Source organism: Ipomoea nil, unplaced genomic scaffold, assembly GCF_001879475.1.
Source record: "Ipomoea nil cultivar Tokyo-kokei standard unplaced genomic scaffold, Asagao_1.1 scaffold3321, whole genome shotgun sequence".
In the NCBI taxonomy this organism is placed as follows: domain Eukaryota; kingdom Viridiplantae; phylum Streptophyta; class Magnoliopsida; order Solanales; family Convolvulaceae; genus Ipomoea; species Ipomoea nil.
The window spans coordinates 3,694,003-3,764,963 of record NW_017619749.1 but is presented as its reverse complement, the minus strand read 5'-3'; the positions used below and the strand labels follow the sequence as shown (position 1 = coordinate 3,764,963).

The window sequence follows — 70,961 nt, the reverse complement described above, 5'->3', positions numbered from 1 at the left end:
AAAACTTTAACTTATTAATTAGGTCTTGTCTCCCACCATATAATATATGATTATATATACGCTGAACTCATTAATGATCAGTGTCCATTCCTTTATTGTTATGTGGGAATACTCGAAAATAACCCAAAAAATTTGTCGCAATTTTTATATGGTTGGACGTGCACAAATGGCATCTAATCACATGCACTACGACTATGACTATATATATGCAGCTATGATTGACTTGCGTATCGAAAGGTAGCAAAATATATGCATGCATGTCTGGTTAGGTTTTGAAGCAATGCTGGAATTCAGAGAAGGAAGGTGGGAGGAAGGTTTCTTGACCAAAAAGTTATTCCATTTCCATATTGCCAAACTCTCTTTTTGACAAACATCATTAATCATTAAGCAAGGATTCTGGGAAACTCTCCTACATATAAATGTATGTATGCCTCGGAACCCGTTGTTTTTGACTGTTCCTTAATGGCTAATTAACGCCTGGGGCTGGGGGGGGGGGGGGATAGGGGGGCAAAGATTCCTAAAGAAAACGCTGCATGGGAAAGTCTTCGGGCATGTGAGGATTCAGTTATTTATTACCATAATTCAGCAGGGAAAGCCAAAAAGAAAGTATAAATATTGAAAAGATTCAAATCTTTTTCGGAGTTCGGTAACCTTTCCGGCCGGAGAATTATTTGGTCGGTCCATTCCGTGGACTGCAGCGTTCAACTTATACCAACAAAAATAATTTAAATTAAAGAAACCCAGCAAAACTAGCTCAGTTACTTCTATCAATTCACCACCTTAAAGTTAGCTCAATTACTTTTATCAATCACCTTAAAGTTTTATTTTAGCGATAGTACGAGAGACCTGGGGTCATTGAAAGACCATGACTGATCTGATGAAATATAGACCCATTGTACACAAAGTGACATGCAAATGTAGAAATCTCGGACGAAAAGGCGACTCGTGTATTTTATCTAACAATTTTTGGGTAGGGACTCTAGGGCTTAAGATTAGTCTAGTAGAAGCTATGATACCTAATGTATCAAATAAAATTAAAAGAACAAAAATATTTTGGAATAATCATCCCAATAGTGTTACAATATATTCCATATTTTTGATAAGATATATATTTAACAAATAATATTCATTCTTTGAACATTCTCCTCCCGTATCTATTCCAAAAGAAACTTGATTTTCAACTTTTTTAAATTCCGATTTTTCTATCCTTCCTTAAATTAATACCTATATGTACATTAATTATTATTACAACTTTTGCTGGCCTAACAACAATGGAAAGGGCAGGAGGTAGTAAGATTCATCATTCATGGGGACAACGTAACGATGTTTTAACGTTAATCTTGTAATTTGTAGAAAACAAATTTTGTTTCTTCTTTTAGAATTTTCTAAACAAGAATTTGGGTGAGCAAAACAAGCTGCTAATGATGGTATTATATATATAATTAAGCAGCTGGTTTATGGGGTTAGGTTTAAGGTTGATTGTTTACTGGATGGAGGTTTCAGGGGGCGGAATGCATAATTTTTCCGGTGGTCGGGTCAGGAGGTTTTATGTTTAATTTTGTGAATGTATCTAGAACATCATATAGACTTATTTTTTTTCCTTTTTTTTTTTTATAATTTTTTTTTGTTTGGAGATATTTATAAAACTCACGTGCAATAATATAAGTTAGAGGAAGGATTGATTAAATCTTGAGAAACAAGAAAGAGAAAAAAGGTGGTGGAGATGGAATAGTTTGAACCAAATCACTTGACCAGATTGCATGAATTCTCTCTTGGCCGGTGATGAGAAGATTTTAATATTCTCTGTCGAAACTGATACAACTTGTATGTTATGCATGGCACTGTACTAACGAATTATGGAGTACATTTTTTTTAAAAAAGGAAAATTGCATTTTTGGTCCTTTAGATATACCCGTAGTATAAACTTAGTCCCTAAATTAGCTGGGCCATCTTTTAACCCTTAAGTTATGCAAAGTAATGATTTTAGCCCTTAAGGGATTATTTCTACCACCAATTTGTCATTTAATAAAGTGGTTGATTTGGTCCTTCAAGGACTAAAATCGCCACTCAATGCGTAATTTAAGGGTTAAAATGATCACGCATATAACTCAAGAATTAAGTATGCATCACGGGTATAACTAGAGGAGAAAAAATGTAATTCCCCTCACCCCTCTCCATTTTTTTTTAATGTTTAGTATGTCCAAATCAAATTCTGCCATGGATCTTATAATATAAATTAGAAACATTATGTGACAATTTTTGAATTAAAATTTCTATTGTTTGATTATAATGTGTGTATTTAACACGGTTATACAATACAGAGTATAATTTTATTATTTTTAAAATTTACACCACGATTCTTTATTATGATGAAGCAATATAAATTTCATTGTTTTGATTTATTTTTTTTTTTTTGTTTTTTTTTTTTTTTTTTTTGGGTCGTACCCATGATTGAAGAGATGAACGTATATATCATGATTTCAAGATCTTTCGAGCCTCTTTTTTGCTTATGAACAAGAAGCTTTTGGGGGCAGAGAGATGAATTTGTAAGAAGAAGAAAAAGGACAATAAAAAGTAGTTGGGAGAATTATGCTACAGCTAGCTTAGTACGACACTTTTTGTTGAAATTTGAATCAGTGGTTACAATTTGGACTGCATTTTTTTGTTTTTTGAAAACTGGACGGAATTTCTTCTTCTTCTTCTTTTGGGTCTAAATTAAATGAACTTATTTTCCCATTTATATTGAAAATTAATTGAATAAATAAAATTTTACTTTGATGGATAAAACTTGGATTATAATTGAGTTAATATCTAATACTGAGTATACAAATTCAACTATATATTAATTAAACCAAATTTTTTTATCACTACCAAAAAAATTATACAGTATTAGATCTTGAGTTTTTTTTTTTTTTCCTGGGTCCATTTCAACAACTAATGCTAGACAGATGCTTAGCAAACCAATACTAACAATTTAAAAATATGACAATTGACGCCATTTGACATTTGTTATCAAAGAAATCCTATTCAAAAATTTCACAGGGGAGAATCTTATTTTAAAGAGTAATTCCAAGAATGCCAAAGAAAAGAAATATATGAATATAAGTACATGACTTACTAGGTACAGATGGATATTATACTTTAAGAAATGTTACCGCCCCGATTTCATTCTCTCTATATGATAAAGAAATGTCTATCTAGGAGCTAAGAGATAGGAGAGATGCTACTCTTGACTTGGATCGCCCTACCTCTTAAGAGGGTATTATGTCCGCTTTAGAATACAGTGGGAGAACCAGAGCAGGAGAAGCAGATCAAAATTGCCCATAGAAAATTTTTTTATTACACCTAACATCAATTATTGAGGTAACTAGCCATGGTTTAAAGCGGTGGGGTGTATGCAAAGTACAAACTCACTCTCTCCCACTAACTTAGTTTGTTTGTCTTTTCTTACAATACACACATTTATTAATTTTATTTCGCGTAAAATAGTGTGTAGATTATAATAATACTTCTATTTTTCTGCCTTCTTTCAACAATTTTGTGCAATTCAAAAGGAGGGTTGTAGTATATCTTCACCCTTATTACCTTATTCTCGTCGCTCACTTATATGTTGAAATGATATACCTAACGTTCAAGATCAGAGTCTAATTTCATTCCAGGTGTACCTTATTCCACCTAAATTAAAAACTAAGAAAATGACAAAGACTACATTTTGAATTAAGCATGATTAAAGGGAATAGGAAATTGACATAATTAGGTAGTAATCAAAGGAGTAATTAGTTCCTTAGTTGGTTACCATATATATATATATATATAATGGTATGATGGGATGGGCAATTGTAGGACCTCTAGAAAGTAGGACATTGACAATAGTGGTGCCTTCATGCGCTGAAAATTTTGAATACGAAGTGACTGATCCAAAGTTACACAACACTATACTTCTTCTTTTCAGTTGTCTAACAATCATTGTACAAAAGCTCCAGTAAAATTGAAGAATAAAAAAAAAAAACACAAAAATTTGATAAAAGAGAGAAAAGAACCTTTAGGCTGTACCATACATACTACTATGTGCTTGCTTTAACCTATCATAGGGGTTGAAAATTGAAATTGCAGCATATTCAATGCACCATTAACTCACAATGCTAATTATATCATCCATTTCTATATATCCATATCAACCAACTTTTATTTCTAAATCACATCATATATATGCTAACATTATTCGCACTGTTGTTCTAGCTAGAGTTTGATTTTTCATTTTACTCGTGAAGACGTGTGTTGTAAACTTGTTGTATTATTTGAGACTTAATTCACACTTCTCTTCATTATTAGAATATATTCTATAATTTTCAATGTGTTTGGACTGATCGTATTTTTCTTAACTTTTTATTTTATATCTAGTGGTGTTCAACACGTATTTGGACCACGCTTATGGTTTACATGTGTTAATTGTGTATATTATGTGTTGAAGTATGTGTAAGTTTGGACCACTTAGATTTTTACATATATATTAACAATTAACAATTCACACACTCAACATATTTTTGTTGCTTTTATTAATTTAAAATGATATAAATTACCAGTTAGTTTTCAAAAAATTTAGATAAGTAACATATAAAAGACTCATCCTTCAACAACATGGCCGGCTACAACTTTTGATTTACGAGAAATCTCAATCCTATTATCCGAATGTTTGCTTTGGGTGAAGCCCTACATTATAACGTTAGCCAACAAGAGACAACAATGAAGTAAATTAATATAGGTTGTCAATAGCAAATTAACTCAAACCAAGAAGGTCAATAGACAACTCCGATCCTTTAATCTTTATGATCTATAAATCAAAACTTTTACTTTTCTTTTACATAGTAATAATTTAACATTGTTTTCAACTTTACTTAAAGTAATGGAATTTAATTAAAATCAAATACTTTAAAATTTGTCACAACTTGTTTACAGCACAACTTAGTTCTAGAACGTGCCACAATTGCACAAATACAAAAGTGACTAGCCTTAAGTTGTTGACATTAAATTATACGGAGTAATTTATAAGAATTTTGACAATTATCCTCAATATATAACCATTAACAAGTTGAAGGTTGCTAATTAGGTATAATCTAAGTACTTTATGGGGGATTTATATATGAATGGATCTCCTTTAACTCCCACTCTCTTTTTTTCAACTGAAAAGATATCAAATAAATTATCTCCTTTTTTGTTATTTCAATAGAAAAAGACTCGTGACTTAAAGTTGTACGAATTTAGCTCTTCAATTCATAAAGTTGGGAAGATATTAAATAAGTTATCTCCCTGATTATTTCAATAAAAATGTGTTTACTTGAAGTTGTATGAATTCAACTTTTGTATTTATGAGTGTAAGGTATAAGTTTTTTTTTTTTGTTTTTTTTTTTCAACTCATAAAGTTGGAAAGATATCAAATAAGATATCTAATTTCTTATTATTTCAATAAATAAAAAAAATGACTTGTTAATTAAAGTTGTAGGAATTCAGTTATTGCACTTATGAGTGTAAGGTGCAAGTCTTTTTTCACCTCATAAAGTTGGAAAGGTATCAAATAAGCCATCTCCTTTCTATTTCAAGTAAAGATGACTTGTTACTTAAAAGTTGTACGAATTTAATCTCCTTTTCTACACTTACAAGATTAAGGTGCAAGTCTTTTTTTAGCTTATAAAACTGCAAACATATAATCTAAGCTATCTCCTTTATGGTCATTTCAATCAAAAAAATGACTTGTTTGTATGAATTTAATTCAAATTTTGCATTTACAAGTATAAGGTATAAGTTTTCTCTCGATCAGCTTATAAAGGTGGAAAGATATAAAATAAGATATCTCTTTTATGATGACTTGTTACTTCAAGTTTACGAATTTAATCCGATTTAGCGTTTACAAGCGTAAGGTGTAAGTCTTTTCTTAATCAGCAGCTTATAAAGCTGCAAAGATATAAAATATAAGTTATCTCGCTCAGCTCCTTTATGAGTATTTTTTGATAAAAAGATGATAATAATTACTTAAAAGTTATACGAATTCGACTCATATATGCATTTATAGGTGTAAGGTGTAAGATTCGAAGTCTGATCGGGTTTACTTTATAATGGGGGTAACTTATACACAATGTGGGGTTTGGGGAAGAATCCAAAAATGTACTACACATAAATATAATACAGTAAAGGTATGAGTGAGTGTGGAGAGAGAGAGGGCAGAAAGGTACAGGAAGAGGCGGAATCGATAGGATGCTTCGTCTCTTAGTGCTTCCATCAAATTAAAGACTCGAACTCACTGCTAAATTGACTACACGACCCTTCTTTTTCTCTTTGTGAGTTGTAAGTTGTAATAACTGAGTCTGAGTGCTTTAATTTGTTTCTTCTCTCTACTTTTTTTTTTTCATTTTCTTTTTCACTCTCCTTAGCTTTTTCCCTTCTATAAATTCCTCTCCTCCTTTCACCACTTCCTACGTACAAACCCACCCATTCATTTCAGCCATAACTCTCTCCTCTTCTCTCTTCTTCTCTCCCGTCTCTCCTCCTTCTTCTTCTTCTTCATCAGAGTCCTCTGTTTCTTAATTAGCTGTGAGTGTTTTTCTGTGTTTTGGTTCTTTGGATTGGATTGGATTGAAGTAATTGTGTGTTGTTAATGTTAATGTAGTTAGTGGTTTAATTTTTGTATAATTATATTCCATGCAGACCCAAGACGAGAAAAATGACTAACCAGAATGTGGTGGTTTCTGACCCGAAATCCGGCGTGGCCCTCATAAGGGTGGCGGTGTCGGAGCCGGCGCTGTTCCCGCACGCGGTGGCGAAGCCGCTGCCCGCCGGAGCGGGAAGTTTTATTTCCATTCCCCGTCCCGGCAGGATCAATGCATTGTTCGAATCCATGAGGGATTCCTCACCAACTCGAAGATCCTTTGAATCTGAGGATGTTAACAAGTCTTGGATGGTGAGTCTGATCTCGGAATTCATATATATATACTCCCTAGCTAGCTTTCTCACCTAGCAATTTTAGCAGACCTTAAGGATTAATTTTTATTTTTATTTTTTTTGGATGGAACAGTTGAATCATCCCTCTGCTATAAGCATGTTTGATGATATAATGAATTTCTCCAAAGGGAAGAAGATTGTCATGTTTCTTGATTATGATGGCACTCTTTCCCCCATTGTTGAAGACCCCGACAAAGCTTTCATGACCACCGAGGTTGGTTCAACATTCCCCCCACCTCCACCTTTTTTTTTTTTTTTTTTTTTTTTTTTTTTTTTTTCTATTTCTAATATATTTCAATAAACTCATTTTTTTTTCTTTCTGGAATATAGATGAGAGATGCTGTGAGGAACGTAGCAAAACATTTCCCTACAGCCATAGTGAGTGGAAGGTGCAGGGCAAAGGTATTTTATTTTTTCTCTTAAAAAAATTTCTATTATTTTCAGGTTTTTAATGATTGTTTGATTAATATTCTGATCTTGAACATAAATTTCAGGTATACAACTTTGTGAAACTGTCTCAACTGTATTACGCCGGAAGCCATGGAATGGACATCAAGGGACCAACTAAAGGCAATCTAAAGGTGAAAATTATAGAAGAAAATTCACTGTAACAGTAAAAATATTCTGGGATTTTTTTACTAACGATTACTCCGTATATTTTTGGTGAAAATTATGCAGGGCAATCAAGCTGTTCTCTGCCAACCTGCCAGAGAATTTTTACCCATGATTGAAGAGGTTGGTTTTCTCCTCTCTAGTGGATTATGTACTTGTATTCAGTATATGGTAAATGTACTATGGAGTAATTTTTTTATTTTATTTTTTTTTAACTTGAATGTATAATTTCTCACTTTCAGGTATATAAAGTATTACTGGAAAAAACCAAATCCGTTCCTGGAGCCAAAGTAGAAAACAACAAGTTTTGCTTGTCTGTGCATTATCGTTGCGTCGAGGAAAAGGTACAATTTTTAACCTTTTACTCCGATTTTTTTTTTTTTTTTTGCTCTTTAAATGTTCACATATTATTTTTATTTTTTTTGCTATCAGAGATGGGATGAACTGGGAGAGATGGTGAAATCTGTTATCAAGGAGTACCCTGAGCTTCGACTATCTCAAGGGAGGAAGGTACAATAATAATAATTTTATATTTATATATGTTCAACTAACATTCTTGTCTTTGTCATATATTTCACTGTCATATATAATATATATATACATTAATTAATTGAACTCCAAGCATTTTTATTCCTTAAAAACATTGAAACAAACAAACAATCTTACTATATGAAAATACAGGTGTTGGAGATTCGTCCCACCATTAAATGGGACAAGGGCAAGGCGTTGGAGTTCTTGTTGGAAGCATTAGGTTTTGCAAACTCTAATGATGTTTTGCCGGTTTACATTGGCGATGACCGGACCGATGAAGACGCTTTTAAAGTACGTATTATATCAGTACAATATATAATAAATATTATTATATCATACTATAAGGATTCTTGGTTTCGTGACTAGAGTCCTAAGTAGGGGTTTATCATTGCACAAATTTATGTAGTGGTTGCGAGTATACCTTATTACTACAAAAATATTATTATCATTGTTATTTCAAAAAATTCCTTAACGAGAATAATTTGTATTGATTGATGTTATAGGTTTTGCGTGAGAGAGGACAGGGTTTTGGAATCTTAGTCTCCAAAGCTCCGAAAGAAACGGATGCTTCGTATTCTCTTAAGGACCCATCAGAGGTGAGTTGAAATTAATACAAAACATTTTTTTTAGGAATAAGAATAAATATTCCTTTGATTTGGTTATTGATTCGTGGGATAATTTCTTTATGTGGCAGGTTATGTACTTTCTGAAACGTTTGGTGGAGTGGAAAGCAAGATCTTCTCGTAAATAAAGAAAGAATAATATTAACTGGGAGGACCACCTAACGTTCTAATACAAGAATTTGACCTTTTAACCCGAGAAATTTTATTGCAGTGGAAGAGGTTGAAGAGCTTGTATAGTGACTTTATGCAGCTGTATGTACTTATCAATTGGGATGAAGAAAAAAAAAAAAAAAAAAGATTTTGTAGTTATTGAATTGCATGCGTACAAAAATGTTAAGCAAATGTATTTTTATTCTTGTATTTTTTTTAATCGTTGTCTCGAGCTGTGCACGTGCTATCTTGCACGTACATTTCTTTGCATGTGAATTTGTAAAAATCCATGCATTAATATATGCCCAAGGCAAAATGTGTGTTAAACAAGAGCTGTTGAGTAATTACCTTTAATTTCATTTGGAGGTTACAGATGTTTCTTGTTCTTATATAAGTAAGAGTTATATATTCCTTTTTTTTTTTTAGAGGAAGAGTTATACATTTTTCTTCTCCCAAAAAGGTTGAATCTCCAACTCGACGATACTTCTCACAGTGTTACTGTTAAAGTTCGAACTTTGATCACTTCTTTCAAATACTGCATATTGAACCAGTGAGTTAAACCCGTATGAGCAAGAGCTATATATCCTAAAGTTGGAGTTGGCATTTTAAATAATTTTACCCTCACGTGTATGGTGGATTCCAACCAACACGACCGACCGTAGTCGCTTACGAGTGGCGTTGAGATTCGAACTCATGACCTTTGGTTTGGCTCTGATACCAAATTAAAGCATGTGCTCCATCTCAACTAAAAGCCTAAGCTGATAGTTGGATACACATTAATGGATATATGCTCACAATAAAACGACGGGGTGGCTGCCGTTTATGTTTCTTTTATTTAATTTTTTTCAACTTCTTTTTAAGGTTATTATTAAAATTTATTATTAAAAATTATTTAAAAATGCCAACTCAGCTGCCACGTAAGCAGGTAACCTGTTATCCGGTGAAATTGCATACATTTGGAGTGTTCAGTGGCCTAATTGCACCTTTTTTTCGTTCAATGGCCTAATTGCATTTTCATGTTACGTTCAGTGGTCAATTTGAACCTTATTCCATTTTATTTTGCTTTTGTGCAAAATTAAAGAAAATAAAATCTGCCCATGCACTTGCTAGAGCTACTTGTTCTCAACCTGGTCCATTGTGTTAGTTTTCTTTGATTCCTCCTTGTATTGAGCACTTATTATAATAAATTTTTTTATTTTTCCTTTAAAAATAATAATAATAATAATAATAATAATAAAATCTGCCCGACAACGTATTGTCCAATTAACTCAAAATCTATTAAAGGTCAAATATTTTTGAAATTGGTTGGCCATTGAATTGTATAATGACGCATTAGTGAAATTCACGTCCAATATCACCATATATGAAGAATATTAGTTGATGTAAAGTTCTTTTTTCTTTCTTTCTTTCTTTAATTTTTTTTCGTTTAAATCAATCATATAATTTGTTACCAGGTCATCTATCATTTAAAAGTAGTAAAAGTTTAAATGGGATACGGAGTATGATATTTTTCTTGGACAAAAGAGTCAATATAGGAATCCTTTGAATGGGTAAAAGTGTAGGTATCCCCTCCCCACCTCCCTACCTCCCCAGGAAGTATATATAGCTATGTAGGGAATCAACTATATATATAGGCTAGCAAGCATTATTGTTCATACTTCATATCAACTAAAATGTATGTTCATTGCAATTACAAATATTTTGACTATTATCACATGCACCATGCTTATCCTTATGATGCTTAACTAGATTAGTATATTATTTGTATCTATGTTTTTTTTTTTTTTTTTTTTTTTTTTTTTTTTTTTTTTTTTTTGTGTAACTGAATTCCCACCGTCAAGCACAATGACTAATCCCCTCATTGAATGATAATCACCTCCCGACCACCATTTTCACTGTGACTCACAATTTTAACTAGCTAGATGACCTGTCACCCTATTTTGTTTAAACAAATGTATTTTAATTTATTTGTTTACTATATATAAATCATATGCATCTCGATCTTATATTTTAACCCTAATAAATTAGGGAGTATCATGAACATGAATGTGTCCACCAGCAAAAACACAAAACCTGAGTACTTTGGGCAGCCTGACTTATCCTTTGATTCATTGAAATTTGTATTTAATTTCATTATGCTAAACTTTCAATAATGGAAACAAGCTAGCATATGTACAGTTGTAAAGACACCCTGAGAGTCATAAGATAGCAGGTCTGCTTAAACATAGAAAATTACTTTAGATGTATACATATAACGTTAATGCCAATATACATTAGATGTTTATCCATAAGTATCATTAACTGACATATTAAAAGTTAGTAACCAATAAGGCCTGCTCTATGTCTCCCATTCCAGGTGTTATTCGATCATGTTTTTATGGGATGCACATTTCAACTTTTTTTTTTTTTTTTATGGCAAGAAAATCTCCGGTCATTACAAATCACACAGAAAAGGTCAATTGCACTAAGAAAATTTTATGTCACTATAATCAAACTCATGATCTTCATATATGGAAATCAAGCTCTATTCACTTAACCATCACTTTTGGGGCACACACTCCCACTATTAATTTTAGGATTCGCAGGATGAATTTGCTCGAATAGCATTTAATTATTTTTGCTTTATTATAACTAGTATTTTCACCTGTGTGTTGCACGGAATGGATTTGTTATAATATTTTAAGAATATTTAGATCGACATACAAATATAAATTATAACAACGAATATTATATAGTGTAATTGACGAAATGAGTTGGATCGATTATGTTTTATGATATTATCCTTGCTTGAATTCGAACAAATAATTGCCTAATTACATGTGTGATGCACATGCGAATTTTACAAGTCACTTTAGTATAGTCCATGTGACTCATCAGTTTCAGATGTATAAAATACTAAATTATTATTTACTTGACTCTATTTCTATATTTTTACTTTTACTTTTTAAATACATAATATTTTTTTTTACGTGCTACCAATCAATATATCTCCAATTCTCCATACCCAAGGATTATTTGACATTTACTACATGAATTAAGGATCAATTATTGGGTCCACTAGGCAAGAATCATTATAATTCATAGTGAGAAAAGTGTGCAACCTTTAATGGTAGCTCTTCCACACAAACATATACATATAATAATATCTAATAAACTTACAGGCAATAATAGTACCTGGTACTCATTAATACTCTAGTTTTAGCTTTATTCCCCAGTACCATCTGGAGACTAATCTTAAAATTTGTGTCAGAAAATGATAGTTAATTAAATTTAAAAATGGGGGAAAAAGAAAAAGATGGAGAGATGAGAACATTATTTGGGGAAGTAACACATAGAGTGGCATGCATACTGACAGGGGTATAAGGAGAAGCAAAATTTGATTGGAAGATGCAGGAGATGAATGATCCTAGAAAGCCATAAAATAATGGAAAGAAGAGATCTTGGGAAGGGTAATTAAGGTTAAATTAAAGTAATTAAATTGAATATTATTGGACCCATAATGGGTGGAACGAGGCCATTGCTTGTAAACAGGTAGAAGAACAGATCTACAACCATTGGGCACTTGGATTTCCCAGAGCCCACCTCAAAAGACTCGAGGAATCTTTAAGTTGTTTCTTAATGGATTCTCGTGACACTTGTTCATTTCTGCTTTATAAACTACAACAATTTTAATGTGCATTATATTGTTTGTTTATGTATCCCAACGTTTTTATCAAATCCTGCCAATTCTTTTTATATCTCCCATCTTCACTCGCATAAAGAACATCAAAACATGAAGCATGCTTGCTAGCTTTAACACGCAATAATGCTATGTATATCTTTATAAGAGTAATGCACTTGTCAAGTGTTCAGTATTTTTAACCAGTTAGATGAAAAGTAATTAAAGATCATGTATTATTAAATCAGAAGTAGGAAATACAATTAAGAGTAAATCTTATTAACCTCTGCATATACAGGGATAACCAGATCCAAGTTGATCAGACACTTAACTTGATAAGCATAAAATTTTAAGTACATGGGTTGGGTTTACCTACTTATAGTCCTTTGTCGACTAGGTCATAAGGCGGCTTCATCCAGAAGACATAGTAATTGCAGATTTGCAGTCTTTTCTATAAATCAAAAAGGGAATTTTGACAAGTGGTATTTTAATTTCTTTATATATAATAAATAATAATAATTAAATAAACTCAAGTTGTGGCTATAATACTCAGTATATTAATCCATTAAAAATCCAATATATTTAGAAAGAGCACTAAGAGGATATTTAAACACAAAAGATCAAGTTCAGGAAGAAAATATGTGAACGGAAACAATCGGCTCAACATCTGAACTATAAACTAACCTAGCACATAAATAAAATAGTAAAAAACTACATCTGAACTATAAACTAACCTAGCACATAAATAAAATAAGTAAAAAAACTAGAACCTAACTGAAAAGAAAAAGTTCAATCTATTATAACAACATATTTGTTCTTACACAACCACAATATAAACACCTAGCTAATTAAAAGATATCTTTCACTTTAAATCTTTAATGTTTATAGTGTTAGGTGGTGAAAGGGAAACCCACTTTGCGATAGGGATGGATTGGGGGGTGGGGTGAAAAAGAAAGAAAGAAAAAAATAAAGAGTTGTTGTTGGCATTGATAGATGTTGTTGAAGGAAGAGTTGGAATCCACTTGAAGTGCTTGATGTGAAGAAGACATATACATGGGTTGGATATTAAATGGGGACACCCAAAAATGCTTCCCAACCCATGACTAAAAACTTGTTCTCTTTTTAGACGTGTAAAGAATGGCCTCCCCACTAGATTCATCAACCCATCATTGAACCTTCAATTCCTTATTAAACTAAGTCTTGTAATCCACCAATTATTGGTGAAAGAGAGAGAGAGGGGGAGAGGGGCATATCCCAAGCATATGAATACAACCACCCATTACCCATAATTAAGTTAATTAAGCCATTATATTGCCCTCCTTTCAATTTTTAACTCGTTAATCCCTAACAAGAGCGTTCTATTAGCCTTCTTGGTTTGAACCGATCAGCTATGAACAACTTAGGTTAGTTTACTTCATTATAGTTCTTTGTCAATCAGGGTCACAATGCGGGATTTACCCAGTGCACAACCTTAAATAGTGATTGCGGGTTTTTCTCATCACCAAAAAAGGGGAGGGGGGGGGGGTGGGTGAGGGGATATCCCAAGCATGTGAATAGAACCACCCATTACCCATAAGTTAATTAGGCCATTATATATATTGCCCTCCTTTCAATTTTTAACTCGTTAATCCCTAACGAGAGTACTCTATTAGCCTTCTTTGTTTGAACCGATCAGCTATGAACAACCTAAGTTGGTTTACTTCCTTATAGTTCTTTGTCGATCAGGGTCACAAGGCGAGATTTACCCGGTGCACAACCTTAAATAGTGATTGCGGGTTTTCCTCATTTCCCAAAAATAAGGGGTTAGGGGGGGGGGGGGGGGGGGGGGGGGGCATATCCCAAGCATATGAAATGAACCACCCATTACCCATAAGTTAATTAAACCATTATATTGCCCTCCTTCCAATTTTTAACTAATTAATTCCCAACCCTCATTGTCATGTCTTATTCATCACTAATAATAAATACTATATGTCTAACAAAAATACTCTTATAGAATCCTCATCCCAGATTTCCTAGGCGATAAAGTGGGTTTTCGATGCACCTATGTGATATATTTTAATTTATGAAAGATAATAGTATGTAACAAGTAGAAAAGCTTTACGTACTGTTCAGCATAAATGGTTCTATTCTATAAATTAAAATTGTTCAATTCAATGTGTATGCACTATTATACAAAGGAAGAGAAATAGAGAATACAACTTCATGGATGAGGAGCGGGTTCATGGGGTCCAAGATATAGTCCGACTAAACTATAAAACTTGGGTTATCAAAAAATTATAATAATAATAATAATAATAATACAACTTTGTTAAACACAAGCTAAATACACATATAACACTATTGAGTACAATATTGTAAAGTTTTTTAAATTTGTAACACAAGTATCTTAAAAACACTAGTTAAGAAACATTAATTCCTCTTGTTTAAAAAAAAAAAATCACAAATGAGTAGTGGGTGCCCACAAAAAGCAAAATTTCATTACTTTCAAAGTCTCTACACCCCGACCTGATAAAATAGTAAAAGAACATCAGTGTGGGGACCCTTAGAGTTGGGGATTCAACCTTTTGGGGGAAGTAAAAGAGCATCAGATTAAAATTTTCATTTGATGCTCCTTAATAAAAGTGAAAATAATACTTATAAACATTCTTTTTTGTACATGACATCCAATGCCAGTGTTCTCACCAACTATTATAGATATACAATAATACTCATAAATCGTTTCATTTTAATGTCTGACTGATAAACTAAAGTATTATATTGGAGGAGAATGAGGTCCCCATAACCACAAATCCACAACCACGATATGTTTCTTCATTATTAAGAGGTTTTAATCAGGCAAGCTAAGGTGAAAGCTAGGGAATCAAATTCAGAGTGTATGTGCAGAGACAAACACACTTTATTATCCCTAATATATATGCTTAAATCTAGTTAATGATCCTGATTTTAATAAGTGTGTGGAGTGGGATTAAGGAATCCGTACGTACACGTGTTGGTCCCCACCTCGGTGGTCGTGCCACGTCTGCCAATGGCTATAATATTATTGGACTGCGTGTATATATACAAAAATAATATATATTCGTACAAAATAAAGGGAGGTGTAAATGTGTGGATCCATGGTGGAGGTTTGGTTGCCATGACTTTGCTGGGGGAAGCAGACGAAGGAGATGTTGGAATAATTGGGAGTTTGTTCTTTCATCCTCTTCTTTCTGACCATCTTTCGGCGCCAAAAGGGACCAATCAATAATCACATCCTTCTATATAACAACATTATTTATTGCTAACAACATCTGATTTACCACCCAAATCTTTTACTAATAATAATTAATAATAAGTTTCTTCGCCATGAAACAATATAATGCACCACATTTCTAGAGACATCATGCTTAATTGGTTTTTTTGTAATTATATACATACAAAGCTGAAAAGCATCGGCATAGCTAGCTAGGATAGCTAGGGTTTGCTGCAATAATAGGGCATGTATAGTAGTGTGATCTTTATTCTTTAGCAGGTTCTATAAGGCACGAGAGGGTTGCTTTCTTTTACTTTAATTACTCCAATTAGAGTTAATGTCATATGAGGTCCTCCGAGTATATTAATTTTACCATATTTAGTTCTGAACTTTCAAATTATTGTCATCTACGGTCCAAATTAACTATCTATGATCCTTCAACTTCAAAAATTTAACCAGACATGGTCCTCCTAGAAGGACCATAGATGGTTAAAATTTGATAATTGAAGAACCATCAAGATGCTTTAATTTGGACTACGGATGGTAACAATTTAAAAGTCGAAGAACCACGGATAGTTAATTTGAAAGTTTAGGACTAAACGTGACAAATCAATATACTCAGAAGACCCAGATGATATTAACTGCTCTAGTTAAATTGGTGCATTATTAATTGAATAAAATTGATAGTGATATGATTAGACAATGAAGATAAGTTTTAACGTATGGTATGATATTTAATTTGAAATTAAACTCTAATTATATCGCAATGTGGTCTATTTCGTAGCTATATATAGTTGAAGTTTATTCACGTTACCTATTTATATTGCAACTAGTTATGTTTATATATATATAACTACATCAGACACGTATGCTCATGCTTAAATAGTAGAAATTGAATTTATTAATTCAAAATTAGACTATATATATACATCTTACAATTTTGAATTCAATCTCACTTTTACACAATTGTTACCTTATGAAGATACAAAATATATATCTAAATATTAACTATTACTGTAGTAATTTTAGTTCAAATGCATAAAATATACAATTAATTTGTGTAAATCGATATTGAATGTGGGACTGTGGGAGAGGTGGTAAGGACTAAGGTGAGTAATGTCGGAGATATTTGTGGCTTGCATGCATGGGAATAGGAGGCTTGGCATGGAGAGTAGATACACGTGGAAAGAGTTGTCCAATGAAAAAATAGTGTCTTCAATTCACCATCATCATCAAATAAAGACACTTTGCCTTGAAATGGGTCACTGATTGGATACAATATAATTCTCGTATTTAAAGGTCACAAGTTCAATTTTTATCAATATTTTATTAGTTAAATCAATCAAATTCGTTACATATGATTTTTCTAGCACAGTTAAACTACATTTTTTTGTGTGGTTTGCATACTATTACAAACTAATAATAATAATAATAATAATTATTATTATTATTATTATTATTATTATTATTATTATTATTATTAGGTCACCATTTTGGGTTTTATTTTAAGAAAAAAAAAAGAAAAAAAAAGCGCACAATCAATTTAGTTTGACCATGCCAATGTAACATTGAATTTTAAAAGGAAAATATTACTTTTAGTACCAACTTTTACTACACCACTCTAAATTTTGATGTTGACATTTTTCTTGAGACCTACATGATGAAAAATAACCTATCATCATTTACTACTTTAGGGAGAAAAAGTGAAAGAGTAAAAATATAGAGTACATGTACTAAACCTTGTTTGAAAATTGCCTATTACCTAATCCCAAAAAAAATTACAACATACTAAAAATGAACCAGTATCAAAATATAGTTATCAGACAACAAAATTCATGAACATAATGAACTTTCAATATGTTTAAATTAACCATGTAATACACTAAAAATAAATATGTAATATACTAAAATGAACCTTATAGGGTCCATCTTACAAGATCTCTAAGTCCAGGATATAACAATTGATTGACTTATTCTCAAAAAAAAATTTAAAAAAAAATATAATTGATTGACTTTAAACTGGGCCGATCAGACGCTTCTCGACATTATTCATAGATTCTTAAATGAGCCCAAATTGAACATAAAGTTGGTTTAATTGGATACGATGGAAAAGGGTGCATAAGTCTTCGGCCTATTCAACATTTTCTTCAAGGCCCAACATACGATATTTTAAGCCCAAAAACTTTAATGGGCCTATAATGCTTCACGTTATTTGAAGATTCTTAAATGGACCAAATATTTACGGATAGGCCCTAGCTTTATTGGGTTCGATCGCAACACTGTGGGCCTACCAAACCTCTACACAATCGTTATGTTATGGACTCGTGTCCAGCATACAATATGGACACAGTAACGGTGCCGTTAATGACACCGTTATCTTCCACCATTTTTAAAAAAAAAATAAAATTCAGACCACTTTGTTATAGGAGCATATGTTCATAATTTTATTACTATATGTTCATAATTATAAGTTCATAATGTCAGAGCTCTGTGTTCATAATTTCATAACTGTACATTCATAATTGCATAACTTTATATTCATAATTCAATAACTGTAAATTCATAATTTTCGAAACTCTAGTTCACAATTTTAGAGCTCTATGTTCATAATTTTATCACTATATGTTTATAATTGTAAGTTCATAATGTCAGAGCTCTGTGTTCATAATTCCATAACTGTACATTCATAATGCCACAAATGAATAACGCCGTTAACAGCGAGACAAAATCAAAAAAAATTTTAACTGGAAGGCCGCGTTTTCCCTTAAAACGACGTCGTTTTGGACTCGTGTCCATACTCCACAGCATAATTTGCGACCTCTACAAATATTCTTGGAGCATCACCCTTTGTGTTTTTTTTTTATTATTCCTTTAAGGGGAGGTGAGAGGGATGGAGAAGGGTTTAACTGCTTAAAATTAATATCGGATTTTTCAATATAAAAAAAATCAGTTTCTGTGCATGATATGTACGAGTTCTACTCCTTCAATTTTACTCTTCGATGGGGCGGATTGTTAGATGGGCCCCTATATAAGTGTCTACATTAAGATTTTGTGTGTTTAAATAAAAGTTGAGATTATAAAGTGTCAATACACATAATATTTTCTCACATGTACCAGTACTACCTGGCGAATATGTGTAGCATGCGCTTCCACGAGAAACATTGGGTGATTGTCAAATGAGAACCACCAAACTTTTTTCCCTTTATCTCCCTTGCTACGAAACTTTGACAAAAATTCAAAAATAAACACCAACAATTACTGATGCTCTTATGTAACAATGACGTAAGGAATCTTAAAAGGCCAACCAATGGTAATAACCATAGTGAATAAAAATTGTTAGTATACTTCCATGTCTCAATTTTGTTGGATTAAGAAAAAAAAAAAAAAAAATGTCTTAGTATTCTAGCGGTACGAAGTGGCTCTCCTATATGAGAGGTTATGAGTTCGAGTGTTAGTAGAGACAATATTAATTCTTTGTGCTTCAGCAGGTTGAGAAAATAGTTATAAACATATACTACACTGTAACATAGTCAGTAATTTTAAAATAGGAAATTCCTATATGTTCCAAATTTTCACGTTAATTGTATAGCAAAGATATTACTTGTTAATTAACGATTAGTTTTAATTAGTTTCATCTAAAAATCAAAGTGTAAGCAAAGATATTACTTGTTAATTAACAATGGCACCTTGTTTTAATGTGGTTATATCTAACTATCAATGTGGTTGAACTACTAAAAATTTTATATGCAACTTTTCAAGAAGTGTACATATTATAATAAATTAATTAATCTCATTTAAAATACATTATTATTCCATCCCTAATTGAGAACATATTGTGTGGGTGTAGGCTAGCTAGCAAGGAGGAGTAGGTTTGGTCGAAGATCATGTGAAAAGATGGGCAGAAAATATGTTCACCAAATCAACATATATCACTGTAGTGTTGATAAACCTAATCTTTTATTGTACACCCACGCAGACGCAATAATTTCTGCCAAGAATATAATAAGCTTTCTTGTGCGACAATTATGCTTTCTCTATTCTAATCTTACTCCCACCCTACGTGGATTCTCATATGGATTCCCTGCTTTTCTGCTTAATTATATTTTAAAACTCGATCACTCTTGTATGACACAGAAAAATTCATAATTACTATCAAAATGTCTGTTATTGGTAAAGCAAATTCTGTGATTTTAGCCAGCAAATAACTATAAAAGTTGTAAATCAATTTAAGTAGTCCATAGCTGACCAGCTCAAATCGAGATGGTTAATAATAGGCCGTCCACGAGTAGTTGAATTTAAAATTTTGAGATTACTAATTTAACAACTCGATCAACTTGGCTAAAATTGCATATGAATGACACTATATCACGTGAGATGGGTTAATATAATACATTTTTTATGGATTGATAAGTATAACATTTTTTTTACACAAAAGAACAAATAAATAAAGTGTCAAAAGATATTAAAGCTTTGTTATACGGAGAAGTATTATTTGATTCACGTGAAATAATCTCATACTCCCCCGCACAGGTTTAGTTCAATGTTTTAGTAGACAGTATTTGGTAGAAGAGATTAAGGTTTGAAACTCGACAGCAGTAATATTAGGACTAAATTCAAGTGGGTAGATTTCTTGTGTATATTAGCATTTGACAATGCCTGCTGAGTCAATGATTCATTTTGATTTACATCATTCTAAATGCTCTATCAGTCGGACTGGGTTAGAATTCAATCTTTTTGGAAAAGATTAATTGTTACCTTAAAAAAGACCATAATTGTTGATTACTTTATTAATTTGTTAAAGAAATGGTTTCGCCGTGGTCTAATATATATTAATCTAATTTGACTTGGTCAAACATTGAGATGCTACAGATATCTGTTTGTTTATCTACTGATGATCGTATTCGTATATTATATGCACAACGGGACAATACAATAGATTCACATTACAACTGGTGCCAAAAACTTCTACGATAATAATGTATAAAATAATTTATCATGCACCTAATAGAAACGTATTCTAACAATATTTTATTTTCTGTGAATATCATGGGTCGTTAAATTAAAAAAAAAAATTAAAATTAAAAATTTTCGTTGCGTGATGCTCTGCAAACGAACAAAGGCCGTCGATGGTGGTGGCAAGCGGCGGCGGCGTACGATGATAACGTAACCGCACTTTATGGTTGTCTCTGTGTACTCACACCATTCAACCACCTCAACCTAGTTTAACTAGCTCACCCACCTTTTAATTTTTTTTTCTTTAATTTACAAAATTTATATCCCTCTTTTTTCCTTTTTAAATGTATTTTTTTTCTTTTTTAATAACCCAAATTTTCTAACTTCTACAAAACTTGTTTCAATTTAATTTAACAAGTTTATCCATTTATATTTTAGACCTTATAAACCACTATCACATCATGAGAAGGTAAATCAAGTCAAATCAATATAATTTTGAGAGTAACTGTACTCCAACTCACCAAACTGTACATTTTTGTACAAAAAATATTTAACCCAAACTCAAACGTTGCTCGTGATTTGAATCGAACCTTAGTCCATGGCCAAAACCATTTTTTTTTTTTTAATATGATACTTTTTCTAGGATGATTTACTTGGTTTCACATTAGATCAAGGAGCTCGCCAACTCTTCCATCATCTTTCTCTATCTATATGAGTTTGACCCGTTGCCACCTACCGGCAGCTACTTCTTTGCTCCAATGGAGACCCCACCACCCTTCTCCTTCTTCAACCTCTAGACAGATAAAACTTACAAGCGAAATTAGAGCAGAAACCCAGATCGATCTTCATCTCATAAAAGCGCAGCTTATATAACTTTCCTGTTTCCCTTTATTTTCTCCTTTTCTTTTTCCAGACAAAACCCTAATCTTGAAGGAGAAAGGAGAAGCGAAAAAGGCATAGCTTTCAGTCTCTCTCCTTTCCTCGTGCGTACAAGCTTGTGGTCCAAGAAAAGGACGGTAAAGGTGATGGATGGAGCTAAGATATAGCGTTTTTAAGAGTTGAGATTCATTCATCATCAGAGCTAGCTAGATAGCTTTGGAGATATGGGTTCTCTCTTTGTTCCCATCTTTTTAGTACACCGAGAGAGCTAATTTCCTTTTACCTCGATCGGTATAGTACCTGCTTCTCCCCGGCCACTCTCTGTCTGTTTCTCTCTCTCTCTCTATATATATATATATGTGTGTGTGTATTTTCCGTTTTGGCTATGGATTCTGGAAACAGTGGTAGTTTGCAATCATCTAGCGGTGGCGATGAAGAGTATGATTCGCGCGGTGAGTCCATTTCTAATTTTTTGAACCAGTCGGGTCAGTTTGACTCGATTATCTCGTCGTGTTCAAGCCCGCGGCAGCCGCAGTTCTTGTTTCAGTCGGGGAATCCCGATGCGACTTTTCCACAGTCACTGGGGAATCTCAATTCCCAATACGGGAATAATCATAATCATAATCATAATCATGATTTGGTTTGGCCTGGCCGGGGGTTGAGATCGGAGCCGGGTTTTGGTAACTTTGGGAGTTTGGTGGGGGCGGCGCCGCCGTCGTCATCATCGCCATTGTCATCATCGGCTACTCAAGCTCTCTTGGGGGGTCATCAAGGGGGGATGATTGGTGAGAGTCATCATCATGGCCAGTTTTCGAGCTCGTCGTCATCATTGCCGACCGTACAGCCGGCGGTGGACATGCGGGGGCCGTCGGATGCTGTTCCTAAGAATTCCAAGAAACGGACCAGGGCGTCGAGGAGAGCGCCGACCACGGTGCTCACGACGGACACTGCTAATTTCCGGCAAATGGTTCAGGAGTTCACCGGCATCCCCACGGCGCCGTTCTCCGTCGGCTCGCCGTATTCCCGCCGCCTGGATCTCTTCTCCGCCGCCGGGTCCGCCATGAGGTCGCCTCATTTGGACGGTCTTGGACCGCTTTACCCCTTAAGGCCTTCAGCCCAAAAGGTCCAAAATTCTCCCTTCTTGAACACAACCATGCTGGATGCTCTAATGGCCGCAAACAACGCCCGGTGCGGCGGCGGGAACACCACTCCCACCACCGCCGCCGCCGCCAACGCCGCCGGCGCCGGCGCCGTCCCAGGCTCAAATTCAAGTAACCTCAATCTGGGTAACACCGATCTCGGCATCACAAAACAAGGCCCAAATTTGCTCAACATGCAGAATCAAATCCTCCCATTCCACCCTCTTCTACAATCCTCAATCAAGAATAATCCATTGGGAAACAACGCTAATGCACTGGAGTTCGGGACAAAATCCTCCATGGATGACGCTTTGGGGATCATCAACAACGATCCAAATCTCGGCGGCGGCTTTCCTACCCAGCAAGGGATAAACGACGGCGGCAATCCGATGAGATTATTCGACGGAAACAATGGCAATAACTACAAGCAGAATTGTTCAACATCTTCCCCTTCAGAATTCCACCCTGAAAAGGGCCTGGAGAATGTTCCCTGATTCTTCATATATATTTAGCATATATCGCCATTTCTGTACAGTGCGCTAAATTTAGAAGCCAAGTACGTAGCTGGAAACCATATTCTTATCAGACAAAATTGAAGATCAACCAAGATCAAAAGGTATAGTAGTGTGCATGCTTATTCACGTACAAATGGCCTTCATTACTTTGTCTTTTTTCTTCTTTTTTAATATAAAGATTTAGATTTTTGTTTGACATATACCTTGTAATACTATCACACATGTTGATATAGCATGTCTTATTCTCCATTGTGGATGGTGATTAAGTTAAATATTTGCAGGAATGGTTAGAGAATTTTGGAATTCATTCCCATCATCTTTTTCTTCAATTCTATATGCGCTGTGGAGAATCTTGACACTAATTTTTTTTTTTTTTTTAATTATGCATTATTGTTATTACATCCATCTCAATATCTTCCCTAGCTGCTCCAACCTCTTGATATTTCTCTCCTTTATTTACAAAGCCCTAATGGTATGTTAAAGAGTTATGCATCAAATTTTTTATAAGTAAAAGTTAATTAAATTGTACTGAATTAGAATTAGAGCGAGATATTAGATGTCAGGGTGAAACAAAAAAAAAAAAAAAAAAAAATAGAATAGTGGTCCAATTAAATTAAACTATATGGGGTGATGAAATGATTATGGGAAATGAGAGTGTTTAATAATTCAGTTTAGTTTCAAAGAAGGAATTATAGTTAAAATTGGGGGAGGGGGGTGGGGATGATGAGCCCTGAGATTTTAGGAGATCTTAAGTGGTATTGAAAGGATATGGTGACATGTGACACATGCACCCCTTTAATGCCCTTTATGCAACCATGCTGGCCCTTCAATTCCCACACAATTATCTTGTTTCTACCAATCATGCCCCATGCCCGCATCCATTTTATTTTATCAAACGTGACTTGCTAAGTCATTCAGACAATTAACTTAATAATCATAAATTTGACTCACAACAAAAGTGACATATTACTCTTTTTAATTATTTGAGTCAGTAAATTATGAACAAATTAAGCTCTTTTAATTTCTTTCGGTCTTTTGTTAGTTATTATCACAAATTTCCCTTGTTACTCACTCAATAATATCTATCTATGTGTGTCACTACATATTATGTACCTATATAACAACTAATTAAGGTGGCCAATATATGGAATTGCTACATCAAGTTAAAATCTAGTGTTGCTGTCTGCTGTGAATGATTTTGTGAGCAATTATGGCATATTGGATGTTAGTGCTTGTCTTTTTTGCTATATATGGGATTCACACTTATTGAACATGAATTTTTTTAAAAATAAATAACAAAAAACAAAATGCGACTGAGCAAATCACAGCCACGCCGAGTACAAACGAAAGTTGAAATACATTATCGAATGTACAATTATTCTCATCATATCTCAGATGATCTAACTTTAATCACGGCGATTCTGTATATTATGCTGATTTCTTTTCTCTAAAAAATTTATAAGATGTGAGTTACCAGCTCAAAAAGGAAGCAAATTATTATTTTTTTTTTTTTGAAAGGAAAAGCAAAATATTTAGAACTAAAAAGAAAAAGAATGGAAATATTTAGAACTAAAAAGAAAAAGAAGGAAAATATTTCAAAAAGAGTTAATTCCATTTTTTGTCCTAAATAAATTTATAGGTGACAATCCACTTTAAGTCATTTTTATTAAAACATCCACTTTTGGTCATAGTATTATCGTGACGTGACCATTTTTAGTCATTTATCAATAAAATAGTTAAAATATCGTTAAATACAATGACATTTTTAGTCTTCAATTATGAATGTTTTCAAAAAAAAAAAAAAAAAAAAAAAAAAAAAAACATAAAAAGTATAGCGGTTCAACTTACTTTGTATAAAAAAAATATTGAAATGTCTTTGTATTTAACGATATTTCAACGATTTTGTTGATAAAGGACTAAAAATGGTCATGTCACATTAATACTAGGACTAAATGAGGATGTTCTAATAAAAAAGGACTAAAAATGAAATTAACTCATATATGTATATAAAATCCTGAGTTTCTAAAAAGTAATTTAAGAATCTACCGTTATATATGTTAGTATTCCCTAGACAGCTCAATTACCTTCGCAGACTCGGGAGTAGGGGGTTGGTGACAAAATAATTTGGCAGAATGCACTTGAAGAGGAGAGCCGACCCAAAGAAACCAAAGGCCACGTAATGGTAACATATTTACTCTAGCACTGCCCTATTTAAGAGGAAGCAATTATGGTGAAAATCATACATTTAATGTAGACTCGGCTCATCATTACTATAGAGACCGTTACCTGAGCAGAAAAATGTTGTAGGCATTAGTATAAGTAGGAGACCTTAACCAACATGGTTGGCGTGGTGGTTTAGCACCTTGTCCCTTAAGCATAAGGTTGGGGGTTTGATCTCCACCCATGTGAGTGGAGCAAACCATTTGGCAAATATGATACACTTTGATTCTTGTACTCAAAACACATAACAATTGGTATTTTGAATACTGCGAAACTATTTTAGCATCGATTTGAATCACGGCCGCACCTTTACAAATTATAAGAAACAACTTTTTTGACCTTTGAATTGTCTTAGCAGTGAACTTATTAATTTTTTTTTAAGCTCTTGAGTTAATTTTCTGTCTAATTTTGAAAAATGTTGTTAGGGGTACGAAAACGTAAGCAATGATGGAACGAAGTTGAAGCTAAGGGTGACATGAAATGTCATGTCCTACTTGATCGAAGAATTTACTGAAAACGCAGTTGCAAAAGTTGGACAATTTGGGTTTGATTTTCTTCGGCGTGCATATATATATAAACTCCATCTTTAAATTGATTGCTTTGAAGTTTGGCTATTCCACTAATTATTAATTAAGTCTCAAGTTTATATCGTGACAGTTTTATGAAATACACAATATTAAATGGTGATTGAGAATTTTTATTTATTTATTTTTTTTAAATAAAGGCATCAAAATTTGTCACCATAAGCATACGATGGGTGTACGCATTTTTGTGTACAATTTATGACTTTAGGGCTGGCCAAAATCATGATAGGGTAATTATTAATTAACGAATCAAACTAGGACCTCGGTAGGCTTTTTTAGACTATGCACTAAGCTACCACCAATACTATTAATCTTGTTTTTAATGACTCTATTTAGTAATTATTTTTTTTATTATATTTAAAAATGACCAAAAATGATTCTTTCAATCTTTGCGACCATAGAATATGATCAAATAACAGTGTCCCCAACAACAAGCTTTCCTGTTTATTTTTGGGGATGAAATTTCACATGCCCTGATAATGAATTGTATGATATAGTTGAACAAATATTTCTACTGATTATAAACAAATATAAAAAAGAAATCATAAATTCTGAATATTGCGGTCCCCATAATATTTAAAATAATGGTTTTGGACCAATCTAAAAATTAATGTAGCTAGCTTACTTCAACCTTATAAAATATGTGACTCAAGCATGATAACAATTGTTGTTAGGCGCGGGCGGCTGGCTAGTTTAGGTACGTGAGGTCTCTATCCTATTGTTGTTAGGCAGCTCCGTTTGGAAGTGTATGTTGAGACACAATTGAAGTCATTTCATTTCGATCATGACCATTTTCCACGCACGCTGCACCTCATATTTATACAAGTTTTAATTTTTCGATAAGGATCATACTTGTGTGCGTCAGATCGGATCGAATCAACATGCAATTGTCATACTTATATACTCAAATGTAATACTAATCATGAATAAAATGTTTGTTACTCATAAGGGAAAATGTAATATTTTTACATTTTAATGTAAAAATATTTTGGCCCTGTTTGGTAAAATGGCTGTTAGCTGATAGTTGTTAGTTGTTAGCTGATTGTGTTAAATTGAGGGTATAAATAGTTGATAACATTAGCTGATTGTAAAAAAGTGTTTGGTAAATTAGCTGTTAGCTGATAGCTGTTTGGTATAATTTATTTTCTTAAAAAGCTAATTGAAAAAGTTGCTTGGAGTAACTTTTTAAATTTTAGCCTTTTGGAGTTGCAAAAAGCTAATTAACCAAACATTTATATTGATATTTTAACGAGTTAATACTCAAAATCGTCCTCGACTATAGTGGTTTTTCTCAATTTCGTCCTAAACGACTTTGATGACCTAATATTGTCCCAAACTTTTGTGTTTCGCTCAATTTAGTCCCAGACTTTTGTGTTTTTGCTCAATTTAGTCCCTCATTTGTTATTCTGTCCATTTGGTGTTAAATAAATAGGCAATTCAGTAATTTTAATATTGGCATCTCTTTACTCATAGACATGTGAACTGCGAAATCTTTTTTTTTTTTACGAATTACTCCCAGAATTACTCCTAAAACTGCGAATATAAAATTTGATTTGCAGGTCCGGGAGTAATTCTGGGTGTAATTCGTACAAGAAAGAGGAATTTCGCACTTCACAAGTTGAAAGTAAAGAGAGATCAATATTGACATTACTGAATTGTCCTTTTCTTTAACACCAATTTGACGGAATAACAAATGGAGGACTAAATTGAGCGAAACACAAAAGTCTGGGACGATATTAGGTCACCAAAGTCGTTTAGGACGAAATTGAGAAAAACCACTATAGTCGAGGACGATTTTGGGTATTAACTCATATTTTAACTAAATCAAACAATTAATAGTGGTCAAATAAGTCAAAATTGACCTATAGGCCAATTTTTTACCAAACAGGGCCTATATTTTCTATCAAAAGTATTACTACATTTTTTCTAATAAGTAATGTTGGCAAGTGTTTGTTATTTATAAGTGAAAATATAATATTATTAAGGATAAATATAATACTTTTAAGGATAAATGTAATACTTTTAAATCAAAATGTAAAAGTATTACATTTTCCCTTATAAGTAATAAAAACTTTATTACTAATTAGTATTACATTTGTGACTATAAGTATTACATTTTTATCTTGACCCGGTCCGACCAAACTTGTTTCACAGTGAGACGGTCTCACATAAGTTTTTGTCTTTCGATAAATATTCAAATTCAAAATTTTTTTGGTAAGATCTTATGTTTCCTTAGTTAAGGTATATTAAGACGATGACGACTCCAACCAAATTAGTTGGACAGTAAACTTGATAATACAAGGTCTTAAGTTTGACTTTTTGTATGACCTGTCTATTGTCTTTTTGTTTGTTTAAGCCAATCAACTATGTACAACCTAAGATGATTTACTTATTGTCATCCTTTTCTGGTTAAGGTCACAAAGTAAATTTCACTCCGTGAGCACCTTCACGTCACGACTTTAGAGTTAAACGTAAATGAAATGGTACACTAAGGTTTCACACGTCGAGACTAACCCTATTTGTGCTAAGTAAGACCTCAGAGAGTGACAAAACGTTCCCTAACTTGTGAATAAGTTTTAAGGTATCCACACTCCTAGGACTGGAACCCAGAGTTTTGGTTAAGCTAGAAGAGACACGTGCAATCACATTCACACCTCTATGGATTATATTAGAATTCGATTGCTCTTGTGTAAGAACATCGCATGTGAAGCATATCTCAAATATATAATACCAATTGTTAATGATTAAAATACAAGACTTAGTTTATTACTACAAATTGACACATAATATTCTTTAATGACTCTTTGTTCTGAATATATGTGGTTTATTTTCGACTTATTGAATTATTTAATTATATTTATCTTTGGGCCAATTGCTTCAACAATTGGCAACATCATTTCTCTATTGTGTTACCTAAAAATATGCATGAATAGTATATGCATTTAACATTGATAAGTCATTGACGGTCTAAAATAACAAATAAAAATATATAATATAGTAATGAGACAAATTGTTAGGTATATCAAAGTAACCTAACTAGATCTGATCATAAATTAGTGATCATCATTTTGTAGCAGTTCCCTCTTCTTTTTCTTTTTGGAATATTTTTTTTTTATTGAAGGATTTTTATTATTATCTTAAATAGTCGCATTCTTCACCCTTTCTGTGGTCAATCCGATCATAGCATTTTCACATTTATTGTTGACTGGAAAATTCATGCGTATTAATCTATAAATATACAGATTTTTATATGGTACTTTACTATATAGCGTAAAATTCCCAGAGCCTTTTAAAAAAAAAATGAAATCTTTTATTATCAAATGCAATTTTATCCAATCAAATCAGTCTTTTTATTTTTTATTTTTAAAAGAAACTATTTAACACAGAATAGAAAATATTTTGTTGTGGTAACTCTAGCCAAGTTGATCATACAATAATCATCATAAAATTTCAACTTTGATTCTCCATGTGAGAGCTGTTTATTAAGGAGTATTATTTTTAGTTTAAATCCATCAGTTATGAATAATTTAGACTGATCTTTTATTGACTAGGATTACATTACGGGTTTCATGAATGAATAAGTGGTGCGGATACAGACAGAGCAAATAACTTTGTAAGCAACAAAAACGAAAAAATGTGGATTCTTGGGTACATAGACACAGACACACAGTATGATTTCCATGAACCCCACTTGTTCCCCGCTAATATTCCTCTTTTTCATCAACTAGTGCATTGGAAAAGTCTCTCCAACGGCTACTTACACTCCTTCAACTGTTAAAAAAACTGAACTTTAAGAAGAAAAAAGAACAATATAATTACTCAGAATTGTTTTTTAAATACAAATATGAGAGTTTGTGGGTTCGAATCTCAATATTTTTAGCACTATTTAAGTCAAATTAATACAATGTTTGTTTCCAGCATTATTAATGATCTGAGGAAATTAACGTTGTTTAATTTATATTTATTATCTTTTAAAAAAGAGAGAGAGATAAGATTTACAGCGTTTTATTGACGTAAAAGAAGACGTCAGGGCGGATGGTCGAATGAGGTAACGGAGGGGCGTGGGAAATGGGGTGTCCGACGTGGATTAGGTTAGGCTTATCATCTGTCGCTCATGTACTATACTATTTTTAACTGTGCGTTTTTGGAGAGGATGGGCCCACCTGCACGATTCCCGCAATTGATTGCGATAGCGACCCGGGTGTCAAGTCGGGTGGGTCTGCTTTTAGACTGGATCCTTCTTTCTAGGCCCAAAATTATGCTGCTTCTCCTCTCCTCTCCTCTCTATACCCAATTAAACGGCTACCTCATATTCTCTGCTCCTTTATGGATGCCGTGACTCTCCGTCTTCTTGGTTGACGGAGCGGAGATAGATAACGCCAGTTCCGTCACGGACACATTTAAATGTATAAATTATTTTTAAATAATTCGATCGATGAGAGAGAGAGAGGAAATTTTAAGGCCCAACTTCAAATATAGTTGGGCTCAATAAAGTGTGTTGGCCCGTAGTAATTTTAATGTGATAGAGTAAAAAAATCACAAATTTAATCTTTTAAAATATATTTGGAAAAAGGGTTAAATAAGCCCTCAAACTTTAACTTAAAAGTCAATTAGGCCCCTAAACTCTTCAAAGGTGTAATTATATTCATTAACAATTCATTTAGGTGCAATGAAGCCCAAAAACAAGTTAATGACCTGCTATCACAGGTCGTTAGGGTTCAAGCCACCTTTCGACAAAATTTCCGGCAAAAAAAAAAAAAAAAAGTGACCGGTGAAATTTCCGGCAAAAAAGTGACCGGCGGCGACTGTTCGTCGGTTGCCGGTCACTTTTTTTTTTTTTTCCGGAAATTTCGCCAGTCGAACGCTGATCACATTTTTTTTTGCCGGTAATTTAGCCTGAAGGTGGCCTGAACCCTAATAACCTGTGATAGCAGGTAATTAACTTGTTTTTGGGCTTCATTGCACCTAAATAAATTGTTAATGGATGTAATTACACCTTTAAAAAGTTCAGGGGCCTAATTAACTTTTAAGATAAAGTTCGAGGGCCTATTTGACCATTTTCCCAATATATTTACATACTCTCATCGGGTTCGGGTCCCGGCGAGTGCTGTTCAGTCGTCATCGTCATGGCGCCATCAAACCCCAAACTACACCACCGCCTCTATCGAAAATCTTCGAATTAGGGGTTGGCATTGCAATTCACGGTGTTTATCCTTCCCGCCCTTTGGGAGAAGAATTAAATTCATGTAAAATGAAGAAATTGAAATCCGAAACGCTTACTCTATTTCTGGTGAATCTAGCTGGGATCATGGAGCGGGCGGACGAGTCTTTACTGCCCGGAGTTTACAAAGAAGTCGGAGAGGCCCTTCACACTGATCCAACCGGCCTGGGATCGCTCACCCTTTTCCGATCCATAGTTCAGTCCCTTTGCTACCCGCTCGCCGCTTACCTTTCCCTCCGCCACAATCGGGCCCATGTAATAGCCTACGGGGCCTTTCTCTGGGCTGCCGCCACTTTCCTCGTTGCTTTCTCCTCCACCTACTTTCAGGTCTCTCTCCTTTCTTTTCTTCACCGATTAGGTTTTAGTAACTGTTATGTGGTTTCTGTAGTATGAAGCCTCATTTTCTGCTTCAAATGCCAACATTTAATGATTGGACTAGTCGAGTATTTCGTTTTTTAAATTTGTAATTCATTTTTAACGTCTTGTGAAATATTAGTCAGAGGAAAAGTTTCGGATATGGTAATTAATGTTCTTTGCTATTTGTCTGAACAATCAGTGCTGGGACTTCAATACTTTGTCAATAAGAATTTCCAAAATTCTCAAACTTTAGTTGTGTAAAAGACTTGATAAATTCAACAGGCATGAAGAGCGAAAGAATTGATGAAATGCTGGATAGTTATCTTGGCATTGGATGAATTTAGAACCCATACTGATTGCTGGATCTAATTCTTATTCAAATCTAACCATTATCTGAAATCTAAGAGCAATTCAAGAAAAGAGTATATAGATGAAAATCAGAAATGCTTCTTTTTGTTGCTGAAGTTACATAATTTTTTGGTTGATAAGTTGGCAGTATCGAGAGCTTTGAATGGTATTGGACTTGCCATAGTTGCTCCTGCTATTCAGTCCCTTGTAGCTGACTCAACCGATAATAGCAACCGTGGAATGGCGTTTGGATGGCTGCAGCTTACTAGCAACATTGGCTCAGTTGTTGGTGGAATACTTTCCTTGTTAGTAGCTCCCATGACATTCATGGGAATTCCTGGTTGGAGATTCTCTTTTCATCTTGTGGGAGTAATCAGTGTTATAGTTGGTATTCTAGTTCGCCTGTTTGCAAAGGATCCTCACTTTCCTGATGGTAGTTTAAAAGAACGTCGTAAAATTCCTGGAAAATCCTTTTGGTCAGAGGCCGAAGACCTCATCCAAGAAGCAAAATCGGTCATCAAAATACAGTCCTTCCAGATAATTGTAGCTCAGGGCATTACTGGTTCATTTCCCTGGTCAGCTTTGTCCTTTGCCCCAATGTGGTTAGAGCTCTTTGGCTTTTCACATGGAAATACTGCTGTTCTTATAGGCATGTTTGTGATTGCTAGTTCTGCTGGGGGACTTTTTGGAGGCAGCATGGGAGACCTACTATCCCAGCGTCTTCCAAATTATGGAAGAATCTTTTTGGCACAAATAAGCACAGCATCAGCTATCCCACTGGCAGCAATTCTTTTGCTGGCTTTGCCTGATGACCCGTCATCTATTTTGCTGCATGCTTTATTGTTATTCGTTACTGGGTTTTTCATATCGTGGAATGCTCCAGCCACAAACAAGTAAATATCTATATGCCTTATTTTCTCTGCTCCAAGTGTTCACTATTGTTTTATCAAAATATCATATTCTAAGGGTTCCAATTACTTATAGACACATGCAGTGGGATTGTCTGCTATCCATTTAGATACCTTTAGTCAGTTTTTATTTTATTTTATCTTGCAATTAACTATTTCCCTATATGGTTTGATCATTGGTTGGACTCTGTTATAATAAGTTGCCAACAGCCCAATTTTTGCAGAGATTGTGCCCGAGAAGTCCCGAACAAGCATCTATGCTCTGGATCGATCATTTGAATCCATATTTTCTTCTTTTGCTCCCCCTGCAGTTGGGTTGCTTGCTCAGAAGGTATATGGCTACGAACCTGTTCCCCAGGGTGCTGACGTTATTTCTACTGACAGAGAGAATGCTTCATCTTTAGCCAAGGCACTGTTCACTGTAATAGGAACTCCAATGGCACTATGTTGCTTTATATACTCTTTCCTCTATTGCACCTATCCAAGGGATAGGAACCGGGCTCTTATGGAAGCTCGGGTAGAATCAGAGATGCAACTCATAGAGTTAGAGAATTCTGCTTCGAGAAGACAGTATGCACAAGGTCAACCATCTGAAACAGAAGAGCTTCATCCCGATGATAGAACTGTCATTGAAGTGGAATATGGTGAAGAAGAACTCGATTTTGGTGAAAGCGATGAGCAAATGTTAATCTACAGGCACCCAGGACTCTCAAATTTCGCATAGTAGTAGCCGTTACTAATGGCTTTACATACTTCTCTGAAGATCACAAGTAAATTAAAATTGTTTTGCATGATTGGATTGCAATATAGACCAATATACCTTTGATTCAATTAAAGTATCTTCCTCAGTGGGAGGAAATGTAGAGCAGTATTTTGAAAGATTTTTGTGTACATAGTTTCCTGGTTTCAGCTGTTTCCAGCATCCTTTATACTTTTTCTTTTAGATGACTAAGAAAACTTCACAACCCTTTTGAATAAATTTTGCTTTGTGACTGTTGCCTTGTGGTGGTAAAGGACCACAAAGAAATAGTAAACCAGCCTAAGTTATAGATAATTAATTGTTTTAAATTAAATCGGTAAAGATTCGAATTCATAATTTTATAGTTGTACATGTGAATCTGTTGGCATTTTGATTGGAGTTACCCTTGTACATATTAATTATTAAGACATGGGAACATTAAACATTAAAATTCACTTTATTTTTGTCAGAATAGAATATTTTCATCATGTGAATTTTAAAGTGTCAATTTTTTTAAAAGAGTAGAAGTTGGGAATAAGGAGTGTGACTATGTGTAGTATTTTCCTATTAGTATTTAGGACTTGGGACATGATAATTGCAGTGCTGCACCATTTTATACTCATTGCAGTTATATGTTTTTCGTTTTAAAAAAACACCAACAAGCCCGTCTAGCTCAGTTGGTAGAGCGCAAGGCTCTTAACCTTGTGGTCGTGGGTTCGAGCCCCACGGTGGGCGATTTTCTTCTAATTTTAGAAAACCTGATTTACACTCTTTGTGGGCGCGTCCTTTTCCTAGTTTTAAGGAAAATTGATTTATACTCTTGTAGACTTTTTTTTAGATTTCTCTGAAATCAACCTATCAATTATTGTCCTTTGAGATCATGGATTAGATTTATTGAGAATAACAGATTATTTTCTTTCTTTTTAGAATAACTTGAATATCATTGAGATGAACTTATCAATTAAGGAAAATGTTTGGTGGACTCTTAACTTTTACTTATACTCACTTGTTCTTGATATAGACACCTTTCTGTTGACCTACATGATGAAAATAACTCATTCTTGTTTGTCACGTTAGGAAGTAGAAGTAAAGGAGTATAATTTGGAAATATACATAGTTAAACTCATCAATTAATCAATTCTTGTCCTTTGAGATCATGGATTAGATTTATTGAGAATAAACAATTATTTTAGTTAAATCATCATCAATTTGAAATGATCTCATTAGTCAAAAGTCTTTTAACTGTTCGTGTACTGCTTTTAAAATGCATCATCCGTTAGGTGTGAATGTCTATTCAAATCATCAAATCAAGCTAGTCATTTGGGTTTAACTTTAACATGCTAGATTATTCATAAATGACAACCCGTGTGTTAGTCCAAGGCATTATTAGTAGGGGTGTGCATACTTTGGATAATTTTCGGATAACCGACCGAACCGACAAAGTTCGGTTAACCGTTTTCGAACTGAACTTTTTCTGTTCGGTTAATGGTTAAAGGAATTTTAAAACTTTGGTTAACGGTTAATTCGGTTCGAAAGGTCGGTTAACCGAATTAACCGAACGGTTAACTGAAGTTTTTAATATATATATAAATAATAATATAAATATAAATATTAATTTGAAGTTATGGATGTTTGGAGTTTATAATTCATGTTTTATATATTTTGTTATGAATTTATTATGATATTTATTTTATTTTAATTGAATTTATTATTTTAGGTGTTATTTTTAGAATTTTAAATTTTAGCTTTAAAAGTTCGGTTAATCGGTTAACCGACCGATTAACCGAAAAAAATTTCGGTTCGGTGAATTCGATAGAGCAAACTTCGGTTCGGTTAACGGTTAAAGGAAAAAAAAACTTCGGTTAATTCGGTTCGGTTAAAACGGTTCGGTTAACCGATTGAACACCCCTAATTATTAGTGGTTCAGATATCCTAATTAACTTTTTAAATAAATTATTAGCATGAACTATCCTTCCCACAAATGACTAAGGGTGTGTTTGCCTGTTTGGTTCGCACATGGGAATTGGAATCAGAATTCGGAATGGGTATCAAATACTTGGTAATGATAATGGATTTTGGTGGAAGTATTTAACATGTTTAGTAGTAGGGTGGAATGAAAATGGTTACTAATAGTAGTGCTTGAAAATGAATAAGGGAATGAAACTCTTATTTTATTTGGGTATAAATTTTTTAATTGATGGGATATTTGAAACCCATAGTAGTATTCTAAAAACTTATCAACCAAACAATAACCATCACTTTCATACCCTGGACAAAACCCATCAACCAAACACACCCTAAGTTAGTAGAACATGATTTTTGTATCGTTCAATTCTTGTTAATACTTTATTGATCAAACTTGGAGGGTGTGGTTGAGTGGAAGAAACTCATCTATCCTTAACCAAAGGTCAAAGGTTTGATCATCGACTTGTCTATTATATATTGAGTTAATACCCAAAATCACCCTCGACTATAGTGGTTTTTCTCAATTTCGTCCTAAACGACTTTGGTGACCTAATATCGTCCCAGACTTTTGTGTTTCGCTCAATTTAGTCCTCCATTTGTTATTCCGTCAAATTGGTGTTAAATTAAGAGACAATTCAGTAATGTCAATATTGATCTCTCTTTACTTTCAACTTGTGAAGTGCGAAATTCCTCCTTCTTGTACGAATTACACCCATAATTACTCCCGGACCTGCAAATCAAATTTTATATTTACAGTTTTAGAAGTAATTCTGGGAGTAATTTGTAAAAAAAAAAAGGATTTCGCAGTTCACATGTCTATGAGTAAAGAGATGCCAATATTAAAATTACTGAATTGTCTATTTATTTAACACCAAATAGACAAAATAACAAATGAGAGACTAAATTGAGCAAAAACACGAAAGTCTAGGACTAAATTGAGCGAAACACAAAAGTCTTGGACGATATTAGGTCACCAAAGTCGTTTAGGACGAAATTGAGAAAAACCATTATAGTCGAGGACGATTTTGGGTATTAACTCATTATATATTCCCAAAGTTTAAAAACAAATTTTATGTGAAATCATATCAAGTAAATCCGTTTTAATTAAAAAAGAAAAGGCTAAATTTCTCTAGGGATTAATTGGGCGGCGAGATTTGAGGTAGTAATGAGGGTGGTGATAATGTAGTTTAGTGCACAAATGTTGAAAAGGGTAGAGGACTTTTAATGTGTAAAGCTGCTTTTAAGGAATCTTGTGGGATTACTTTGTTCGTTGGGTGTGTTTCAAGTTATGGTTGCAGTGCAGTGCAATGGCTTGGCAGGTTTTTCGAATCATTATAACCCACATGCCTCTCTTCTTCCCTCCCACCTTTTACTTTTTTTTTTTTTTTTTTTAAATGTTTAAATTAGTTACCAAATTACATATAAATGTATAATTGACAATTCAACTCAAAAAAAAAATAATTATGTTCCTGTCTAAAATTATATAATTTGATTGGTTATCATTCTATTAAAAATTACTCTATATTACTTCAATAATTTTAAAACTTAGAAAAGCTTATTTTTTACGCCCTTAGTCTCCGGCTGTTATGAAGAATAGTGTTTGTCTTTGGTAGGGAGACGAAGAAAACACTTCCATGTTGGAAGAGCTTAGCTTTTCTTTGCGTCCATGCCAGAGACAAAGTGTTTTCTTCGTCTCCGGCTTGGAGACGAACAACTTTTTTTGTTCACGGGTGGAGATGAAGACAAAATGGTAGGTTATGTTGATTTTTTTTTTAATTTACAATTATTAAAATAAATTGTAAAATACTAATTTTTAAATAAAATGATCGTGACATAAGTGATAACTAGATAAACATGTCAAATCTGATCGAATTGTATAATTTTAGACCGTTCATAGATCTAATTACATTTCTTTTCTAATTAAATGGTTTAATTACTTTGGTAACTAATTTAAGCTTTTTTCTTGTTTGTTAATAACCTAAAATTTCTAGAATTATATATTAAACTCCATGGATCCCACACAAATTAAAAAATACAATCCAACTTTTGCTTCTTTATTTGATGTATAACCTAAGAGTAGCTTGAAAACCCAGCCAAACCTTAAAACAGTGCTGCCGACTTGGTTACTCCATTTCTGCGGTTATGTGGTTTAAGAGCGTTTAACATATCTACTTGATTAAGTTTTTGAAGTTGACTAGTGTGGAGATTGATTCACGGTGCATAGAGTTAACACAATGAATAATTGGGAAGATACTTGGACAACTCACGATTTATCTTAGGACTCTTAGGTATGAGTTCTGGGGGTTTAAGATTAATCTAACATAAGATAAGAAATTTAATATATTCCAAAAAAACAGAGCTAGCTATTCGGTCTACAAAATGAGTAGTTGGGTGGGCTAGAGCATGCTTTTTGTACTTAAAATGATCATGAGTCACGAGTTTAATTCTTACCAACACATTTTCAATTGAATATGTTCCATAGATCTTCTTAGTACATGCTATTTGGTATTGCAATAATGAAGATAAGGGTTCATGATTTAATAGTATATCTTATACCACGTCACTTAAGCTATCAAAGCCTGCCCATTGGTCGAGTTTTTTGTGGGCCCATAATTAAAATAACAGAGGAGAGTGACTGTCAACCGGTGACTACTCATGTGGTATGGGTACCATGCGTGTTTTTAAATGTGAAACTTTTTTCTCATCTACCAAAAGTTCCAAAATAGCAAATGAAACTCCTCTCTTTTCTTATGTTACCTTCACTCCTTTCTTCTAATAAGAAAACCAAAAAATAAGTTACCTTCACTCCTTCTTTCTTCTAATAAGAAAACCAAAAAATAATAATAATAATAAGAAAAACTCATGGAAAGCCATCATTAGAAATTTAGAATTGCAGTTTTCAAAAAAAAAAAAAAAAATAGAATTGCATTGAGCAATAGGTTGGTCTACCATATTGAGGTAGGTAAGGATTATAGTTTGAGTTGAAAGCTTGGGCTGGATCCATACTTCTCTAAAGTGATTTATTTATGGAACTGGCCTGGTGCAACATTTTTATTATTATTTTTATATGTTTTTTTAAAAAATGGAACGGAACAGTTTGCACCAATGACTGACGGCGAAATGTAACGGATAGAATCCCAACCATAACAGCTAGCCAGAGCCCAAAGGTATTTGAACGGTTCTATTTCAAAATAATGGTATAAAACGCGTAGCATGGCCAGACATTATTACGCCAAAAAAGTCAACTAATACAGCATCCAACCAAAACCCAGGGACCAGTATTACTGTAACGGTTGAACTAATACCCTGATTTCGCGTTAACTTTTCATTTACTCTTGCTTCCAAAAAAATTACGGAATTGATAAGTTTTATCTAAATTCATAGTATTTGTCCTTTGAGTTACTGCATGAGTAAATCGCGAGTCAAGCATTCTACACAAAGAATCTAATTCACATCCTCTAAGATCTTTTTTCCGTTTTTAGTGAGATTTGAAACCCAATTCTTACACTGTCGTGATTTCAAATTAGGCAACAAATCACTACGCTAAATCTTGATCAATTTTTTTTATTAATTCTCTCAACTAGTCGTCTAACAATCATACATCTAGACTAATTTTATTATTGTCGATCAAAAATATAAACTTGAGACATCTGATTAAGTTGGAAGAGACTCACGATATCTTATATATATTTAGAAAGAAAAGAATATAGTAACATAACGCTTGAAGTAGCAGTAATAGTTGCTCGAAAGTCAAACTTTGATAAGGTTACAGAAAGTGGAAGCAAACAGAGGGAGGGAGAGAGAAGATGGTTCCTTCTGTGTAGAGAAGAGGAGGGTTACTTTATCGTCACATGAAGCATAACATCACATGATTGCCGTATCGTGTCATGTAAACCTCCGTTACATTTCTTGACGTTAACGCCCCTCTACACCTTTTCTGTTTATGAGGGGCAACATAGGAAATAGGAACAGTGGTGCCCACCTGCCATCTACACGTGCCTGCCAAGCTGTGGCACATGCGATCGGGAATTTTTTTTTTTTTTTTTTTTTTAAAAAACAGAAAAGATATGAGTGAGAAGGAAGGCGAAGGCGGAAATAAAATTCAAAAAATAAAAAATAAAAATAAATTTATGCTCTCTCTCTCTCTACCGTCTACCACTGTCCCCACACCCACTATGGACATTGTAGGGGTAACGTCGACGTTTCTAAAACCCATATATACCCTTCACTCTCTCACTCTATCTATGGTATACGTAGCTCCCAAGTCCCAACAAACAAAGAGAGAGAAAGAAAGAGAGAGAGAGAAGAAATCGCAGAGAGAATTCCATTGCAGTGGAATAGTGTAGTAGTACTGGGGGACTGTGGGGAGTAGTAGATTCCAAGAAATCTGTCAAACAAGGAACAAATTCTTTCCGAGGTCATCGTGGTCATTTCATTCTCGCCTCTGAGATTCCAACGCAGAGAGGAGGAGGAAGAAGGAGAAGAATAGAAATCTGTGGAGTGAGTTTGGATTTTGATTGGAGCATTCACGAGACAGGAATATGGAGAGGAGCACTCCGGTGAGGAAGTCACACACTTCGACGGCAGATCTGCTTACCTGGTCGGAGAATCCGCCGGAATTTTCCCCAGCTTCCGCCTCTGCACCTCGTTCCTCCGCCCGCTCCCACCAGGTCTTTCCTCAAAATCGACACTTTTTTATTTTTTATTTTTCATTTTTTTTTAAATTTTTGAAAAGTGTATTATTGGTTGATTGATATAATAAAGAAAAATGTAACGTTTGTTTTATTTTTATTTTTATTTTTTATGACATGAAATTGCAGCCGTCAGATGGGATCCAGAAAGTGGTGTTCGGAGGTCAAGTGACGGATGATGAGGTCGAGAGCTTGAATAAAAGGTCAAAGATATACCTGACTCCTCTCTCCACATCACGCCTTTTAGATTAGTGTCATTTTGATATATTATTATGCTATAATAATAACTATTATTCTCCGTGAAAACATTATGGTATATGTTTTTTGAATTATATTGTTTCATTCTTATGATTTTTGTGAGTTGTCCAAAATTCAAATACATAATTTGTCTGAGATTAATTAATGCTGAAATGGCAGAACCGAGGGGTAGGGCGGGGTAGTAGGGTTTTGGGGGGTGGGGGGGGGAAGATTGTTGCAGAACAGACATTACAGAGGATTTGTTTTCTTGTTATTCTTTGGCTGCTTTCTTCACGGTTTTGTCAACAATGTTTGTCCTTTGCTCCATTGTTTATATTTTTCAAATGTTCAAGAACTCTGTAATATTTTGCCTCTTTTTTATATCTTTTAAATTAGCTTTCTGACAACAAGTCACTGTAAGTTTTCCTTGTTTGGTGTAATCAGTTAATGGAAAGTGTACAGACTACGGAGTATTTTTGTTTCCTTCTCCGCTACTCATTTGATCATTCTGTTGTCCCATTCTAATGCAAAATGTTACAATGATTAATTGATTTGTTTATGCTTAAATGTGTTTTCCCCTCTCCTTTCAACTGGTTTCTATACGGGGGATGCTTTCATACCATGAAATTCTTGAGCTATGCATTACTCCATTCAGTTGCCCTGCCAAATCTGTTGTTTTTTAAAGTCAATTTTGTATCTCGATTAGTATCGAGCGCCTAGCTGCTATATAGGGATACACTTCCCCTTGCTGCCATCTATATGTTCAACTCCTATATTTATGTTAGTTGAAATTACTCTCTGTATTTGATTTTCTTCCAACTATATGCTGCATTGTAATGGACCTGCCATAAAGATCTGATCTTGTCACCATCCATAGAGTGCAGACATAAGATGGGTGTATCAATGACTTGCTAGATTATGTGTTGTGCTCAATTACTTTTTCTGCTTACTTTTCGTTTGTATAGTTTCCCTCTTTTAGGATACAAGAATCAAGTTACTGCTTATATATTAGAATAGTGACTGAATAACATCTTCCCACCTCCGAAATAGTTGCTTTGAGATGTGCTGATGCAGTTAGGTTTGGCAATGTCTCAGGAAACCATGTTCAGGTTATAAGTTAAAAGAGATGACAGGTAGTGGAATTTTTGCATCGACCGGTGAAGAGGACATGCTAGAATCTGAGATTGCAAATGCTACTCCAAGCAACAAAACTGGACTGCGAATGTATCAGGTACATTAGTACATGTCACAGCATTTGGTATTTGATGAATTATGAGGGTGATGGTTAGCACCACTCTAATGATTTAAACATTTCATTATGTCCCCACAGCAAGCTGTTGCTGGCATGAGCCAAATTTCATTTGGTGAAGATGAAGCTGTTTCACCGAAGAAGCCAACTTCACTGCCTGAAGTGGCAAAGCAGCGGGAGCTAAGTGGAACACTAGAGAGTGAGGCAGATGCAAAGTTGAAGAAGCAACTTTCTGATGCAAAATGCAAAGAGCTTAGTGGGCATGACATCTTTGCCCCGCCACCTGAAATCAAGCCTCGACCATTAACTGCTCGGGCATTGGCATTAAGAGAAAGCATTACCATTGGAGAGCCTGCTCCCAATCACGTATGTATACTACCCTAAGCTTTATCATGAATGGTATAGTTCGTATGTGGGAAATTGGTATAATTCTGACTAACCTATTTTAATAGGCCTGACCAGTAGAACATGCTAAATTTATGAATGTTGAGGATAATAGTCCTGACCGAGTGGTCTGAGAAATTCCACTCTATCTGTATTTTCCGATGCTTTTGATTCTTTTGAAATTTAGCCGTTTATACTTTCTCAAACTATAGTCACAGTACATATGTGGGAAATTGTTATAATTCTGACTAACCTATTTTAATAGGCCTGACCAGTAGAACATGCTAAATTTATGAATGTTGAGGATAATAGTCCTGACCGAGTGGTCTGAGAAATTCCACTCTATCTGTATTTTCCTATGCTTTTGATTCTTTTGAAATTTAGCCGTTTATACTTTCTCAAACTATAGTCACAGTTGGTAACTGTTGAACTTCAGTCTGCATATATTCATGCGGCTATGCTTGGGATTTTGTGATTCATCTAGGTTCATATCCCCTGCAATTAGTACATTTCATTACATGCTTTTTCATATCTCTTGCAGGATCCTGAAGCCAGTGAAGAAGTTGTCAAGACAGCAAAGAAAATTCCCAACCAGAAGCTTGCAGAGCTGTCAGGAAATGACATTTTCAAGGGAGATACTCCCCCAGCACTGGCAGAGAAGCACCTAAGCTCCGCAAAGCTGCGAGAAATGAGTGGTAGTAACATATTTGCAGATGGAAAAGTAGAATCTCGGGACTTCTATGGTGGTGTCCGCAAGCCTCCTGGTGGTGAGAGCAGTATTGCGTTGGTGTAACTTGTTAGGTCTAACTCAAATCGGTTCATATCATCTTTCACCATTTGTGTTTCCTTCTCTTATTTGTAGCAGGGGTCGTTTTTCTTGTGATGTGACCATGTGTTTTTTACCGGGTTTGTTGTGTGTTAGGCTTCATTAACAAGTCAACCAGAGCTATGAACCATTTAGCTAATTGGGTTGTATTGTTCATAAATCTATGTTTTGGTTGTCCGTGTGTATGAAGATGGCTGTGCACTGGATTTAATTTACACTCAAAATGCTTCTTGGTTTTGATTTTTCTTAACTGCCAACAGCCTAGGTTGTCTCGAAATACAATTACTATATTGTTAACTTTGATTTATGGAGTTTGTAGGCTTGTTATTAGATGTGTTTTGGGTGAAACTTATTTTATTGCCCTCGCTGGTAGAGAGGACCACAAAAACTCAAAAAAGGTAAATCAGCTTGAGCTGTTTATAGTTCAACAACTCCAATTAAAAAGGCCGCTCCATCAATTATTGAATCATTGAATCAATTGTTTGACCAATTTGATTGAAATGACTCATGTACACCGTTCACTATATGTACATAATCTAAATTGGAGCTTAAAATATTAGCCTTCAATGCATTAAAAAGTGGTTCAAAGGATTGTGGAGTTTGGAAAGTGGAGACCAGGAAAAGACAATCAATTCTGTAATAATAACACGATATTACAGGTAAATCCAAGTTCTCGCTGCAACAAGGGTATGCAAATCCTTGAAAGATAAAACAACATTTAAAACACACAAAAGTAACATGGAGATCACAAAGTAGAATTCTTTAAAAGCCCTATAGCAGATAACTCTGAGTCTCTCATTATTATGTATCGATATGGTTTATCTCATCTTCAAATGTCGCCATGGCCAAGCAAAGCCAAGAGCATGTCTTCATAGTCACCATGGGTGTCTTTGGCAATGGCCCGGTCTAGAGGGATGCTATTCACTTTCTGGAACTCCTCAGCTATGACCTTCAAATCAACCTCAGCTCTCGTTGCAACAACTCTTGTCAGGTCGCTTTCGTCTGTGCCCCTCTTGTTGATTGCACCGCGAAGTACCTCAACAAAGTACTTCTCAGGGTAGAGAAGAGACTGGATAGTAGCTCTTAGTATTGCAGGGAATTCATCCTTTTCATCAGCTTCCAAATCCTACAAATACCAGATGAATTCATAACAGTAGAGTAAATTGAACTGCAAACAACATAGAGCAGCGATGAGGTCTGTACCTTGAGAATATCTTGTCCATATTCATCTCTATAGTGATTCAAGGTTGCATTGATCTGGGATTTGCTCCTTGTGGCCAGAATTCTAATCACATCATCATCAGCATAGCACTTGTCTGAGATCTTCTCATGCAGGATTTTAGCCTCACGCTTAGCAAGAGTCATGTTCACCTCATCACCCCCGTAGCGATATGAGGTCACCAGAAGTACCAAAAGCTGGAAAATGAGTAAATGTGGAATGTCAATAATCTAATACCAGTGACTTGAGAGAAGTCCATATTCTCACTTGGTTAAGGTCACATATACATATATATACAGACTGTCCACTGTCCACATAAATGGTTACTCTTTTACTAGGCAAAAGTACAAGAAGCAACATCGTTTATAAACTCAGGTTCAAGCATGCATTTCAAGAAAAGAGGTAATAAGGAATATCAGTATTGTTATACCTTGCGGAAGTCCCCAGTTGTGTGCTGTGCAACATCCTCTTCAAGGGATTTCTTATAACGAGCATGATAAGCTTCTCTGACAACAATCAATTCCTTAGGTGACCTTGTGCAGGCAATCTCCACAAGCACTTGATTGCTTGCTGTCCACTTCTTAGTTGCTTCATTGGCCAAAAATGCATCACGTTCTGGAGGGTCCAGTGTCCAGAGCAATACAATTTTCTGTCATAATTTAAGAAAAGAAATCAATAGGTCTCTTGTGAAGTCATTTTGCAGGAACCACATTCAACATTTCAATCCTTGTTCTCAAACCTCAAAATCATGTGAGAGTTCCCTATCTAACTCCTTGAGGATGTCTTCACCATAGGTGTCAGCATAAGCCTGACGAATCGACTTGCGCTGAGCAGCATTTCTATGAGCCAAAATTGATATGATCAACTTCTCATTTGTCCCCCATCCTGAAACAAATAGTGAATTCCATCAAGACAAGAGAATCAATAATCAATAATCCTGTAATATCCAAAGAACAAAGAACAACAAACGCAGGTAGTTTGCAAATTTCAAATCTAAAAAGAAGAAGGATCCAAAAAATCAAAGATCAAACTAAATCAATCTGAAAGCTAGTGATATCGCACTACAGTGGAGGCTTGCAGGGAAGCACGTATCTACTACATATGTGGTAATTGGTATGCTTATTTCCAATTTGCCTACTTGCGATACTAAAGTTTTCCTGAGCATTAGAATAAGTCATCAATTTTCAACAGTAATTCCAGAAAGAGATGAAAATCACACGAATATACGGGAAATCGAGAGATTCTGTTGATCAGGAAACTAGATCAGAGTTAATCAGAAAGAAGATTTTCATGGATCAAGTTTGCTAAGTACTTATCACAATCATCCTGCAGAAATAAGCTCCAAAAAGCAAAAAACCAAATGAACGCCATGATCCAAAAAAAAAAAAAAACTGTAAGTATATGCCGAAAACTTTTCAGAGAATATGCACTTAGTACACATCAACAAGATCATATAGTCAACAAAGTAAAAAACAAGTATACTTAGAAGGTTCAAAGATCAAAACAACTAGAGATGAAATCCACCATCCATGCAAGCATACGCTTACTAGATCAAAGCAGTACAGATAAAAAACAAAAACACGACGGCGATGGAGAAATGATCGGAAGAGAGGAGGACCTTTGAAGGCAGTACGGAGTTGTTCACAGTCGTCGGAAACCGGAGGGACACATGCCGGAATACTGAGAGTTGACATCGCCGCTGATTGATTGCCGCGTCACGAAAACGATAGTAGATGTGGAGACTGGAGGCAGAGTAGTGTGATCCGCCAACTCCGTTGCCTTTTTAAGCTTAAAAAATTTATTAAAAAATAAAAATAATTGTTAAGAAACATTCTTGATTGAGGTGTGGTCCAATTATACCCTACATTTTTTAATTTTTAATGTTAACTTTTATTGTATTTGGTATAATTGTAAAATTTGATCGAACAAATAATTTAGTTTTGGTAAGAAGTAGGTAATAGTCTTTAAAATTATTCATTCAACGCTACGTGGTACGTCCAGAAAATCAGGGACGGCAGTGTGAACGCCTATAATTATGCCAATTTAAGAAATAATCAATTAATATTAATGATAGTGTCCCCACCTTCGTCAGATCCAAGAATTCTGATCTCAAAAAGATAAAAATTTATCGGATTTTATAGACAACTGTCCTCTTACTTTTTTTACAAACACCATAATTGTATATTTTATTTTATTTAGTTTTATTTTTCGGAGTTGACTGTTTACTGCTGTCGGTGAAAATTAGTTAGTATTTTTAACCAAGTTTTTATTAAATTACGTAATTAACCTTTTTTATATTTAATAGAAATGACTGAATATTTTTAATGATATTGGAGGTGAGAAAAATCGTGTTGCAATGGTGCATGCACCGATGACAAATTAAAGCGTGGGGATACCTTTGAACAAACATCATAATTCATAATCATTACAAAGTTGATTGTGTTGGGTAAATTTATAGTTTTGTTTTTCTTTTTTAATACATTACATTTTTCAATTTACTGCATAGTAATTCAAAACCTCTAAAATCTCTATTTAAATATTGTTGATGGAAATAAATTGTGAATTAAGCTACTATCCAAGCAACCTCTCAGTTAGTCTCTGTTATTGAATCTACGTAAGAAGGACTCATCAATTTTGCTAACTATTGTAAGGTATATGGTTTGAATTCTATTAATAATATATAGTTAAAAATGAGATATATGAATTTGACTTTGTTATATGAATATCAATATTAATATACAAATATTTAAGAACATGTAAGTCATTTAACATATATTCGCGATTAAATGAGAATTATATTTGATCAATTATATCTTTCATTTTCCTAACTTTTGCCTTCTTGTGGTGTCACATCTCCTGTTGAGTCCAAGTAAACATTCCCGCTATTTGAGAACCATGTGTGAATCACACTTTGAAAGTGTAAAACCATACTAATACAAAAACATTTATTCGTGACCGAAAAGAGAATTCACGATTCTTGTATAAGGGGGTCTCGGAATGTTAAGAATTCGCAATATTTTTTTTGTAAAAAGGTCACGAACTCATAATAATAACTCTTAAGTTGAATATATAACTTCCCTTTTCGTATTATAAATTACATCAATTGTATATCTATTTGTCTTTGAGTGCAGAATTTTTGCTTTCAAGTGCATATATTTTTTCTTCAAGTGGACAATTTTGGGTCAATATTTTATATCTTTTGCATTTTTTCAACAACGTATAACTAACTTTATAAAGAAAATTTGTGAGGTTTACAAATAATTTGTATGGGTAATTGTTTCAATAACACTTAAGTTGAATAACTTCCACTTTTGGTACCATAGGTCGCTTCGATTGCATATTTTTGTGCCTTGAGTGTAGAATTTTAGTCTTCAGATGCACATGTTTGTGCCTTCAAGTGCATGGTTTGAACTTTCAAGTACACATTTCGTATAGAATTTCTTTTAAAAGAGTCATTGATCATGATTATATGCATTTTCACACCGGAAGTTGCTTTTGCACTTGATCCTAATCTTTTATATATATATATATATATATATATATATATATATATATATATATGGATGTGAGAACAAGTTCAAAGTAAAAAGTGAATAATGATATGATTATTCATCTAATTTGGTAGATCAACAATATTCACTGCAAGAATAAAGACATTTAGTAACAAATCTTTTGTGACACTTCGTAATTTAGTCACAAATAATATCATTTTTGTGACCAAAAAAATAATTCAACACTATTGTGGGGTGTAATTATTGTGATAACTTTTTTTTTTGTCACAGATAATATTGTAATTGTGACGAGTAAATATTTGTTACGAATAAGTTGTCACTATTACTAGAATAATAGTGTCATAACATGCATTGCCACTAAATGTATGTTTATTTTGGCGGCATTATAATTATGGCGGGAACGAATGTAAATTGTGGCAAAATATAATGTTGACACAAAGTTTTATACTTTTTGTGACAAATAGTTGTTGATCACTCTTGTTGATATATTCGTGACAACATTTTTGTCAATAAAAATACAATTGGTTAGTATCATTATAAATGAGAAACAATTGTGAGAAAAAATATTGGTGTGACTAATATTGTCATTTTTTGTGATGAAATTGTTACAAATATTTGTGACGCTCTATAATTCCGTAACAAAAATTACTAAATTGTGAGAATAGTTGTGTTGATTTTTTTTGTCACTAATTTATTATAATTGTGACGAGTAATTAGTTGATACAATTAAAATCCTTTTTCAATAAGTAATAAGACTAACCTTGTTTAATAATTTAATTAATTTAAAATTGAATATAATTACTGTGTTGGTGAAATTGTTACCTAATCAATCAAACAAATACTTTGATTTTGTCTCAATAAATTTTTTAGATTAATCAATATTTTATTATGTTTACTATCTTTTATATTATATATTTGATACAAACAACTTGTACGAAAATTGTACTAAGGGGATGACTCTTAATGTACAAATAATAGGCTAATGTGGTTAGGAGTAATAATTCAATTAATTTGATTAATTTTGAATCAAACTAATTGAGTTTTTATTTTGAGAAATTGTTACCTAATCAACCAAATTCAATTATACTTTAACTAATTTGATTAATTGATCCAATTAACCAACTTTTATTATATATAATTTATTTTAATAAATCTTTTTGAACTATATTGTTGGTACTAAATATATACATTTTTATTTCAAAAAAAATTGATCTAACAAATTAATAAAATAAGTGATAATGAACTTATCTGTCACCAAAAAAAAAAAAAGTTTAAAAGGCTAAAAGGACTTTAATTGAGAAGGGTAGAGGATGTCATTTATTTAAAATAATAAGGATAAAGATGGAAAAAAATTAGGAAGCTACTAGCTTATTTTTAAAACTCTTTTCAAAGTAAGCTCTTATTTTAAGCAACTAGCTTATTTTGGGGGAACATTACCAAATAGAGTTTATAGCTAATAGTAGACTAAAATTAAATAAGTTATAAGCTCTGACAAACAGAGTTTTAATGGAAAACATTGATTACAACATAACTTCACACAATATTCATCTATTTAATTATATTGACAAAGTAATTGTAAGTTTGTATCAACTAATTACTCGTCACAATTATAATAAATTAGTGACAAAAAAAATCAACACAATTATTGTCACAATTTAGTAATTTTTGTTACGGAATTATAGAGCGTCACAAATATTTGTAACAATTTCATCAAAAAAAAAATGACAATATTAGTGACACCAATATTTTTTCTCACAATTGTTTCTCATTTATAATGGTACCAACCAATTGTATTTTTATTGACAAAAATGCTGTCATGAATATTATCAACAAGAGTGACCAACAATTATTTGTCACAAAAGGTATAAAACTTTGTGTCAACATTATATTTTGTCACAATTACATTCGTTCCCGTCATAATTATAATGCCGTCAAAATAAACATACATTTAGTGACAATGCATGTTACGACGCTATTATTCTAGTAATAGTGACAACTTATTCATAACAAATATTTACTCGTCACAAGTACCATATTATATGTGACAAAAAAAAAAGTTATCACAATTACACAACATAATAGTGTCGAATTATTTTATGGTCACAAAAATAGTATTATTTGTGACTAAATTATGAAGTGTCACAAAATATTTGTCACTAAATGTCTTTATTCTTATAGTGCAGAATTGGAAAGTTTTAATTTGCCAAAACCTACGATTCATTGTGGTCCTATTGCCAACATCTCAGCAATTACCTGCATTGTTGGCCTTGCTTTTGGATTTGTAAGCAGACAAGATCGGGCCATTTTAGCAATCAGAACCAAAGCTTCCTCCACTATTTCATTTTCAGGATGTGGAAGCCGTGGATCCAGCAACTCCTGGAGTTGGATGGTTGCAGGGGAAGGAGATATGAGACGATGGATGTAGTCACCAGGATGTTTTCCCACAATGATTTCTAATGTTAATACTCCGAAACTATACACATCGCATTTTTCAGTCACCTTCATAGTGAAAGCAAATTCTGCAAGATTACATACAATATGCAATCATCAGATCTTATAAATAATTAAGGATGTCAATCGGGCTAGCCTATTTAGTTTTAGGTTAGTCCTATCGAGCTGTAGAGACTTATTAATTGTTTTAGTCAAGTTTAAAATCCTAGACCCTAACCCTAAAATCTCAAACGGGAAACTTTCAAGTTTAATAAACTAGCGCATTTACACTAATAAATATAAACTTATAAGTTAAACCTCAATTTCTAAATTCCAATTAAAAACAATAAATTATTTACACACACTTATAATATAATATAGTAATTAGTAATAAATTTAATAAAAATTACTAAAAATGTGCGTAAATAGAAATTTATTGTATATTCACAAAGAATAACCTTAAGTGACTCAACTTATCGAACTAGCACACTAAATTTCTATTTAGCTTGTTCGGGTCATCGGTATTGTTGATTTCGCCTTATCAAAATGATTTTTTATTGGATCAAACTTTTCGTATTCTAACCCAAAAACTTTTCAGACTTATTAGACTGATGACCCATCAGTTCAGACTATGATTAACATCCTATAGACGGCACAATATTTGCACAGTTGTTATACAGTGGACTATGATCCACACATTGCTATGTAGACTAGGAGGAAAGTGTAGTAGAATTAAAATGATATTTTAGTGTTACTATAATGAAACTGGTGTATGAAAAATGAAATTAAAAACAAAACACATTATTATCAAATGAAACTGTAGTATAATTAAAATGATACTTTAGTATTGATATAATGAAACTAGTGAGTGTGGAAAATGAAACTAAAATCTAAAGTCATACAATAACATATATTGTTAAATGACCTAAAGTGCAATTAGAATAATACTTCAACATTACTATAATTAAACTAATGTGGGAAGAAAATGAACAAAAAAATAGAGCTCAAACAATAATGTATATTATAAAATGAAACTATAGTAGAATTAAAATGATACTTTAGTATTGCTATAATGAAACTAGTGTGGAGGAAAATGAAATTAAAAAACATAATAATATTGTCAAATGAAAATGAAATGTAATTAAAATGATATGTTTCATGGTTCATGCTGCTAAATAGACCATGCTCCAAGTAAAATTTCCTTACATTTGCAAATGATATCTTGCAGGGGGGAGAAATGGAGAACTTACCTGGTGCGATATATCCGCAGGTGCCTGCAAGCGCGCTGACATTAGAGGAGTCTCGCCTGAGTAATTTAGCAGTGCCAAAATCCGAGATGCGAGCTTCGAAATCAGCGTCAAGGAGAATGTTGCTGCTCGATATGTCTCGATGAACAATTGGAGGCGAGCAATCATGGTGCATATAAGACAAGCCCTGAGCGATGCCTCTAACGATCTTCACCCTCGTCATCCAGTCCAGCTTCCTAGCGTCCTCATCTCTGCTCAGCATCTTCGACAAAGAACCCATTTCAAGGTACTCGTAAACCAAGAATGCATGCCTCACATTTGAGCAGAAGCCATGGAGTTTGACGATGTTTCTGTGCCTGATCTTTGTCAGAGCTCTTATTTCATTGAAGAAGCCCTTCTGATCAGCGATCTCAGCTGATGAATGAAGCTTCTTTACAGCTACTATCTCGGCTGATGGGATTTTAGCCTTGTAAACAGTCCCGAACCCTCCTTCCCCAATGCGGTACATCTCGTCGAACTCCTTGGTGGCTTTCAAGATGTCCAAATACAATGCCTTTCCATGGAATGAGGATATGGAGAAGAGATCAGTGTCTTCATCATTGTTGTCACCATCGCCTCTTCTCAACGAATTGGATTGCTCTTCATCTGGATCTCTATCTCCTTTCCCACAAGTGAAAAGAACCACTGCGAACACAGAAACTAGTACCAGGGCTCCCACTATAGGCAATACAATGCTGAGAATCTGTTTTTTGTGGCCACTCTTTTTCTTTTTCTCCACAGAGGACACCTCTGGAGGTTTTGTGCAAGGTGGAAGGTCTTTATTATCTCCACATAAACCTTTGTTTCCCTTCAGAGAGGCATTCTTGAAACCCATGGTTTCAGGAATAGGGCCTGTCAGCTGATTATAGGATAAATCAACATTCACCAAATCACTAAGACTATTAAACAAAGGTGGGATCTCTCCACTGAGAGAATTGTTACTCAGGTCCAGCGTTGTAAGATGTGATAGCTTACTTAGCTCAACTGGTAAATGCTGGCTGAAGTTGTTGTGGCTCAAGTTCAATTCATACATAGACTGATAGTCTCCTATGAATTTGGGTATTGGCCCGCTAAACTGGTTCTTGGATAAATCAAGGACATACAATGTCTTAAGAGAGGCTAACTCTTCGGGTATTTCACCGGAAAGATTGTTGTCCCCCAAGTATAAAGAAAGCAGAGATGATAGACTCCCAAGTTCTGCAGGGATCCCCCCACCCAAGTTATTTGAAGAAAGTTTGAGTATTCCTAGTTGAGTCAAATTTCCAAACTCAGGAGGGATTCTACCTGTGAGATTGTTTTCAGCCATTTGCAGGTTTGTCAAGTTTTTGGAGATTCCCCAGTTCTTGGAGATTTCACCGTGGAACTGGTTTTGACTGAGCCACATAAACTGCAAATCAGGGTATATGCCAAAAGATTCAGAGAGGTTTCCGGTGAACATATTGCCATCAAACCGGACACGCTTTAAGCTTTTGCAGTCTCTTAAGCTGGGTGGAATCGGCCCCGAGAGGTTATTGTTGTTCACCGTGAAATTTTGAAGTGCCCCCCCTTTGCAAATACCGTCGGGCAAATGGCCTGAGAATTGGTTATCATCCATTTCCAGTACGGTCAACTTTTTCAGTTCGCCAAGTTCAGGAGGAATGGAACCAGAAAGATTGTTGTCACGAAGAAACAAGATTTTTAAGTTCCTCAAACGCCCTATAGAGGTAGGGATTGAACCACTGAGCATATTCTGACTCAGTTGAAGATCAGTGATGCTCTTTAGATTCCCTAACTCTTCAGGTATTGAACCACTAAGTTGGTTACCATAGAGGTGAAGAAGTAACAAATTCTCTAGGCCACCTAGTGAAGCTGGGATATGACCACTAAGATTGTTCGACCATAAGCTGAGATATAAGAGTGACTTTAGCTTTCCTAGTTCATGGGGAATATGACCACTCAAATTGTTAGAAAAAATGTACATTTGTTCTAATTTTGATAGGTTTCCTAACTCGGGGGGAATTGAACCGGTTAGTTGGTTTGTGTCTATGTAAAGCACAGTGAGATTGGAGAGTTTTCCCAGCTCGGGAGGAATGGGGCCAGAAAGAGAGTTCATATAAAGTTGCAAAGAATTCAAGTTTTTCAAATTGCCTATTGAAGCAGGAATAGAGCCATTAAGAGAATTACCAAGCAAAGCAAGCTCAGTAAGAGATGTCAAGTTGCCAATTTCATCGGGGATTGGACCACCCAAGTTGTTTGCAAACATATGGAGGGTCTTGAGACGGGTTAAAAGGCCAATTTGAGGCGGGATTGTGCCAGTAAAATAATTAACTGACATATCAAGGTAGACAAGCTTGGAAAGATTGCCAATTGCGGGTGGTATGCTTCCCCAAAACGCATTCAAACTAATTTCAAAATATTGAAGATTTGGAAGTGAATGAAATGGAAAGCTTTGGAGTGTACCATTGATGTTGGAAGTAGTAAGGTTCAACCTGTGGACACTTCCAGCAACGCAGATAACTCCATGCCAGTTGTTGCATGGGCTGCCACCATTTTCTGAAATAGTCCATGAAGAATACAACGAGCTGTTTTGTTGGTAAAAAGTGGATTTCCATTTCAGAAGACCTTTGGCTTCTTCATTACTGGAAGCAGGAATTACATTAGAAGATAGCAGTAGAAGGAAGGAATGCAATGAAAGTATAGCTAGAAGCCTTGCTACTACTAAATCACCCATATTTTTTATTTTTTATTTTATTTTATTTTCTAAAAACTCTATGAGCACTAATAATTGTGAGTTCCGATCTCATCGCGCGGTGTTTTAAACTTATAGCAAACACTCTCCAATGAGTGCATTCAACGCCAACGGAGTCGCGTCACTTAGTCCACAGTCAACTATGTGGTGGGCCACGAAGACTTTGTCGCTCAACGAAGTCTTTATCATCATTAAATAAAATTTTGAATTGTTAAAAATAAAGACAATAAATATTTCAAATGTCTTTTCTTTTCTAATAAATTATTATTTATATGTGAAAATTAGAATCAACTCAAAAAAAAAAAAAAAAAGAACAAATAATATTTATAAATATTATAATTATAATGTTAAGCTAATGTTAGGTATAGGAGTGTTTGGTAAATAGTTGTTAACTGATTGGGCTAGTGGGTAGTTGATGACATTAACTGATTGTAAAAAAATATTTGATAAACTAGCTGATAGCTGATTACATATAAAATGACTTTCTCAAAAATCTGATCGAAAAAAACTATTTTGAAAAACTTTTTAAATTTTAGCATTTTAAAACAAAAAGCTAATTAATCAAACATTCATATTAATTATTTAACCAAGTCAAACAGCTAATAATGATCAAATAAGCCAAAGTTAGTTAATAAGCTAATTATGTTACCAATCAGAGCCATAGACTTAAGACTTAAATTATATTAGAATTTTATGCTAATTCTAGCAACGGAATTAAGATTTAAAAATATTTAAAAAAATTATAATTACGGAATATAATTTTGCTAGAAACAAAATTACTGTTTAAGTATAAATTCAGCAATAATGTATTATTTGTATTTAAATCTTAATTCTTAATTCCGTTGCTATAATTAGCATTAGTTTACGTATAAATTTTGAACTCCAAATTTCGCACCTCCGTGCAACAAATAATACATTATTGCTAAATTTATACTTAAATCGTAATTTTGTTTGTAGCATTAGTTTAAAATTATACTTCCTAATTATAATTTAGCAATAATGAATTATTTATATTTTTAAATCTTAATTCCGTAGGTAGAATTAGCATAAAATTATAATTATAATATAATTTAAGTCTTAATTTGGTTCTGCCTTTTAACTCCAAATTTCCCACCTCCGTAATTTTAAACTAATGCTAGAAACAAAACTGAAGACGATGTATCAAAACTACACAAATAGTGAATTTCATGTATACAAATAGTGAACATAGATCACTAAATATCAAATTTTTAAGTAAGAGGAGGTGGGGTATGCCAAATAGTCAAGCTATAATCAACAAATATAATGAACCTCTTGTACATCAAAATGAGCCTAAAATATAAATGCCCAAGTAATTGACCTTCAATCAATTTATAGATCTCTCAAATTATTTTCATACTATTTTATACACATTCAACTAATGAACACTACGTATAAGTTTGCAGGTTCTCATGAGAAGAAAAGTTTTCATAGGTTCTCATGGGAGGAAGAATTCTCATTAAAACCATGACCCAGGTGAGAACTTATGAACAAATATGAACCATCAATTTAATAGATCTAAAAATTTAACTATTTGAAATAAAGGAAAAAAAAAAAAAAAAAAAAGATGTGATCATTTCATTATGTCTTATTTTATAAATTTTTATAATAAGTTATGAATGGCAAAAATTATTTAAATTAATTAATTAGTATGAAATATATTTGTGATTTAGGTAAGAAAAAAAAATTAGAAGTTAAAACTTTTTTCTTCAATTTTTTATGTATTGAATTATTTTAAAGAAATAGTTTTGGTACTTTTTTATTTAAAGTTACTATTCAAATTTTTGTACTTTCTTTTGAATATTGTTTTTATTCGATCGGAATACAAATAATTTATTTAATTTTAAAAACTATTTTTTGTATTTTAACATTTAAATGTAATTAATATATTAATTTTTAAAAGTACTCTGTAATTGTGAAGAGAAAATAGTATTTAATATGAATATAATAAATTTTAATGTTATGTGCAGAGATAGAAGTCTTTGACGTTTTGGAAGGGATATGACAAGAATCCAAACAAAAGTCATACCTTCACATTAAACCCATAATAAAGGCAGAGAGAAAAAACACATGGTCTACTGGTCTAGAGACTGAAACTTTTATAAAGACCGTTACACCCAAATACCCAATTAAAATTTTGAACCAGTAAACACGATTCAAAGTAAAGAAATTTGGAATGGCATAAAAATGAGAACGACTTGTCACAATCGAAGAAAAGGAAGAAAGAAAAAGATAAAAAATGCTTGATGACAACCAGGACTCAGTAAACACGACTTTATGCGTATGAATACAATCAGAAAATAAGCAACAACCCTGGATTCATTCTCATCTACTTTAACAACCAGAGAGATCATATAGCTAATAGACTGAACAGAGCTGTAATCAGAGACCAAACCTCAAGCCATAACTCTCCAGACCACAATTAATCAAAGCCTCACAACACAACTCTAAGAAAGCTATACAAATATTTCAGAATACCTCATCCAACATGAGGCTGTGCATGACTGAATGCATGGATATCCACTTTCTTACCAGTAAATATAAGCTCGATAATATTAAACCTATATGCAAATATTGATGAAATTGGTTATATGATGACACATCCAGTTCACTCACTGACTTCCATTAAGCATTAAGTAATTATTATTTGAAGGCCTACGAATCGGTCATGCACGGAAATTTACACTTCAAATAAATTGCAATCACAACTTCATAAGGTTCAGTAACTGCAAAATTTTCTCTTTGATCTAGCAATATAATCCAAAGAGTTAATACCCAAAATAGTCCCTCGACTATGTCGTAATTACCAATTTGGTCCTCGACTATCATTCTTACCCAATTAAGTCCTCAACTATATAATTTTTACCCAATTTAGTCCTTTGTCAATTTGACTGTTTGTTGACTGTCAAAAGTAGAAATAAAGTTGTAATTTTACAAGTTTTCTCCTTCCTCCTCATTTAGCAGCGCCAAACCATGTAGCAATAAGCTCCGGTTGGGTTCTAAACCTGTCAGTATCGAAGTAGTGGTTATGCATCGGATAGCCCATGAATTTGATTTCCAACGATTTTTTGACGATCGAAATCTGATCGGAGTGTATTGCTGCATGGTTTGGCGCTGCTAAATGGAGAGGAAGGAGAAATCTTGTAAAATTATAATTTTATCCCGACTTTTGACAGTCAACAAACAATCAAATTAATACAGAAGACTAAATTGGGTAAGAATTGTATAGTTGAGGACTTAATTGAGTAAAAGTTACATAGTTGAGGACTTAATTGGGTAAGAATGGTAGTTGAGGACCAAATTGGTAATTATGGCATAGTCGAGGGACCATTTTGAGTATTAACTCTAATCCAAATTATAAGTTGTAAAAATATTTAATTTAGTCTTTATAATATAAAAATTGATCAATTTAGTCCCCGATATGCTAACATGAAAATACTTAAGTTAAATCATAACTACCAAAATTGCAAAAAAGATAAAGAGACCACATTATTTAGCAGGAGAAAACTCAACTGGGGATAAAAGGATTCCAAATAAGTGCACTCCTGCAAGAAGGAAGCAATCAGGAACTGGATAAAGAGACCCCATATTATCCAGCAGGACATATCTACCAAAGCATTCATCAAACTGATCTACATAGTTATCCGCAATGCAATCAGCATCAGATTGAATAGCTATCAGCAAGGCACACAAGTCAGCTACAATCGATCTACATAGACATCGGCTAGCACATCACAGCTACAGCGATGCTCTCGTGCTGTAACATAGTTTAACCATCATCAGCTTAACTAGAATCCCTACAGCACACGCACACAAAATAATTTGGGGAACACAAGAAACAAGCTAGCAACCTAGAAACAAGTATCAGGTGAGGAAAATACAACCATGAACCGGCGCTAAGGTCCAAACTTAGGGGTTTGGTGTCATATAGCTTATAGAAGGAATGCTATATAGAACCAGCATAAGTGCATATCACAGGTTTGTGAGTCAACTGCAACTGCTACAATTAAAAGTGCACTTCACCCTCTTTCAGATGAACACCGCTAAGGCTCCTTCAGAGGGTCAAAACTCAAAGTCAGCAAAAAGCTAAAAACCTCAATTTGACTTCAGTAAATTGTAAGACAGTTATCCTTACGGACCTTACCAATCATTGCCGTTCAGAAAATTTGGAAACAAATGGGAGTTTGTCACCAGCAAACACATACACTAACAATCAACAGCGAAGTACACACAGGAGACACAGCATCAACAGCTGTTGCAAAATCGTGCAATTCAGCAACATTCACTCGTCACGCACATAACTATAGAAGGCAAGCAGTTGTTCATGAGTACAAGATAGATCTACACTTGAGAAATAAGAAGAGCAAAAAACAGGAACAATAGCCAAAACTAGTGTCAACCCATAACTACCAACAGAAAAGTGTATTAGGATGAATCACACACATCATGAGTTAAATAAACCTTACAAATAAGTTTCTGCAAATTTGTTCTACCAAGCACTAAACAGACGATATCATCATCGAATGCCCCCTTCAAGGATAACAACGCTAAAATAGGAACACCATGGAGAAATTCATCAATGCTTCTTCGCTGTCACTCCTACAAATATAGAAGTAGCCAAATTATAATTTTGTAGAATTTGTTGCTACTTTATGAACCAAACATAGCTAGGGTTCTGGGATGTACATCAGCATCAGAACGTGGAGACGGGCTTCGAGACTCAGCCCCCCGGCCACGGGGTGACAAACTTCTTGGAGTTGGAGAGCGTACTTTGTCATTGCGTCCATCTGGACTGCCATCCCTAGATTGAGGGGTTCTGCGAGGAGATGGACTCCTCCTTGGACTTGGGCTACCATCCCTAGGTTGAGGGGTTCTGCGAGGAGATGGACTCCTCGTTGGACTTGGGCTACGCCGAGCAGGAGAGGCACTTCAGCATTAAACAAAGAATCAGAAAGAAAATAGCTAACACATAGATCCTGCATGCAGAAATATATGGTTGCAGTTGACAGGACTCCAAACAGGAGAATACACTACCTTCCATAGGAACGACTTCGGCTACGCCTCTCATCATCATATCTACCTCTACCACGATCTTTATGGTAATCAGGGCTTCCACTGCGGCTTCTGTACCGATGACGATCTCTATCCCTGCCACGGTATCGATCATGCTCAGATCTACCCCGACTTCTACTCCTGCTCCTCTTTCTATAATCTCTATCTCTATGATCATCTCTATACCTATAACAGAAGCAGCAAAGTATGCTTACACTTTGTACACCACTGCTCAGTTTTTCCAGAATGAATATTCTGAAAGAGAATACAAAAGCTCAAACTTAACAGAAAAAACAGACCTTAACAAATTTCACATCACCAACCTGAACTAAGTGAAGTTCACAATATACCATATAACTTGTAATAACTTCATATTAGCACAAGTTTGACTGGAAGTGTACTTGACGAAATAATATGCTCAAGACTCTGTAGTCTAGTGGCATAGGTGTAAGACTTAAAGTTTTTCAAGCAAAAAAGCACAGCACAGTGACGAGGCTTTGCGTCACTTTGAGGTGCAAAGCAAAATGTTGCTTTTGCATATAAAGCAATGCAAAGTGGCAAAACTAAATTTTATAAACTAGAATTGATATATAAATGGTTTATAATGCAATTTTTAAGACAATTACTGTAGTTGACATCATTTATAATAATAATAAAGCATAGTGTATCCTTAATCATTGATGTATATCTCCATTAAGTGAAGAAACCATTGTTTTTGACAAGTGTACAAAACTCTACAGTTAACATAATTAAAAAAATTAAAAAAATCATATCAACTTAATATTCCATTACACATCAGCCATCATTATTTATCTAAACACAAGCATCATAGTAAATACATACTAAATTATTAATCAAGCATATTTAATGCATTAATTAAGGTTTAATCTATTTATTAAAATAAAACATTGCCTGGAGTGTGGGCAGCCACAATGCCTACTGCCCACTGCCCACTCTTTGTGGTTCTCTTTTTGTCCACACACAGTGGACAGAGTGAAGAAGCAAAAAATGATGAAAGAGAAAGAAAAGCACAACAATCACCATGCTTCTTCTGGGCGAATAAAGGAAAAGATATTGGAGTCACCAAAAGTTATGGAGTCAATTCTCTTAGGTGAAGTAACATTCCTCTTAGAGAATGATTGATTCTCATCGTAAGCTATAGAGTAGCCAATAGATTGCACGAAGCTATGAAGCCAAGCACTAAATAGAGATTTGAGGAAGTTATGGAGGCTGGGTTGGCATTCTTAGGACTGATTCTCACTTCGAAGACTACGTTGACTTGGTCTATGTATAAAAGTGCAGTTTTTATTTTATTTGTGCCTCGAGCACTTCAATCTGATTGGGATTTCTTTTCCTCACTTTGCTTTCCTTATATGTTTTTCATAGCTTCACTGAAGCAACGCAATGCAGGGTCACTCGCGTTCACTTCATTGATTAAGCAACAAAGTGCTCACTTTCGACAAGTGTGTGTGAGACTCTTTATAAGAGGTCTCAAGATTGATTCCCCTAGTATCTGAAGAAAGAAACTATGTACAAAAAGGACTATGTTGACTTGGTCCATGTATAAAAGTGCAGTTTTTCTTTCATTTGCGCCTCCATTGCTGAGGCGTTTGCTTTTCGTTGCTTTGCTGGACTTGTATCTTTTCCATTACATCATTGAAGCAATGGAATGCACAAATGCAGGGTCACTCACATTTGCTTCATTGCTTAAGCACTGAAGCCCTCCCTTTTGACAAGAGTGGGTGAGACTCTTTATAAGAGGTCTTGAGATTGATTCCTCTAGTATCTAAAGAAAGAAATAATGTACGCCATATCATCAACATTCTTAAGTCCAGATTCAATTTTCCCAATGGCTACAAAAAAGTACATTATCCTCAACATCAACATTCTTTGGAACATGATTACCTTGATCTAGGACTGTGGCTCCTTGACCTTCCCCTTGTCTTGGTCACAGACTCAATTATTCTTCCCTTTTGACTGGAATAAGAAGACTGAATTAATATTTAATAAGACTTTTAAGTGACACTCACTGACACAATGCAAAATGTAAATGGCTCAAAAAGACAAAAAGTTGAGGCAGCAGCAAAAACTAACGGGAAATGAATTAGTAAAGCTTTACATTTTTTCAGCATTTGGTCCATATTTTGCAAATTGTACCATTATTTCTCTTCCGTCAACAAGTTTTCCTATATAAAGACCACTGAAGTTAATCAGAACAAGAAACAGAACAATTATAATAAACCAGGAACAGCTATAAATTGCAAAATGACATCAAGATGTAAGTTTTGCTAATATCTGAAAATTTAAGTATTCATAGTTACCATCAAGCTTCTCAACTGCCTTCTGAGCCTCATCCTGATACTTGTACCTAACAAATGCAAATCCCCTAGAGTCTCCAGTCCTGCAATATCAAATATTTCAGTATATATAGAAAGAAATTGCACCAATAAACCTGCTCCTCTAGACGCACTATGTACACATTTTTTTCCATATTAAATGACTAGGTCTAGCTGGTTTTATCATTATGAGTACCTGATGAAATGATGAATAGGCTCAACTTATTAAGGACAAGTATATGTGAATTCACACATACCACTTATTCGATAATATGTCCATAGAAACTAGATTAACATACGAATGCAGACAAATTAATATATTTTGTAGTATATATTAATAATACATAGGCATCAATAAAGATTTTCAATTTATCATCAACATGAATAGTGCATAGCAAGGATTATATGCCAGCTAGACATTTTGATGCCTTTGCATTTCTCAATCCCAGGTATTGGATTCATTCAATATGCTATAAAAAGTCGAAACATACGCGAGTTACATACAAGCCTGGCACATAAAATAACTTGCAAATTTACAGAAATCCCTTCCAAATTCAAGTGAATATACCGAAACAAGGAATAGAATTTTATCCACATAAAATAAAAAAAATCAAAAGCCATATGTAACACGCAAACAGGTATATACCTTCGATCTCTCGGGATGAAGACATCAACAACTTTTCCATACTTATCGAAGAGAGGATACAAGTCATCAGCGGTGGTACCTGAAGAAAACAAACCAAAAGCATTAAGAAGTAATTGGTTTCCCATCGGAATAACAAGCGAGAAAGGAGAGAGCTAGGGTTTGGGAGAAAAGGACGAGGCAAATACGAAAAGTGATGTTGAGAACTAGAAGAGAGTAGGTGTCTCTAATGTCTGGAGGACCAGATCTTCCAAAGTGCGACATCTTCGCCGGCGCTTCGACCTCTCAACTCTCTCTCTCTCTCTCGCGAAGCAGTGAGAATGAAAGGATTCAAAGGAACGTCAGGACTACAGGGGCCGTGATCGTTAAATCTTTGCGCCTTCAGGATAAATTGGATAATCCGATAAGCAGTCGGTTCTATTGGACAATTTTACCCTTTGATTCTCGGAATTTTTTTATTTTTTATTTTTTTGAAACCGATTCTCGGAAGGTTATAATTACTCTTTGGACTGGAGTGAGTTTTCGCGTTTCTTCACTTTCTTCCTATGTGCACAAGTGCATGTTATGATTGTTGTTATCTAGTATTCTAGTGCTATTTTACAGTTTTTACTACGCATTTATCAACGATGATAATTTAATAATAATTATTATTATTATTATTATATGTTATTCTTAATATATTGTATGTTCATTTATTGTGTATTATTTAAAAATAAATTTTACATATATTAAAAATAAATATTTATCAGCAATTACAATGTGAACTTGTATAATTTATCGATTATTGTAGTGAAGTTTAAAATTTCATACATGGACTGTGGGCTAAATAACATTACGGCCCAATAGAATGGATTCTGTCCTGGAATTCTTAGACCCATCACTAGCGTTTAGCCCAAAGAACCCAAGCCAATATTGCACACACCTAAGGTGCAAACAATAACAGTTTCTCCACTACCTATAAAATCGCAAATTATGCTGTGGAAATGTGTTCATCATACGCATACTGAATACATAATAGTCCATAATTTCTATGTTGTAGATTCATAATTTTGTTTTTTCATTTGTTGTTAACGACGTTTCTCTCTTCGCAATCGCATTATTTCGTCTTCGTAGTACAGAAATTATGAATCTACAGTATAGAAATTATGAATATACAGTAAATGTTATGAATCTACAACTTAAAAATTATGGATCTATCATGTGTTCACCATGGGCATGGTGAACACGGTTCCACACCATAACTATTGCTATAAAATGGTTTACGCGGGTGATGCGCAATCATTATTACGTCAACCGTGGTTCACATAGCCAAAAATACATAAAGTACATTATTCTAATTTATTCTAACATATAAAGTATAGTATTCTAACTCATATAATATATTATCTTAACCTAAAATTCTTAGTATTCTAACACATACAAAGTACATTATTCTAACACATAAAGTACATTATCTTACTTCAAAATGTTCATTATTATAACACGCGTGCATAACAACGATTTTTTTTTTAACATTAAAACAATACCGTTTCAGAACATGATCCACACAATAATTTACCGGTGACGCGTGACAACAAGTATTGTTCAAGTAAAAATATTTAACATTTTCCTCGAAACAATATTTTATTAGGATTATGATATCTATGTCCAATTTAATGGCCCAAACATAATTGTCAGCTATACACTAAATTCATATTTCTAAATTAAAAAATTTTATAACACAAGATATAAAAATTAACAAATAGAAGGTGGTTAAATGCTGTTAATGAAAACAGTAATTCATTATTCTTAACAATAGGACCCGCTCTTAACACATTATTTACAAGATTTTCACTCTTTGCAATACTGTTACTTTTCCCAATTGCTCTCAATAATAATTCTCGAACATCTTGTAATTTAATTATCATATTAATACGACAAAAAGAGACATTCTCTATATAAAGTTAATAAAATTTATCTATTGTCACAAGTACTTAAATACCCTTAGTATTCTACACCCATCATATCCCTTTCTCCAAAATTATATATCACATTGAATTATTTTAAAACGATCCATCTAACTACATATTGATTCAAGTGTCACTATGAATACATTTAACATTTGAAATTTTGAATTATATATTAAGAAATTAACACATTAAAATATATTACCTCAAAATTCACGATTCAAACACTTTTTAAAACCATCATGCTATAAATTTTATTACTCACAATTAATCATTACATGACGTGGTGACACAATTCTAGATATTAGTAAAGTTAAAATTTAATTGAAAAATAAAAATTAATGCTTAATATTTTGCCATGTTGATTCGTGAGTGGTAAAAATATTGGTAATTAGCATTTTCATTTTTTAAAAACCTTGTTTAAATCATGAAATAAAATTACGTTGAATCTTTTTTTTTTAATATCATATTTAAAAAATAAAAATAAAATGAGGAAATCCAAGCACACAAAGAGGTAGGTTTTTTTTTTTTTTTTTTTTTGTCTAGTCTAGCAGATGAGAAGCACTTGCTTCTAATGACGAGGTGAGTTTGATTCATGTCATGAACATTGAGAATTAGGGTTGAACTTCTCGTGTGTTCAAATATACAACTTAATTAAAATTGAATCTCGAAGTTAAATTGGTTTAATTTATTTTTTCATGAACATATGAGCGAATTCATGAAGTTTATGATATAATAGGGCTAAAAATGAAAACTTGGATTTAAAAAATTAAAAAATACACACACAGAGGTAGTAGGTGTATGCATGCAGACCATATTAAAAGGGTACGAAGAGACACGGACACACCGTGCAAAACTATAGTTTTGGTTTATCAGACAAACTAATAATTTATTGGTCTGAATTCTGAAACTGTATTGTTATTACGGAGTGTTATTATTATTATTATTTTATCATATTTAATTTCCCTACAGTTGGTACTAAGTACTGGATGAGTTAATTTGAGGAAGTAGATTGACTTATTCATTGCAGCAGGCAGCAGCTAGTAATCACTTTTTTTGTTTCCATTCTTAGGTTCAATTATTCCACTGACCACCCTTCATTTCAAACCATTCATATACAAGGACTTTGCAGTCAGAATTCAGAAAAAGTACCTTTTTTTTCTTTTTTTTTTACAACGTAACTTAGTAGTAATTCGTATGAAAGATTTAAATGGTTGTAGCTACTTTTTAGACTTTCTAATAAATAATAATAATAATTTAGTCATTTCTTTAAAGATAATTAGACATATATAGTACGTTTTATTTGATTTTCATAGAAAGAAAATACTCACTTGCTGAAATGAATATTATACTTATTTGGTTAGAATACCAATATTATACTTATCTGGTTATATATATATATATCTTTGTTTTTAGACTTTTTTTCTTTAAAAAAAAACTATATATCCATAATCATCTTAAATAATGTGGATAAATTATTATTTATCATTTATTAAAGAGTCTAAAAAGTAGTTACAACCATTTTATTTCTCATGAAATCAATAAAAAAACATTTAAAATAAAGTTTAAAATTGATTGGGCGGATACCAAGTGACTCACCATTCCTCCAACATATAATCATATCTCATGGTTACTCCCCAATCCCCATCTTGTATGCAAATTTATTAACTTCCATATGAATGTATATGATTAACCGAATAACGCCATTTTTTATTAAAATGATCTCGAATAGTATCAATAATCGACTACCTCACATAGTTTTGAAATGACTAAATAAACAAATAATTATTAATTTGGTTTATTATTGGACCCAATGTAATCTTATACTAAATATTATCAATCAGAAGACATAAAGCAAATATCAAATGACTTTCGGTCACTTAAACGAGAGATAAAATTTTTTAACCAATTTATATGCAATAACACTTTTAGAGAATCAGTTATTTCTCAAATAGAGTCTGTTTGAGGTTCAATTAGATTAGCTTTGTTTGACCGAATGTCTTGTAATTAAATATAAATAAAAAAAAAAAAACGGAAGGAAAAACAAAAAAAAAAGACATAAATAAAATGCAACCACCAACCAATGGTGACTGTCAACTGTCCACAGACCATTTTAATTTGAAGGGTAGGACGGTACTAGGACCCCTCTCTGATAATTCTTTTTCTCTAAAAATAGGTCCATCAACTCATTAAATATAAGCTCCATTCAGCAGTTAATTTTGCAAAAACTAGATGTTTGACAACTGATATCATTTACGTTTCATTTAATACAGGATTTAATAAGTTGTTCAGATGTGTTAATTACAAAACAAACAATAAACAAAAAGCATGGTCCAATAATTTATTATTATTTTTTTAAGCATGGTCCATAAGTTTTAATTTTTTTTTCAAATTTCTTTTTACAGTGAGGGATTTGAATGACAATGTTATAATAGGAGAGAAAATTTTATGGTCTAGTATTTTATGACAGGAGAATAGGTCCCCAGTATTATGTAAAACCATATTAAACTACCTAGACCAAGGTAATAATTGTGCATAAAAATTAAGTTGTAGTAAGTATGATTGTTTGATAACAATTCAGTACGATGAACAAATTTAAAGCCGATATATGGCTACGATGGTCCTAAGAGCAATAGTTGTATTTACTTTCAAGTTTCGAGTGCTAATTAGTTTTCTGAAGAAAAAGATAGGTAGAGTAACACATACATAAGGAGTGGCCGGATGGGGCTGGGGTGTGGTGGACCCCCTCCCAGCATAGGCCCTAGTCAAGGGCTCAACTTACCTTTGTCCAGTGGGCCAATCGATTAAAATATTCATAATAAAATACTCTTATAAAATGTAGGGAGAAATTATTAACAACAGGTCTTAACCCCTTACCTTTAATTGAAATAATAACTTCGCAACCTACTAACAACACTACTTTGTTTTATTTAAAATATGTGTATATTATTTAGTTATACTCATATATACATATATATATATATATATATATATATATATATATATATATATATATATATATATATACACACACACATAAGGGGTGGGGGTGGGTAGGCCTAACCTACCCTTGTCCAGGGTTAGGCCAAGCATGTTTGCAATTATCCTATGCTTGCATTGAGTACATCTTGTTCAGGTATAATAATTTGCAAATTACACATGAAATTTTGTGTGATGGACTCGACCGAGATAGTGTTGGTAATAATCAAATTTGTGACTTCCTATTATAAGTATCATGCTTTACCACTCAACTATCTATTTTGAGGTGAATATTTTTGTATTTTGTACTTATATATACATGGAGGTTAAGTACAACCTCTACATGCCTTGCTCCTACACTCATTACCTCTTTAAATTGCGCATGACTCGTCAGCCTAGATAACGCGTGCCCTTATTGTTGATTTGCTTTCATCTATAGTGGATCACTAGTACCAACTACCAAGGTCCCGCCCAATCTTGCATATTTGTCTAGGAGCGTTATGCCCTGCTCCCGTGTCCACCATGTGTATGGTGAATACGCTGTATATTCATAAGTTTTATATTGTAGATTCATAATTTCTATACTGTAGATTTATAATTTTTATATTGTAGATTCATAAAATTTATAATGTAGATTCATAATTTCTATACTGCACATTCATAATTTCTGTACTGTAGATTCATAATTTCTATACTACACATTCATAAATTTTGCACTGTAGATTCATATTTTCTATAATGTAGATTCATAATTTTTATACTGTAGATTCATAAAATGTATAATGTATATTCATAATTTCTATACTGCACATTCATAATTTCTGTACTGTAGATTCATAATTTGATAACTATACAGTTTAGAAATTATGAATCTACATTACAGAAATTATGAATCTACAGTATAGAAATTATGAATGTGCAGTATACAAATTGTGAATCTACATTATAAATTTTATGAATCTACAGTTTAGAAATTATGAATCTACATTATAAAAATTATGAATGTACAATATAGAAATTATGAATATACAGCGTGTCTACTTTGCACATGGTGGACATGGGTCCATAGCATAATTTGCCATTTGTCTAATCCTATATACAATAAAGCAATATGGTCTTGTGAAAATTGAATGTTGCATTTAATTTTCACAAGACCATATGACTTTAGATGTGAAAGTCTTGTGAAAATTAAATAGGCTTTAAGATGTGAAAATTAAATGGGCTTTAAGATGTGAAAATTAAATGCAAGCATATGACTTTAAGAAGCAAGCATGCAACCCCAAAGTCTATAAGTTTGAAATTAATATATAGCATAGCTATGTGGCTTAATATTTAAGATTGTTGATGTGCATATTGAGGACTACGGAGACAAAGATGCGTTATTCGTGGATTCATCAGATACTATCCAACAACACTCTCCAACTTAATTGACGTGAAGTAGGCTTAGTAACATTAAGATTATATTCTCGAATTATTAGTTCTCATCTTTTATTGATTACACACTTAATTCGATAGTATTTGGAAGAAAAAAAATCAATGTTCTAACTAAGATTGTGATTTTGGTCTTTAAAGGTCAATTGTATGTTGCTACATCTAGAGTTAGAAATCTCAAAGGTCTAAAAATTTTGATCCGTGGTGACTTTAAAATTGTAATTCAATTACTATTGTAGTTTACTAAGTTCTTAAAAATTTATAATATTAAATACCATGTACTAAATTTTTAATATAGTTTAAGATTTGTAGTAATCATCCACCTTAAATATTATTTTAATTGTGAATATGTTTATGTTCATAATTTTATCATAGGAATTCACACATAATAATTATTAAATAACAAAAATTTTATATATGAATAACCTCATATAGTATATATTTTTATAACATATTTTCCGTGCATCGTACGGGACAAATACTAGTAATAATAATAATAGGCTAATAAGGCAATAATATTAAGTTATTGGGCCATTGAATCTACCTATATATCATAACACCAACACGTACCACGCAGGATTTAATATTTTGAATACCTAATCCTTTGTCCATAGTAATGGCGAAACATTGTACAGCCTGCCCATCTTCACGCCTTGCATTTACATCAAGTTCTATATACGGAGTAGCAATTGAATGGCCATTCACATTCAAACTTATGCAGGTTTTAATTCATTAATTTGAATATAAAAATTAAAAATAGATAACTTGGAGAGGTGAGCTAGAATTAAAGATGGTTTTAAAGGGGATCATAAATGAAGGGAAGAGAGGGTGGGTTGAGAAGCATTTAACAGAGGATGAGGAGAAGAAGAAGAAGGTGGTAATGTGGTGATTGGTTTGAGGAATTGAAGAAGAAGTACAGTGAAAGTATAGAAGCAAGAAAAGCTATAAAGGGAGGATGCTTAGCTAGCTTAGCTTGCCGACTGGGGACTGGGGATGGCTTTCAATGCAATGCTCATTCTTAAATGTGAGAATTCAAGATGAGTTAATGGAGGCAGGTAGTGTCTTACGAAACTATCTATGCCAGCCCATCTCTTCCCCGTCCCGTGTTTAAATTAATGTGTTCAAAATAGGTATATCACTTTTGATTTACTGAGAAGTCTGTACCCACTACTCGAAAGTGTACTCATGAATCCTTAGAGTACTCAGTCGGCATGCCCCGACAGACAGTCGGATGAAGTTGTCAGTGCGCCAAAAAATCACAGGGGATGAGAAAGAATCTGAAAGAGCGTCCGGAAGATATTTGGAAGATCCATTGCCAAATTCACTCCGATTTCCCCTTCTCCTTCTTAGAAAGGAGATCTTGTATTTTTGGAAGAAATTAAAATCCAAGTTTGATTTAGGGAAGTTTCCATTTGTATAAATACCCTTTGGAGAGACATTGTAAGGGGTTCAATTTCTTCTTTTTTGGGAATAAAGTTACTACTTTTCTATTGTTTACACCATTATGGTAGTGTTGACATGCCGATCATAGAAGTCAATTTTGTGATCATAACCGACAAAGAACTATAAGAATATAAACCAACCTAATTAAGTTTTTCATGTATGTTTTGGGTGGAACACGTCTTGTGGTCCTAACCGACAAAGGACCACAAGGAGTTAAATCAATCTAGATTGTCTAGTTGATCGACTCAAACCTATAAGAAAGAGTCAAAATACCTGCTAGGTCCCTGTATTTTAATGTCTTGTTCAATTTAGTCAATGTACCTTCATTTTGTTTAATTTAATCCTTATACTTTAAGATTTAGAACAATTAAGGATAATACATAACACAGTTTATTCTTTCCGGTAAGTATGCCCACGTGGCGTTGGAATTGTCATGTCAGATTTTGTGATGTGGCATAAAACAATATAATTATAAGTATTTCGACTAAAAAGGGGTAAGGACTCAAACCCACAACCTCTTGTTTAAAGAATAAGCTCTCCACTACCCAGCTACATATTAAATTTGTTTTATGATAGTTAAAAATATATAATAATAATAGTGAATGACTTCTTCTTACCATATGTGAATGCCTTTTCCTTTTTTGAAATCTTCAAACAATATATTTTTTTTAATATTATTACATATTTTTAACAGGGACTAGATCACACATAAGAAGAAGGCATTCACTATTTTTAACAGTTAGTTGAAAATAATATATTTTGCTAAGGATTCGGACCAAAAAAGAAAAGGCATTCAATTCACAAATGGTAAGAAGAAGTCATTCATTATTATTACATATATTTAACGAGTTAATACCCAAAATTGTCATCGATTACCGTGGTTTTTCTCAATTTCGTCCTAAACGACTTTGGTAACCTAATATC

General features: G+C 33.5%; 7 protein-coding genes and 1 non-coding gene across 16 annotated transcripts; 5 read left to right on the top strand and 3 right to left on the bottom strand.

The window, feature by feature from the left end:
* Positions 1–6,471: 6,471 nt before the first annotated feature.
* Positions 6,472–9,281, top strand: LOC109170377 (probable trehalose-phosphate phosphatase J). Its single transcript, XM_019319462.1, has 11 exons — positions 6,472–6,585; positions 6,700–6,952; positions 7,067–7,207; positions 7,324–7,395; positions 7,488–7,574; positions 7,672–7,728; positions 7,848–7,949; positions 8,038–8,115; positions 8,287–8,427; positions 8,640–8,732; positions 8,831–9,281. Exons 2-11 carry the CDS (start codon positions 6,716–6,718, stop codon positions 8,885–8,887), a joined length of 1,065 nt encoding a protein of 354 aa, XP_019175007.1. The 5' UTR covers positions 6,472–6,585; positions 6,700–6,715; the 3' UTR covers positions 8,888–9,281.
* A 12,133-nt stretch (positions 9,282–21,414) lies between these two features.
* LOC109170630 lies at positions 21,415–23,665 on the top strand. 2 transcript variants are annotated; one of them, XM_019319827.1, is made up of 2 exons: positions 21,415–23,386; positions 23,567–23,665. In XM_019319827.1, the coding sequence occupies exon 1, from the start codon at positions 22,017–22,019 to the stop codon at positions 23,262–23,264; it is 1,248 nt and encodes a 415-aa protein (XP_019175372.1). In that variant the 5' UTR covers positions 21,415–22,016; the 3' UTR covers positions 23,265–23,386; positions 23,567–23,665. The 2 variants fall into 2 exon arrangements, with proteins under 2 accessions (XP_019175372.1, XP_019175374.1); XM_019319829.1 differs by having other exon boundaries at positions 21,415–22,831; positions 22,877–23,647.
* Positions 23,666–31,202: 7,537 nt separating this feature from the next.
* On the top strand, positions 31,203–33,888 carry LOC109170100. The gene is made up of 3 exons (XM_019319060.1): positions 31,203–31,637; positions 32,157–32,908; positions 33,134–33,888. Exons 1-3 carry the CDS (start codon positions 31,341–31,343, stop codon positions 33,645–33,647), a joined length of 1,563 nt encoding a protein of 520 aa, XP_019174605.1. The 5' UTR covers positions 31,203–31,340; the 3' UTR covers positions 33,648–33,888.
* Positions 33,889–34,324: 436 nt separating this feature from the next.
* On the top strand, positions 34,325–34,397 carry TRNAK-CUU. The gene has a single exon. It is a non-coding gene; the product is annotated as a tRNA-Lys (tRNA).
* A 5,499-nt stretch (positions 34,398–39,896) lies between these two features.
* On the top strand, positions 39,897–43,258 carry LOC109170103. The gene is made up of 5 exons (XM_019319062.1): positions 39,897–40,297; positions 40,448–40,521; positions 41,651–41,786; positions 41,886–42,170; positions 42,730–43,258. The coding sequence occupies exons 1-5, from the start codon at positions 40,169–40,171 to the stop codon at positions 42,979–42,981; spliced, it is 876 nt and encodes a 291-aa protein (XP_019174607.1). The 5' UTR covers positions 39,897–40,168; the 3' UTR covers positions 42,982–43,258.
* Positions 43,259–43,622: 364 nt separating this feature from the next.
* LOC109170102 (annexin D1) lies at positions 43,623–46,051 on the bottom strand. Its single transcript, XM_019319061.1, has 5 exons — positions 45,852–46,051; positions 44,973–45,118; positions 44,664–44,882; positions 44,218–44,430; positions 43,623–44,140 (listed from the first exon to the last, which is right to left on the bottom strand). The coding sequence occupies exons 1-5, from the start codon at positions 45,925–45,927 to the stop codon at positions 43,844–43,846; spliced, it is 951 nt and encodes a 316-aa protein (XP_019174606.1). The 5' UTR covers positions 45,928–46,051; the 3' UTR covers positions 43,623–43,843.
* A 3,908-nt stretch (positions 46,052–49,959) lies between these two features.
* LOC109170099 (MDIS1-interacting receptor like kinase 2-like) lies at positions 49,960–58,697 on the bottom strand. 7 transcript variants are annotated; one of them, XM_019319056.1, is made up of 5 exons: positions 58,347–58,437; positions 58,059–58,259; positions 57,721–57,964; positions 51,426–54,079; positions 49,960–50,264 (listed from the first exon to the last, which is right to left on the bottom strand). In XM_019319056.1, the coding sequence occupies exons 3-5, from the start codon at positions 57,828–57,830 to the stop codon at positions 49,963–49,965; spliced, it is 3,066 nt and encodes a 1,021-aa protein (XP_019174601.1). In that variant the 5' UTR covers positions 57,831–57,964; positions 58,059–58,259; positions 58,347–58,437; the 3' UTR covers positions 49,960–49,962. The 7 variants fall into 7 exon arrangements, with proteins under 7 accessions (XP_019174601.1, XP_019174603.1, XP_019174602.1 ...); XM_019319058.1 differs by lacking the exons at positions 58,059–58,259; positions 58,347–58,437 and adding an exon at positions 58,674–58,697; XM_019319057.1 differs by lacking the exon at positions 58,059–58,259 and having other exon boundaries at positions 58,352–58,444.
* On the bottom strand, positions 58,449–62,603 carry LOC109170104 (serine/arginine-rich splicing factor SC35-like). 2 transcript variants are annotated; one of them, XM_019319063.1, is made up of 8 exons: positions 62,427–62,601; positions 62,242–62,320; positions 61,581–61,660; positions 61,379–61,445; positions 61,165–61,236; positions 59,242–59,445; positions 58,894–59,134; positions 58,449–58,806 (listed from the first exon to the last, which is right to left on the bottom strand). In XM_019319063.1, exons 1-8 carry the CDS (start codon positions 62,500–62,502, stop codon positions 58,801–58,803), a joined length of 825 nt encoding a protein of 274 aa, XP_019174608.1. In that variant the 5' UTR covers positions 62,503–62,601; the 3' UTR covers positions 58,449–58,800. The 2 variants fall into 2 exon arrangements, with proteins under 2 accessions (XP_019174608.1, XP_019174610.1); XM_019319065.1 differs by lacking the exons at positions 61,165–61,236; positions 61,379–61,445 and having other exon boundaries at positions 62,427–62,603.
* Between the last annotated feature and the right edge of the window lie 8,358 nt (positions 62,604–70,961).

What these genes read in the sequence shown, in the direction of transcription:
- LOC109170377 (XM_019319462.1), top strand. Translation starts at nt 6,716, where the DNA reads ATGACTAACCAGAATGTGGTGGTTTCTGACCCGAAATCCGGCGTGGCC. An exon ending in GACTATCTCAAGGGAGGAAG is followed by an intron (nt 8,116 to 8,286) that starts GTACAATAATAA and finishes ATGAAAATACAG; the next exon opens with GTGTTGGAGATTCGTCCCAC. An exon ending in CTCTTAAGGACCCATCAGAG is followed by an intron (nt 8,733 to 8,830) that starts GTGAGTTGAAAT and finishes TTTATGTGGCAG; the next exon opens with GTTATGTACTTTCTGAAACG.
- LOC109170630 (XM_019319827.1), top strand. Translation starts at nt 22,017, where the DNA reads ATGGATTCTGGAAACAGTGGTAGTTTGCAATCATCTAGCGGTGGCGAT.
- LOC109170100 (XM_019319060.1), top strand. Translation starts at nt 31,341, where the DNA reads ATGAAGAAATTGAAATCCGAAACGCTTACTCTATTTCTGGTGAATCTA. An exon ending in TCTCCTCCACCTACTTTCAG is followed by an intron (nt 31,638 to 32,156) that starts GTCTCTCTCCTT and finishes TTGGTTGATAAG; the next exon opens with TTGGCAGTATCGAGAGCTTT. An exon ending in AATGCTCCAGCCACAAACAA is followed by an intron (nt 32,909 to 33,133) that starts GTAAATATCTAT and finishes AGTTGCCAACAG; the next exon opens with CCCAATTTTTGCAGAGATTG.
- LOC109170103 (XM_019319062.1), top strand. Translation starts at nt 40,169, where the DNA reads ATGGAGAGGAGCACTCCGGTGAGGAAGTCACACACTTCGACGGCAGAT. An exon ending in CCTCCGCCCGCTCCCACCAG is followed by an intron (nt 40,298 to 40,447) that starts GTCTTTCCTCAA and finishes ATGAAATTGCAG; the next exon opens with CCGTCAGATGGGATCCAGAA. An exon ending in GTCGAGAGCTTGAATAAAAG is followed by an intron (nt 40,522 to 41,650) that starts GTCAAAGATATA and finishes GCAATGTCTCAG; the next exon opens with GAAACCATGTTCAGGTTATA.
- LOC109170102 (XM_019319061.1), bottom strand. Translation starts at nt 45,927, where the DNA reads ATGTCAACTCTCAGTATTCCGGCATGTGTCCCTCCGGTTTCCGACGAC. An exon ending in CAACTGGGGACTTCCGCAAG is followed by an intron (nt 44,431 to 44,663) that starts GTATAACAATAC and finishes CTCATTTTCCAG; the next exon opens with CTTTTGGTACTTCTGGTGAC. An exon ending in ATGGACAAGATATTCTCAAG is followed by an intron (nt 44,141 to 44,217) that starts GTACAGACCTCA and finishes TGGTATTTGTAG; the next exon opens with GATTTGGAAGCTGATGAAAA.
- LOC109170099 (XM_019319053.1), bottom strand. Translation starts at nt 58,410, where the DNA reads ATGTGTTTGCTGGTGACAAACTCCCATTTGTTTCCAAATTTTCTGAAC. An exon ending in TTTCTGAACGGCAATGATTG is followed by an intron (nt 57,835 to 58,351) that starts GTAAGGTCCGTA and finishes TATGTAGATCAG; the next exon opens with TTTGATGAATGCTTTGGTAG. An exon ending in CTGCGGATATATCGCACCAG is followed by an intron (nt 50,265 to 51,425) that starts GTAAGTTCTCCA and finishes GTAATCTTGCAG; the next exon opens with AATTTGCTTTCACTATGAAG.
- LOC109170104 (XM_019319063.1), bottom strand. Translation starts at nt 62,502, where the DNA reads ATGTCGCACTTTGGAAGATCTGGTCCTCCAGACATTAGAGACACCTAC. An exon ending in GGCAGTTGAGAAGCTTGATG is followed by an intron (nt 61,446 to 61,580) that starts GTAACTATGAAT and finishes GTCTTTATATAG; the next exon opens with GAAAACTTGTTGACGGAAGA. An exon ending in CGAAGTCGTTCCTATGGAAG is followed by an intron (nt 59,135 to 59,241) that starts GTAGTGTATTCT and finishes TTAATGCTGAAG; the next exon opens with TGCCTCTCCTGCTCGGCGTA.